The following is a 72,089-nucleotide window of genomic DNA, read 5'->3' as shown; positions in this document are numbered from 1 at the left end:
GAAACACCTTATATATTTAATTACCAATAATTCGTCAAAGTGTTTATTATATCATATAGTAATAACCCCCCCCCCCCCCATGAACCATGGACCTTGCCGTTGGTGGGGAGGCTTGCGTGCCTCAGCGATACAGATAGCCGTACCGTAGGTGCAACCACAACGGAGGGGTATCTGTTAAGAGGCCAGACAAACGTGTGGTTCCTGAAGAGGGGCAGCAGCCTTTTCAGCAGTTGCAGGGGCAACAGTCCGGATGATTGACAGATCTGGCCTTGTAACACTAACCAAAACAGCCTTGCTGTGCTGGTACTACGAACGGTTGAAAGCAAGGGGAAACTACAGCCGTAATTTTTCCCGAGGGCATGCAGCTCTACTGTATGGTTAATGATGATGGCGTCTTCTTGGGTAAAATACTCCGGAGGTAAAATAGTCCCCCATTCGGATCTCCGGGCGGGGACTACTCAAGAGGACGTCCTTATCAGGAGAAAGAAAACTGCCGTTCTACGGATCCGAGCGTGGAATGTCAGATACCTTAATCGGGCAGGTAGGTTAGAAAATTTAAAAAAGGGAAATTGATAGGTTAAAGTTAGATGTAGTGGGAATTAGTGAAGTTCGGTGGCAGGAGGAACAAGACTTTTGGTCAGGCGAATGCAGGGTTATAAATACAAAGTCAAATAGGGGTAATGCAGGAGTAGGTTTAATTATGAGTAAAAAAATAGGTATGCGGGTAAGCTACTACAAATAGCATAGTGAACGCATTATTGTGGCCAAGATGGACACGAAGCCCACGCCTACTACAATAGTACAAGTTTATATGCCAACTAGCTCTGCAGATGAAGAAGAAATTGAAGAAATGTATGATGAAATAAAAGAAATTATTCAGATACTGAAGGCAGACGAAAATTTAATAGTCATGGGTGACTGGAATTCGGTAGTAGGAAAACGGAGAGCAGGAAACATAGTAGGTGAATATGGATTGGGGGTAAGAAATGAAAGAGGAAGCCGCCTGGTGGAATTTTGCACAGAGCACAACTTAATCATAGCTAACACTTGGTTCAAGAATCATAAAAGAAGGTTGAATACCTGGAAGATTCCTGGAGATACTAAAAGGTATCAGATAGATTATATAATGGTAAGACAGAGATTTAGGAACCAGGTTTTAAATTGTAAGACATTTCCAGGGGCAGATCTATTGGTTATGAACTGAAGATTAAAACTGAAGATACTGCAAAAAGGTGGGGATTTAAGGAGACGGGACCTGGATAAACTGACTAAACCAAAGGTTATACAGAGTTTCAGGGAGAGCATAAGCGAACAATTGACAGGAATGGGAGAAGGAAATACAGTAGAAGAAGAATGGGTAGCTTTGAGGGATGAACTAGTGAAGGCAGCAGAGGATCAGGTAGGTAAAAAGACGAGGGCTAGTAGAAATCCTTGGGTAACAGAAGAAATATCGAATTTAATTGATGAAAGGAGAAAATATAAAAATGCAGTAAATGAAGCATGCAAAAATTTATACAAACGTCTCAAAAATGAGATCGACAGGAAGTGAAAAATGGCTAAGCAGAGACAAATGTAAGGATGTAGAGGCTTATCTCATTAGGGGTAAGATATATACTGCCTACAGGAAAATTAAAGAGACCTTTGGAGAAAAGAGAAGCACTTGCATGAATATCAAGAGCTCAGATGGAAACCCAGTTCTAAGCAAAGAAGGCAAAGCAGAAAGGTGGAGGGAGTATATAGAGGGTCTACACAAGGGCGATGTATTTGAGGACAATATAATGGAAATGAAAGAGGATGTAGAGGAAGATGAAATGGGAGATATGATACTGCGTGAAGAGTTTGACAGAGCCCTGAAAGACCTGAGTCGAAACAAGGCACCGGGAGTAGATAACATTCCATTAGAACTGCTGACAGCCTTGGGAGAGCCAGTCCTGACAAAACTTTACCATCTAGTGAGCAAGGTGTATGAGACAGGCGAAATACCCTCAGACTTCAAGAAGAATATAATAATTCCAATCCCAAAGAAATCAGATGTTGACAGATGTGAAAATTACCGAACTATCAGTTTAATAAGTCACGGCTGCAAAATACTAACGCGAATTCTTTGCAGACGAATGGAAAAACTAGTAGAAGCCGACCTCGGGGAAGATCAGTTTGGATTCCGTAGAAATATTGGAACACGTGAGGCAATACTGACCCTACGACTTATCTTGGAAGCTAGATTAAGGAAAGGCAAACCTACGTTTCTAGCATTTGTAGACTTAGAGAAAGCTTTTGACAACGTTGACTGGAATACTCTCTTTCAGATTCTGTAGGTGGCAGGGGTAAAATACAGGGAATGTAGGGCTATTTACAATTTGTACAGAAACCAAATGGCAGTTATAAGAGTTGATGGGCATGAAAGGGAAGCAGTGGTTGGGAAGGGAGTGAGACAGGGTTGTAGCCTCTCCCCGATGTTATTCAATCTGTATATTGAGCAAGCAGTGAAGGAAACAAATGAAAAATTCGAAGTAGATATTAAAATCCATGGAGAAGAAATAAAAACCTTGAGATTCGGCGATGACATTGTAATTCTGTCAGAGACAGCAAAGGACTTGGAAGAGCAACTGAACGGAATGGATAGCGTCTTGAAAGGAGGATATAAGATGAACATCAACAAAAGCAAAACGAGGATAATGGAATGTAGTCGAATTAAGTCGGGAGATGCTGAGGGTATTAGATTAGGAAATGAGACACTTAAAGTAGTAAAGGAGTTTTGCTATTTGGGGAACAAAATAACTGATGATGGTCGAAGTAGAGAGGATATAAAATGTAGACTGGCAATGGCAAGGAAAGCGTTTCTGAAAAAGAGAAATTTGTTAACATCGAGTATAGATTTAAGTGTCAGGAAGTCATTTCTGAAAGTATTTGTATGGAGTGTAGCCATGTATGGAAGTGAAACATGGACGATAATTAGTTTGGAAAGGAAGAGAATAGAAACTTTCGAAATGTGGTGCTACAGAATAATGCTGAAGATTAGATGGGTAGATCACGTAACTAATGAGGAGGTATTGAATAGGATTGGGGTGAGGAGAAGTTTGTGGCACAACTTGACTCGAAGAAGGGATCGATTAGTAGGACAGGTTCTGAGGCATCAAGGGATCCCCAATTTAGCATTGGAGGGCAGCGTACAGGGTAAAAATCGTAGAGGGAGACCAAGAGATGAATACAACAAACAGATTCAGAAGGATGTATGTTGCAGTAGGTACTGGGAAATGAAGAAGCTTGCACAGGATAGAGTAGCATGGAGGGCTGCATCAAACCAGTCTCTGGACTTAAGACCACAACTACAACATAGTAATAAACTCAAGGAAACGGCGAGCCGTTATCTTCCTCTGCCGTTTTTCCTCCAGTGTGCATGTCTCTTTTTCAGACGATCTTCTGACATACTCAATAGTGAGCTAAATTAATTTTGTGACGTTCTGAGACATTCATTAAACACAATTCCGTCGAGCATTAATTAATTGCACAGAGTTGCAAATTCCCCTTCTTTCGGTCTATTTTTCCACGCCTGATGGCCCCCTCTTCCGTCTTTTTCACTTGTTTTACTCTCCTTCATCCAAAATCACAGATATCAGCATAGATCAGTCCGAGAAATCCGTCATCGCGCCGCCCAAGTGGTCTGCCACATGCCGCAAGAAACACCGAACTCAGTGAACTAGTGTCACTGTGGCATCACAGGCAGTGCAAACACGGAGCAGTGTGTACCGGAATCCACGAGAAATGCGGGAATAGAACAAAAAGGCGGGATCTGGCTTACTGGCTCACTTTCTTAGAAAGTAAGCCAGTTACCCCCAAACCCGTCATTTTGTTCTACTTTTCCCCTCCATCATTCAAAGATTCATGTCTAACTCATCCCATTGTCATTCAAAAGAATATTTTTTTTACAAAGGTGCACGTAAGACAAATGAATATCAATATTTTTCTGACAAAAGGTGTACATAAGAAAATAGATGTTTATTACATTTTTATAAAAGGTGAATGTAAGAAAATAGTGCTGAACGAAAGTAAACGACTTATTTCCCTAGGGTGCCGCTATTATTTGCTTTCTTCTTGAGCACCAATAAGATTTTTATGAGAAGTTGTTTGTAAATGTTTTTTGAGATTATTCGTGTTTACGGTTCTACCACATTTGCCTGTAACTCTAATTATTTGAAGTCTCAATGTACATATGTTTATATGTATGTCCACCTTTTAGATATTTATCTTTATGAAATTCTTCATTAGGTTTTTCAATCACACATTCATTACACTGCCATAACTGTGGCTTGGTGCTGTTCATTTAAAGATTACAAAATGTAATACAAAAAGTTTTCACATCGTGAATTCAGTATCATGAAATTCATTATTTCTAACTTTCTCAAGTCCTTTATATTTCAGTTTCATTTGTCCTTCTCCAATTATTTCAAAATCCCAATCATTAATTGTCTTAGAATATCTTTCTGGAAAAATAACCTTAAACACATTATTAAGCACCATACAAATTTTTTCTCCATATCTAGTATTTAGACATTCACAGTCAGTAACATTATATAAAACATTTGTCTCTAGATCACTTATTTTTTTAATCCCTTTTTAGACACTTACATTCTTGAGCTTCTGATTAGAGTCTCCATATGAACAGAAATGTTTTTTATTAGATTTTAATAACTTGTAATGCCCATATGATAATGTATCTACTCGATTTTCCAGGACATGTCTTTTGTTGTCATGTGGGTTCAGCACATTCTTGTTTATTTCAACTGTATCATTTTAATCCTTCTGAACTGTTCTCTACCGTTGAACAGGCAGTCTTTATAATCTTACAAGCTGATTCTATTTTTGATCACACAATTGTTAATTCCTTTTGATTTCTTCTCAACATTGTCACCAACCTTGTAGACGTACATCTTCGTCCTTAGGCCACAGAACTCTTCCATAATTCTTCCGTGGCATTCATCCTTCATTTTCCCTACAACTTTCTTGTTTACTTGAGGAATGCCGTAGATGTTTTCCTTTGAATCGTCGCTCTTATCAAAGCAATCAAGCATCGATTTTATGTCTTCGAAGAAGTCTGCAGTCTGAATGTTGCATATGTAGCTGTCCGTATCTTGATAGCACAACTCAATATTTTCTCTATACTTTGGTTTCAAAAAAATTGTTCAAATGGCTCTGAGCACTATGGGACTTAACATCTGAGATCATCAGTCCCCTAGAACTCCTTAAGCCTAACTAGCCTAAGAACATCACACACATCCATGCCCGAGGCAGGATTCGAACCTGCGACCGCTACGGTCGCACGGTTCCAGACTGAAGCGCCTAGAACCGCTCGGTCACATCGGCTGGCACTTTGGTTTCATTATTCTGTAGTGAAAGTCATACATCAGTTCTTTAGACAGATCGAGTATGCTCATTCCAACATAGACAGGCTTTTTAAATGTGATTTTTGTCATATTCATGTGGATAGCAGCAAGATTTTCGTTAAATACAGTTCTACCTTTAAAGTTTGCTTTGATATAAGTTCATCACATTTTTCTCCATCGGATACTAATTTTATGTCTACTCTCTTTCTTATGTTTTCCCATCGTCCTGCCAAAGACTAAGTAGTTCATCAGCTTGTAGAAGTCTTTCTCAGAGTTGTTCGTAGTCTTGGTCCTCATCAGAGTGTTCAAGTCTATATATTTCTTCAGCCAGTCAGATTGCTTAAATTTTTTCCCCGTCTGCATTGCAGTGCGGCATTTTTCAGTCAGCGCAAGTATCTTCAGTTCGGCAGACTCGGTCGTCAGCACTGTTTAATCTTCGTTGTTTGTTCGTGGTATGAAGGATGTTCACTGGTCCAGTGACAGTTTGCGCGGAGGAGAAAGTCTAGTGATACATCGTGGGAATCCTTTCAATTGAAAAGGAATGAGAGAAGAGAGGGATGAGAATTCTCAAATCGCAAAAGTGATAGGTAGTGTATATTTGCTACACAACGGCTTTAAAGTGCGATTCGGAACGAATTTAAAGATTTAGTTGACAATGAAAGAGCAAAAAATTGCGAAGATCGACAGACGAGATTGGAGATTTTCGGAAATTTGTATTAAGATTCTATGGGACCAAACTGCTGAGGTCATCGGTCCCTAAGCTTACACACAAATTAACATACGTTAAGGACAACACACACACCCATGCCCGAGGAAGGACTCGAACCTCCGTCGGGGGAGCAGCGCGAACCGTGACAAGAGACGAGATTGCTTTGTACATCAAAAAGCACTTTTTGCTAAATTTGCTGCCCTGTACCACCTGAAGAAATTATTTGTGCGAATCGTACCATTGAAGTCACATGCATTATTCCATTATCAGTTGCAACAGTTTTTAAAGGAAATGACTGAAGAGTATAGAGACTTCATATGTTATCGCAAAGTACTTTGGTTAAGCCAAGGGATATGCGTGGAATGATTTTTCTGTTCAAAACTGGCTACTGTGTAATTTATGAAGGAAAAAGGAGCGGAGGAACAAAAATTAGAACATCCGGAAAGGAGTGAAGATTTAGCATTTTAAGTGGACTTTACTTACGCTGCCAGGGTAATACATTGCATGGCAACTTCTGATTCGATGGGTACGCATTTAAAAAGAAAATTGAGTCATAGAAGGGACACATTCTGCCAAAGACAGTCCAGTTCCATAAACTCATTGGCATTAAAGAGAATAAGAAGTTTGAAGAATTCATTGTGGAGCAGAATGAGTTACAGGGATAGTTTTATAAGGATTTTGAGGACACCTGTCAGTCTTACATCGGTTTCCGAGCTGTATTCAAGACTATTTCCCGTTTCAGTTGAAAGCTCCCTTGTGCATGAGCAGATGTAATTGATTGACCTGCAAGGTGATTCCAGTTATGGCAAATCACTTTACGTTAAAACTGTCGGGGACGTATACATTCCTTTCTTCAGGTAGAGTTTCCTAAAGTACGGCAATATTTTGACCGACATATTTTGTGAAAGACCATGTTTTGGGTTACGAAACTAAATTATTCACTAGTACATGGCAGCTTGACCCGAAACTCTGTTCAATTGTCTGCGTCTGTACGTACCCCGGAAGTTTGTACCAGATGAAAACTATATTACGTCTTCAGCGTTTCAAAAATAATTAAATAATACGGAAAATTTATTTCGTTTGTGACCCATGATGTTGAGATAAATGAAATATAAAACCAAGTCGCATGCTCTGCGGTTGCTCAGCTATATAAAAACGACGTGTTCGCAGTTTTCCCCTCTTACCCCTCCACGCTCTCAGACAGCGTGTCGCGACCTGGGGAGAAATGTGCAGCAAGCATGAGCGTTTTGGTTCTTGTGCCTGGGTACAGCCCACGAGCCGAAATCTTGACCGGAGCTGTTCTAGAACAATATCTTTGAAGATGTCGGCGACGGACCGGTCACGGCAGTGTACGTCATTGATGTGTGTGAAGCGGTCTTCGGTCTGCGGTCACAGCAGTACCAGCTTGTTTCACTCGCAGCAGTTTAAGCCCTACTCTTAGGTTCCTGCCTATACAAGCGCTCGGAAAGCACCACATGTAAGGAAACAAGCAGACGAATTTTTTTTTTTATTCTTCGTTTGCTGATCAGACTTAAATACAAATAACATGGAATACTGCAGAATGCACTTGTATGTAATTCGTAAAAAAAGGCCCCACAATGTGTTAACAACACTAAGATGACGGAAATAAATAAATGATAGCACATCATAGGATGCGAACTTACTTCCTTCAGCTCTGTAATTCACGACGTTATTTGATACGCATCGCGGTTGTTGAATTTCAGATGTAAGTCTTGGGCATCATACTGTCTCTTTACGTCTTATTTCACTGATACTTTCTTACTTGCTTACATAGTTCGCTCGTGTGCAACAGTAGAGTTGGTGTTGAGACTTCATTACGGTATTATAAGGTCTCAAATGGTCGGCCAACGGTCGCTTGAGCGCTTTCTGTCGATCGAGGACTGAAGCAATACTATATGAGGCAGAGTGATTTAAAGACTTTTATAAATTCATAAGTGAAACTAGAAACACCACACAGCTGCATGACACCATTTCATCTAACTTAATTTCCTGTAAAGACACGCTTGAAATGAAAGCTCTTTACCAAATCTTGAAAAAAGTGCAACCGATTTCGGTGCCAGAAATAGCGGAGAAATTGATACAGCAGAGTAAAGCTTGCCATTCCATCAGACAAAAAGAAGAGACAATTTCCCATTTTTGCTAGCGTGTCTTGTGTTCAGAAATTTTTGTCGGTATGCAGATAGCTTTTTTTAGTTTACTGTAACCGTCAATGACTCACCTTGACGATTCAGGTCGTGATTGAGTACGACAGCCAACATGAATATTTTTCTGCAACCGACAAACGATGCTTCGGTTACAGTAAGGAACTTCTCCTCAGAGGGAAGCAGCTTGTTTCCGATGCACCACTGAAAGTTTACTGTAACCATGAAAGCCTCATATTGACGATGCATCACACAAATTGCGTCGCGATTGAATACTACAGCCTCCATGAAGGTTTTTCTCCAAACGACAAAGGATGCTTCGGTCAAAGCATATAACTTCTAATCAGAGGGACATAGCTCTTTTCCAACGTATCACTGCCAGTTTACTGTAACCGTCAAGGCTTAACAGTGACTATCCAACACACAAATAGCGTCGCGATTGCATACTACAGCCTCCATGAAGGTTTTTCTCCAAACGACAACCGATTCTTCGGTCAAGTTATGGACCTTCTCTTCAGAGGGAAATAGCGTGTTCCTTATGCACCGCTGCCAATTTACTGTAACCATCAAGGCCGCACATTGACGATCCAACACGCAAATTGCTTCGCTGTTGAACACTGCAGCTTCCATGAAGCTTTTTCTCCAAGCGATGTACGATCTTTCAGTTACCGTATGGAACTACTCCTCAGAGGTAATTAGCTTGTTTGCGATGAAACGCTGCCAGATTACTGCTACTGTCAAGGCCTCACTTTGACGATCCAACACACTAATTCCGTCTTGATTGAACACTACATCCTCCATGAAGATTTTCCTCCAAACAACAAACGATGTTTCCGTCACCGTACTGGACTTCTCCTCAGAGGGATGTAGCTCTTTATGATGCACCACTGCAGTTCAATGTAAACGTCAAGGCTTCGTATTGACGATCCAACACGCAAATTTCGTCTCGATTGAATACTGCAGCCTTCTTGAAGAATTTTCTAAAAGAGACAAACGATGCTTCGGCGACCATATGGAACCTCTCCTCAGAAGGAATTAGCTCGTTTCCGATGCACCGCTGAGAGTTTACTGTAACAGTCAAGGCCTGACATTGACGTTCTAACACACAAATTGCTTCGCGTTTGGATACTGCAGCATCCATGAAGATTTCACTACAAGCAACAAACACTGCTTCGGTCACCGTATGGAACTTCTTCTCAGGGGATGTAGCTCTTTTCTGATACACCACTGCCAGTTTATTGTAACCGCCAAGGCCTCACATTGACGATCCAACACTCAAACAGCGTGGCGATTGAATACTACAGCATACATGAAGAATGCTCTACAGGCGACAAACACTGCTTCCTTCAGCGTATTGAGCTTCTCCTCAGGGTGTGTAGTTATTTTCTGATGCACCAAACCCAGTTTACTGTAACCATCAATGCCTCATTATGACGATTCAACACACATATTGCGTCGCGATCAACTACTACAGCCTCCATACCGAATCCTCTCCGAGTTACAAAGGCTGCTTCGGTCACCATATGGAACTACTGCTCAGAGTAAAATAAGTTGTTTTTCGCACGGGAAAGCGGTCTGCGTGGCGCCACCCGGGGGAGCTGTGTTGCCTTCCGAAACCATTAAAACCGCCAGGAGACCCTCTGATTCCCGGAAATCTTCAGATTTTTCTGAAGTCCTCTGTGGCTCGGAGGAACCTGAGTGGGGCGGGGACCGTAATGTGCTATCCCGTGGCCTTGACTTGGCCCCGGCGCTCAGTAGCCCCTTTGGATGGGGTGAAGCTAACACGGGAAGGGCCGTCCATGCTTGACGTTAAAAGGCTAGCCCTTAACTGGGCGCAATCCTCACTGATCCGCACTGGTCCACCGTGAATTATCAAAAGCGGTGGGTCAGACATGGTCGGCCATGAGTCCCCAGTACGTGTCGAGGCCCTCCGGGGAACGTAACTCGGGTTTGAGTGCCGCACCGTCTCGATGATGTCAAACTCCACAACATAAAACCCGGGCCATACCATCATTCGATCAACATCATCACAACTTCATAGCATCTCCGGGCTATGGAAAGGTGAAGGTTGTCGTTGTGTCAAGGAAGGACGTTAAACTCCCGTCAAGGTTAAACGCCCACAACACGAGGCAAAAGTGAAGGGTGCGTGGCGCCGGGGAAGCTGCGTTACGAGAGACACACCACCCGTCTCTCTTAAGTCGAGCTTGGCAATTGGACGAGGGTATGAGGGTAAGTCAAACGACGATCCCGGGGCCCTGCGGTCTCACTGCTATAGTTCCTCATGTCCTGGAAGACGTTAAAAGTCTCCCAACCCAAGGCGAAAGCCTTGGGGGTGCGCTGACGACAGAAATCACGGGTCACATTTCAGTGGTGTCAGTGGAGTCTATCAGCAGGACGGGTTTCACCAGACACGGCCTGCACCTCAACGGGTATGGGAAGGGGAGGTTGGCAAAGCTTATACGTGACAGCATAGGTGGGGTTGGTGGGATCACTCATGGGAAAATTCCTGCAGTAGTGGGTGTCAGAGCTGCACCTTTTTTAGATTGAAGTCAGCTTATAGTTATTCCTGCTTAAGGGAAGTCTCTCTAACAAGGGAATCACTTTTGACAAAGCTTAGGTATCCGAGTAATGAGGGAATTAGTATATTTCATCAAAATATACAAGGTATTAGAAATAAAGTTAGTGAATTGCTTATAGATGTTGACTCTGAAATTATTGGTATATCTCAACACTTCTTAAATAAGGAGATAATTCAGAGGATTCCTTTACCAGGATACAGGTTGGCTGGCAGCTTTTCGAGGAGCTCTTTGTGGTGTGGGGGAGTAGCCATGTATGTGAAAAACGGCATCGCATTTGAGTCAATTGATGTTTCAAAGTACTGCACTGAAAAGATGTTTGAATGTTGTGCAGGTGTGGTTAAATTTAACGGAGCTAAACTTCTAACTGTTGTTATTTATAGATCCCCAGACTCCAATTTCACAACTTTTTGCTAAAGCTAGAGGAGGTTCTTGGTTCACATTATAGGAAATACAAAAAGTTAGTTATATGTGGTGACTTCAATATTAATTGCATAAGTGATTGTGCAGGGAAGAGGATGCTGGTAGACCTCTTTAATTCATATAATCTTATGCAAACCGTATTCCTTCCAACGAGAGTGCAAGGGAACAGTAGAACAACCATAGACAACATTTTTGTTCATTCCTCATTACTAGAAGGGCATTCTGTTAGCAAAAAGGTGAATGGCCTTTCAGATCATGATGCACAAATTTTAACTTTAAAAGATTTTTGTGCTGCAACACGTGTTAAATATAGTCATCAGCTGTTCAGGAAAGCTGATCCAGTTGCTGTAGAGACCTTTGTAAACCTTATAAAGGAACAAGAGTGGCAAGATGTTTATAGCGCTGATACAGTAGACGATAAATATAATGCTTTTCTCAAGACTTTTCTCATGCTCTTTGGAAGTTGCTTTCCGTTAGAACGTTTAAAACAGGGTACTAGCACAAACAGGCAGCCTGGGTGGCTGACTAGAGGGATAAGAATACCTTGTAGAACAAAGTGGCAGTTATATCAAAACGTTAGTAACAGTCAAAATCTAAATGCAGCAGCCCATTACAAACAGTATTGTAAGGTGCTTAAAAATGTTACTAGGAAGGCAAAAAGTATGTGGTATGCAGATAGAATAGCTAAGTCTCAGGATAAAATTAAAACCGTATGGTCAGTCGTAAAGGAAGTTGCTGGTCTGCAGAGACAGGTCGAGGATATAGAATCAGTGCGTAGTGGGAATGTCCGTGTTACTGATAAGTCGCATATATGTACAGTATTTAATAATCACTTTCTGAATATAGCAGGTGAACTAAATAGAAACCTAGTCCCAACAGGGAATCATATAGCGCTCTTAGAAAAAAATGTTGCGAGAGTGTTACCTGAAATGCTCCTCCATGATACTGACAAGAGGGAGATTGAGTTAATAATTAAATCACTAAAGACCAAGAACTCTCATGGATATGACGGGGTATCTAGCAGAATACTGAAGTATTGTTCTATGTATGTTAGCCCAGTTCTCAGCCATATCTGTAACTTTTCCTTTAGGAGTGGTCGATTTCCTGACCGATTAAAGTACTCGGTAGTGAAGCCACTTTATAAAAAGGGAGACATTGATAATGTTGACAATTTTAGACCTATTTCTATGCCATCGGTGTTTGCTAAAGTTATCGAGAAGGTTGTATATACAAGGTTACTGGAGCATTTAAATTCACATAATTTGCTGTCAAATGTTCAGTTTGGTTTTAGAAATGGTTTAACAACTGAAAATGCTATATTCTCTTTTCTCTGTGAGGTTTTGGACGGATGTCTGTTTGCTGATGACACCAGCTTGATAGTGAAGGATCTTGTGTGTAATATTGAAACAGTAACAAATAATGTAGTTCATGAAATAAGTTCGTGGCTTGTGGAAAATAATTTGATGCTAAATCACAGTAAGACTCAGTTTTTACAGTTTCTAACTCACAATTCAACAATAACCGATATTTTGATCAGACAGAATAGGCATATTATAACCGAGACGGAACAGTTGAAGTTCCTAGGCGTTCGGATAGATAGTAAGCTGTTGTGGAAAGCCCATGTCCAGGATCTTGTTCAGAAGCTAAATGCTGCTTTATTTACCATTAGAACAGTATCTGAAATAAGTGACACTTCAACACGAAAAGTAGTCTACTTCGCATATTTTCATACGCTTATGTCGTATGGTATTATTTTTTGGGGTAATTCTTCTGATTCAGAAAGGGTATTTTTTGCTCAAATACGGGCTGTTCGAGCTATATGTGGTGTAAGTTCGAGAACCTCTTGTCGACCCCTATTCAAAAATCTGGGAATTCTGACATTGCCCTCACAGTATATATTTTCTTTAATGTCGTTTGTTGTTAGCAATATTAGCCTATTCCCAAGAGTTATCAGCTTTCACTCAGTTAACACTAGGCAGAAATCAAATCTGCATGTAGAATGCACTTCCTTGACTCTTGTGCAGAAAGGAGTGCAGTATTCTGCTGCATCCATTTTCAATAAGCTACCACAAGAACTCAAAAATCTTAGCAGTAGCCCAAACTCGTTTAAGTCTAAACTGAAGGGTTTCCTCATGGCTCACTCCTTCTATTCTGTCGAGGAGCTCCTGGAAGAGCTAAAAAATTAAGCAAATTCCAGTGTTACATTGTTGATTTTCTTCATTTAAACTTACGACTTGTCACCTGAATATTTTGTTTTATATTTCATTTTTCTGTTTCTAATATCGTGTTATAATTTCATGTATTGACTCGTTCCATGACCACGGAGACTTCTCCTTAATTTGGTCCCACGGAACAATAAATAAATAAATAAAAAAATTTAAATAAAAGGGTGCATGGTGCAGGGGGAGCTGCGCAACGGGTGACACTACACTTGTCCCCTCCAGGTCCTGGGCTGAGAGGCGGTGCAGGGCGGGTGCGACGTGACGCTAGCCTCGGCTGCGACATGTTGCGCTCGCCTGGCGCTGCTACTCCCCAGAACTCAGGGGCACGCACCAACTGTGTCCCTGTGCCGGTGGCTGGATTGCCGTCGTGGGATCCTGCCCCAAGTCAGCAAGTGTGCTTCGCCGCGCCTATTGGTCTCCAAAGGCGTGTTCTGCCAAGCCCAGGAAGTGGTAACACAGCTGGGCGAGGTTAGATGGGTCCAGACCTCCGAACGACTGGGTGACCGGCCCACCACCTGAGTAGGAGTGGATCCTTGGCCGTCAGGTGGAACCTCGGGCCAGTAGGGGGCGAAGGGCGGGAGGTGCATCCGCCTCCCTGGATTGCAGGGTATACTTGCCAGTGAGAGATGGGTGAAATCGGAGGTGACTAGGTGCCGAAGGGGACCAGTGCGCTGGAAACGGCTCGCTGAACCCGGCAGCTCTGAGGGGTCCCATGCCAGAGGAGCCAGTCCGGGGTAAGAGACGTGGCTCCCAATTTTTTCGCTTGTCAAATATGAAATGATGGCTACAGATGAGACAAGCGATTCGAGTGCGCCCACGAGTGCTTCTATGCTAGCTGATCTCTCGCCTTAAGATGGCTTGGGTCAAGCGACGGAGGAAAGTACGATGAGTACGTTTCATGAGGCTAAGCCAATTCATTGACCAGAATGTTAAGAACAGGAAGATCAATCAGGCTGCCGTTCAAACACAAAACTGAGCTGGCGGCATGGTCAATCGCCAACGCCAAGCTAGAGGGCAGAATCGAAGAGTTAGAGAAAGAAAATGACAGACTTAGGAAACAACCAACGAAGACATGGGCGGGCGTTGCTGCACAAGCACAACAAAGGCTCAATCCACAAGAAATAATTGCGGAAGTGTCGAAACGACCTGACACAGCGGTCTTTTTAAGACCACTGCCAGGACAGGACATTAAGAAAGTTCAAGAGGTTTTTGCAACCTCAGTAAACCCAGCCAGAGACAAGATTAAAATTAACAGGGTCAAGGTAACCAAGAACGTTGTCATTGTTGATGTTGCCACAGAAGAAGACAAGAACAAATTACTTCCAAACCAAAAACTCTGTAGATAAGTACGGTGTGGGCCCCCACGAAAAAGAAATCCACTGGTCATCCTATACGATGTACCAGTATCACTAACAAACGAAGACTTTTGGGACACTCTGTACCAACAAAACCTAGACCACATGGACATAGAAAGTTTTATGAAAGATTTCAAATTAAGATTCATGACAGGACCAAGGGACTGAGATGTAGTCCACCATGTGGCAGAAGTGTCAGGGTCCGTTTGGAAGAGGCTAACGACAATCGGCAAGGTCTACATAGGCTTTCACGCTATAAATGTTAAAGACTTTTTGGTGGTTCCTCGTTGCCACAATTGCGCGGACATTGACCATATACATAAATACTGTACTAGGAAGCCGGCTTGCTCCAGGTGCGGTTCCGAAGATCACCTCAGGAAAAACTGCAGCAAAACAAGCGTTTGTGTGCCATGTACACGCAGAGGTAAAAAGTCCTGCGGGGCATCTGGCAGGAACTACCCAACTTACAAGATGTTGGAACAACGCTTGGTAGCCAGAACTGATTATGGCTGACGCTGCAGACCAAAGCAAGACAGTCAAGAAAAGGATATCCCCCAGCAAACAAAGGAGAGACGCTGAAAGAGCGCGCAAATTCAAAGAATTCATAAATGAAATACAGAACACCAAACAACAAGAAATAACTATGACAGACCTATGTGTACAAACAAAACCGGTAGAAGAGTCAGACGAACACATAACATCCAAAGTAGATATATCTATACAGACTGAACCCGTGGCTCATGCTTCTCCAGTTGTCTCCTCCACACTCTACCCTGAAGCGGCAAATTAGGTCGCGCGATCAGCAACAACAAGCCAACCTACCACACCACCAAACGGCCACACGCCAGATAACGACTCAAAACCCCCAAACACAATCCCCACACAAGAAGACACCTCAAAATTAATCCTACAGGATAGCTCCGTCACAAGCACAACGCAACTGGAGGCAACATCAAGACCCACAGGAATAGACCATAGGAGAATCTATCCCAGCCTAGAATTTGCAATGTAGCTCTCCCGCCTGGAGCAACCAACTGTCCTTACTACAGCACTCAGGCACGTCGTACGTGTAGGGCATAAATACGGGTCATCTTCTCCACAATGGAGGCTGTAGACAGGATACAGTTAAGGTCAATGAACCTCCCCACCGAATTCGGAGCCCTGCGTGACTTGCTCAAGAAAGTGTTAGAAATGAGAGGGGAAAGATTCGAAACGGAGGAAATATACGCACAGTCTGTCCTGGCCAATGGGCTAATAGCGTCAGACTGGAACAAACTCTGGCCTGAATGTAATTTCTACTTCCCATAATGACACCTATCATCACAATAGGACAAATCAACAGTCACAACAGCCGACTTGTCATGCAGGAGCTGCGAAGGATAATGGAGGAGCTGAGACTGGACGTAATCTGTCTGCAGGAGCCATATTCTCGAGATGGACAAATCCCCTTCATGTCAGCCAGACCATCTTGCAGGAACCACCTCGGCGTTACAGGGAAAGAAGGTTATCATTACAGCAGATATGAACGCGAAATCCCCCCTATGGTACAGCGGCACCAGAGACGCAAATGGTGAAAAGGCTGAAGAGCTGATCATGAACCAACAGTTTGTTGTGGCCAACAAACCACGAAATCCCCCCACCTATATAGGTGGAGGTGGGTTAGGGACTAACATCGACGTCACCTTGGCCACACCTAACGTAAGCGGCAACATCAAAAGCTGAGTAGTAAAAGATCAAGTTACTACAAGTGACCACAATCTGATTGTCTTTCAACTCAGTCACGAAGAGTGCCGCTGGGACCTGGGGTGGGAAATCCAGTACAACTTCAACAAAACAAATTGGGAACGCCTGGCTCGAGAATGTGATGTTACTCCATTGTCCGAAGGTGACCTGGACGTGGATAGGTACGCTGAAGAACTGGTGGGGTCAGTAATTAGGGCGGTAAAAACAGCTGTTCCATCTAGGAGAAGGGCCGTAGCGGCCTCCCCATCATCATGGACCGCTGCCCTCGAACGTTTGCGCCAGTCTGTCAGACGGGCGAGGAAGTACTACCAGTGAAGTGCCGTTTGGCCGGAGAAACCACACTGGCTGCAGCAATACAGAGAGGCGAAGGACGCATTCCAAAAACAACTAAAAGAGGTAAGGATCAAGAGCTGGGAGGGCTACGTACTGAGACAACTTGAAACTGACCCGTGGGGAGTTCCCTACAAGTTGGTCAGGGAAAAAATAAGGCCCCCAGCGGTCCTCTCCACTGTCAGAGAGAATGGTAGAACAACAGAGTCCTGGCGAGAGACCGCTGATGTCCTCCTGCAGACTCTGCTGCCAGACGATGAGGAAAATGGAGAAACAGAGACCCAACAGCAAATCCGCAGGGCAGACCAGCAGGAGTATACCAATGACACCAGGATGTACCCGTTCTCAGAAGAAGAAATTGCTGCGCAGATCAAGTCACTAAAAAGGGGGAAAGCACCAGGGCCAGACGGTATAGTAGCGGAGGTGGTACAGTTCCTCGCCCCACAGCTAATAGCACCTCTTACAGGGTTATTCAACGAATGTCTCAGGACCGGTAAATTCCCGAAGATCTGGAAAAGAGCAAACATGGTCATCATCAAAAAGGGCAAGGACAAAGATCCCATGGAGCCAAAGTCTTACAGACCAATATGTCTCCTAGACATCATGGGGAAATTGTTAGAGAAGCTATTGGATGACAGACTGACTGCACACGGATTTTGTGCGGGATGAGCGACAGACAGTTCGGCTTCCGGCCGGGGCGATCGGCGTCTGACGCAATCGCCCTAGCTGCTGAGGTCTGCAGCTCAGCCCCATACAAATACGTGATCGACATCATGGTGGACACCAGTGGCGCCTTTGACAACCTGTGGTGGCCCTCGCTCTTCTTCCGCCTGTGTAAGAAGGAGTGTCGAGGGCCCCTCTATGGCTGTCTCAGGAGGTTTCGTTATCATCGCCTAGCGACAATATAAGCAAAACCATCACGAAGGGGTGTCCCCAGCGCTCCGTACTGGGGCCATTCTTTTGTGACGTAAATGTAGAGCCGCTGCTGGAAAAACTACAACTCAGCGAGGATGTGCTAGACGTGATAGCCTACGCTGCTGACCTCCTCCTGTTGGTCGGCGGCCGTAGTCGAGAAGACCTAGAGCCAAAGGGCAATAACAATACTAAATGAGTGGTGCTAACAAGCAAAATAAAGGTCGCACCAAACAAGTCAACATACCTTCTTCTGAAAGGCAGTCTGGTCAGAAACCCCACGTTTAGAATAGATGGAACACCAGTTCTCCGGCGTCACGAAGCACGATATGTAGGAGTAATCAGTGACGAAAAATGGAGCTACACATCTCACATCGAAACCATAACATTACGCGCTATAGAAACTCTGAACAATCTCATCAACATAGGTCATAAAAGATTTCATCTGCACCCGCTCTGATTAAACTATATCACAACAGCATCCTGTCATCAGTACGAGGTTATGCGTGTGGGGTCTGGGCTCACAGGCTCACGAGGGTGATGCCGGCCATGGCCGTGAGAAGGGTGCAAAGAAACATGATTATGCGATCTGTAGGGGCCTATATAATGACTCCTGGGTGGGGGGGGGGGGGCACTACTGGTGCTGACGGGATTATGTCCATTGGACATAAAAGTAAGAGAACAGGCAGCATGGTACTGGGTGTAGTGTTGGCGGAAGAGCCAACACCGTGTTGCTAGAGGAGGCCGAAATGCACGCGTTTAATTACACGCAGACTGGCGTGAGGTCTGGAACAATTAAAGGAGTTGAGTCTAATAAGAAAAGAACGTAGTTCTTGGAATACTTAACTTTAATCCATATTTGGTGTACAGCGCTCTTGACGGTACATGTTTTATATTTTCAATATTAATTGAATACGGCGCCTTGCTAGGTCGTAGCAAATGACGTAGCTGAAGGCTATGCTATCGTCTCGGCAAATGAGAGCGTATTTGTCAGTGAACCATTCCTAGCAACGTCGGCTGTACAACTCGGGCGAGTGCTAGTAAGTCTCTCTAAGTCTCTCGGTCTGCGATCACTGACAGTGGCGACACGCGGGTCCGACGTATACTAATGGACCGCGGCCGATTTAAAGGCTACCACCAAGCAAGTGTGGTGTCTGGCGGTGACACCACACTGGGCCTCTAAAGGAAAGATAGATAAGAACAGGGACATCTTGGGGGTTCAAGTAGGAGATAAACTGGGTCTCTAAAGGAAAGATAGATAAGAACAGGGACATCTTGGTGGTTCCAGTAGGAGATAAACTTGCTATCAAAAGAAGGGGGGAGGAGTTGTGGCAAACATCATGGGAAAACGAAGAATCTGGCAGAAGGTTCTTTCAGCTGCTACCTAACATCAAAGAGCGACTTGAGATGACCCACTTCGAGCCAAGTAGGGGATTACTGCACTTTCTCGCGCGAGATGGGCCATACCCGACATACCTATGTCAGTTTGGGAAAAGAGCTACACCAGCGTGTGACTATGGCGCTCAAGACGGTACACCTGAGGACATCATCTATGACTGCTTGTTATATGATGATGTGGTGCATGATCTAAGACCACAACTACCCGACAACGACATTTATGCCCTAATACGACGTGCCGGTACCTTCGGCATTCTTAACATTCTGGCGGACGAGGTATCACAAAAGATCTTGAGAGGCTTTCTAAGAAACCAAGATGGATAATATCAAACCCGGATTAGACTGAGATGTACTCGCCATACCAGTCTCTCATGACTGGAATCCGCCGCACGACTGGACCAGGCTAGCGAGTGCATCACGTACCAGGCAACGACAACTGCACTCTACTTTAGATATAAATGTACTTTATAGTTAGTAGTAGTAGTAGATTAGAACACTAACCAACACTAACAAGTAGGGACTGCAGCGACGATACAGACTTGGCCAGCCCAGTGCCAGGGGCACGCTCACATGGGTTTAGCTCAGTGATCAGGCCTTTCATAGTAGGTTTATACATCAACTGGCACACTTGTAATCTCTGCAGAATAAACTAGTAAAAGTAGGATAGCCTAACAGATTAACCTTGCTCATAGTTATGCCAGTTAAAGAAAAATGAAATGTAACAATGCTGTAAATTATAGTAGTATAATATGTAGACCCACTAATCATTGAGGTGGTGGGTTATTTTGTATCTTCATATTGTTTGATTGTACTGTGTTAATAAAGAATTTAAAAAAAAAAGTTGTTTCTGATACACCGCTGCTAGTTTACTGTAACTGTCAAGGTTTCTCAGTGACGATCCAACACAGAAATTTCGTCGCGATTGAATACTACAGAATCCATGAAGATTTTTCTCCAAGCAAGAAACGATGCTTTAGTCACGGTATGAAACTTCTCCTCAGAGGGACTGAGCTTGTTTCCGCTGCAAGACTGCCAGTTTATTAAAACCGCCAACGCCTCACAGTGACGATGCACCACACAAATTGCGTTGCGACTGAATACTACATCATTCGTGTCGATTTTTCTCTAAGTGACAAGGCTGCTTCGGACACCGTATGGAACTGCTCCTCAGAGGGAAATAACTTGCTACAGATGCAACGGTGCCAGTTTACTGTATCTGTGAAGGCCTCACATTGAAGATTCAACACACAAATATCGTCGCGATTGGGTATTACAGCTTCCATGAACATTTTTCTCCAAGCTAAAATGATACTTTGGTCACCATATGCAAATTCTCCTCACAGGGATTTAAATTGCTTCCGATGCACCACTGCCAGTTTACTGAAACCGGCAAGGCCTCACATTGACGATCCAACACGCAAATTGCTTCGCGATTTAATACTATATTTTCCATGAAGATTTCTCTCCAAGAGATATACGAAGCATCTTTCACAGTATGGAACTTCTTCTCAGAGGGATTAAGCTTGTTTAGGATGCACCACTGCCAATTAACTGAAACCATCAAAGACTCATACTGAAGATTCAACACACAAATTACTTCGCTATTCAACACTACAGCCTCTTTGCCTATTTCTCTCCAAGTGACAAAGGCTGCTTCGGCCCCCGTATTGAATAATATAGCAGAGGGAAATGGCACATTTCCCATGCACCGCTGCGAGTTTATTGTAAACGTCAAGGCCACACATTGGTGATCGAGACAAAAATTGCGTCGCGATTGAATACTACAGCCTCCATGAAGATTTCTCTCCAAACGACAAACGGTGCTTCGGTCACTGTATGGAACTTCTCCTCGGAGGGATATTTCACATTTCTGATGTACCACTGAAAGACTACTGCAACCATCAAAGGCTCATTTTGACGATTCAACAGACAAATTGCATCACGGTTCAACACTACAGCTTCTGTGCCTATTTCTCTCCAAGTGACAAAGGCTGCTTCGGCGACTGTATTGAACAATATCTAAGAGGGTAATAGCATGTTTCCGATGAAAGGCTGCTAGTTTACTGTAACTGTGAAAGTGTCACATTGACGATGCGTCACACACATCCGTAGCAATTGAATACTACAGCCTCCATAAATATTTCTCACAAAGCGACAAACGCTACTTCGACTCACCGTAGTTAACTTCTCAGAGCGATGTAGCTCTTTTGTGATTCACAACTGCCAAATTACTGTAACCATCAAAGTCTCACACTGACGATTCAACCCACAAAGTGCGTCGCGATTCAACACTAAATAGCCCATACCGATTTCTCTCCAAGTTACAAAAGCTGCTTGGTTCACGGTATGGAAATTCTCCTCAGAGGTATGCAACACTTTTCCGATGCACCACTGCCTGTTTACTGTAACCATCAATGTCTCATATTGACGAAGTTGCAAGCAAATAGCATCGCGGTTCAACACTACAGCCTCCATGCCAATTTCTCTCCAAGTGACAAAGGCAGTTTTGGTCACCATATGGAACTTCTCATCAGAGGGATGTAGAGGTTATCAGGTGCACCACTTCCAGTTTACTGTAACCGTTAACGCCTCACACTGACGATCCAACACACAAATTGCGTTGCGATTGAATGCTACAACCTCCATGAAGATTTCTGTCCAAGCGACAAATAATTCTTCAGTAACTTTATGGAACTTCTCCTTTGTGGGATGTAGCTCTTTCCGATGCTCCACTCCCAGTTCCCTGTAACCATCAAAGCCGCATACTCCTCAGAGGGAAAAGAATTGTTTCCGATGCCCCACTGCCAGTTTACTGTAAGCATCATGACCTTACATAGTCGATTCAATACACAAATTTCGTCGCGATTGAAAACTGCAGTGCATTAAGATTTTTCTCCAAGTGACAAACGATGCTTCGGTCACCGTATGAAACTTTTCCTCAGAGGGAAGTAGCCGGTTTCCGTTGCACGACTGCTAGTTTACTGTAACCATCACGGGCTCACATTGACGATCCAACACAAAAATTGCTTCGCGACTGGATACTACAGCCTCCATGCCGATTTCCCTCCAAGTGACAAAAGTTTTTTCGGTCACCATATGGAACTACTCCTCAGAGGGAAGTAGGTTGTTTCTGATGCAACACATCCAGTTTACTTAGAACGAAAAGGCCTCACATTGACGGAGCAGCAAACAAATTGCTTCGCGATTGAATACTACAGCCTCCATGAAGGTTTACTCAACGCGACAAACGATGCTTCGGTCACCGTATGGTATTTCATCTCAGAGGCAAGTAGCTTGTTTCCGAATCACCACTGCCAGTTTACTGTCACCTTCAAGGCTTCACATTGACGATTCAACACACAAATTGCGGCACGATTGAATATTACAGCCTCGATGAAGATTTCTCTTCAAGCCACGAACGATGATTCAGTCACCCTATGGAACTTTTAATCAGAGGGATTTAGCTCCTTTCCGATGCATCACTGCAAGTTTATGGTAACCTTCAAGGCCTCACATTGACGATCCAACAGACCAATTGCGTCACAATTGAATACTCAGCCTTCATGAAGATTTTTCTCCAAGCGACAAACGATACATCCATCACAAAATGGAACATCTCCTCAGACTGAAGTAGATTGTTGACAATGCCCCACTGAGAGTTTATTGTAATCGTCAGGGTTTAACATTGACGATCCAACACACAAATTGCTTCGTGATTGAATACTACGGCCTCTATGACGATTTTTCTCCAAGTGACAAACGATGCTTTGGTCACCGTATGGATCTTCTTCTCAGAGGGTTTTAGTTCTTTTCCGATACACCACTGCCAGTTTACTGCAAACATCAAAGCCTCATATTGATGATTCAACAGACAAAATGCGTCGCGTGTTAACACTACAGCCTCATTGCCGATTTCACCACAAGTTACAAAGGCTTTGTCGATCCCCGTATGGAATTCTTCCTCAGAGGGCTTCACATTCACGATCCAACACACATATTTCGATGCCAAGTAATACTACAGCCTCCATGAAGATTTCACTTCAAACTACAAACGAAGTTTCGGTCACCATATAAAACTTTCTCTCACAGGGAAGTAGCTTGCTTCCGATGCACCACAGCCAGTTTACCGTAAACGTCAGGGCCTCACATTGATTATGCATCATACAATTTGCGTCGCGATTGAATACTATAGCCTCCATGCCGATTTCTCTACAAGTGACAATATCTGCGTCGCTTACTGAAAGCGACTTCTCCTGGGAGTCGAGTTTCTTGTTCCCTATTCACCACTAATATTTTACTATAACCATCAAAATCTCATATTGAAGCTGCTACTTTACTGTAACCGTCAACGCCTTACATTGACGATCCAACACACAAATTGCGTCGCGATTGAATGCTACAGCGTCCATGACGATTTTTCTCCATGCGACGTGATTTAATACTACAGCAGTCATGCCGAATTCTCTCAAAGTGACAAATTGTGCATCGGCTACCATATGTCACTTCTCCTCAGACTGAAGTAACTTATTTCTGATGCATTACTGTCAGTTTACTGTAACTGTCAAAGTCTCACGTTAATGATGCATCACACAAATTGCGTCGCGCATGAATACTACAACCTCCATGTCGAATTTTGACCAAGTCACAAACGCTGCTTCGGTAACCATATCGAACACCTCCTCTGACGGAATTAGATTGTTCCTGATGCACCACTGCTAATTTACTGAAGCAATCAAAGCCTTATATTGATGATACAACACATAAACTGAGTAGCGATTGAATACTACAGGATGCATGCCGATTTCTCACCCAGAGACAAATGCTGCATCGGGCCATATGTTACGACTCCTCAGAGGGAAGTAGGTTGTTTCCGATGAGCCTGTAAGTAGGCTGTTTAGGTTTATTATTGGTAACGCCACGTAGCGCTCTGTATAAAAATCACTGGCTGTGATGTGTGCAAACTGAGGCTGGTTTGCATTGTTGTTGGCTATTGTAGTGTTGGGCAGCTGGATGTTAACAGCGCGTAGCGTTGTGCAGTTGGAGGTGAGCCGCCAGCAGTGGTGGATGTGGGGAGAGAAATGGCGGAGTTTTGGGAGCGGATGATCTGGACGTGTGTCCATCAGGAACATTACATTTGTAAGAATGTATGTCATGAACTGCTATATATATTATGACTTTTGAACACTATTAAGGTAAATACATTGTTTGTTCTCTATCAAAATCTTTCATTTGCTAACTATGTCTATCAGTAGTTAAGGTCTTCAGTAGTTTGAATCTTTTATTTAGCTGGCACTAGTGGCGCTCGCTGTATTGCAGTAGTTCGATTAACGAAGATTTTTGTGAGGTAAGTAATTTGTGAAAGGTATAGGTTAATGTTAGTCAGGGCCATTCTTTTGTAGGGATTACTGAAAGTCAGATTGCGTTGAGCTAAAAAATATTGTGTGTCAGTTTAGTGTTGATCAGAATAAGTAAAGAGAGTAATGTCTGAGAACGTTCAGTTTTGCTCAGCTGTATGAAAAGCAAATAACGTAAGACGTTTATCAGCACGGTATTTCATTGATCTTTCTAAGGGGACGTTTCATATCTCGACCCTTAGCCGACGATACCTCACTGGAATCTTCTGACTTTTTCTTGTAGTTTATGTAATTAGTGTAGCTATTGTTTATTGCTAGCACGTAATTATAGAGAGAATTTCCTTTGTAGTTGTAATTTTTCATTGTTGGACAGTAAAACAGTTGTGGCATGCATGCAGATTTGCGCCAAGTATTTCCAGCTGCGCTTGCAATTAACTAGATATTATTTTCAGTGCTATGTTAATGAGTTTTCTTATTTTTTCTCTTCATATTGTGCTTTTCTTGTTATTGTGTGAAATACGTGATAATTATGGCGTGTGAAAAACGTAACACTAGGCTCCAAAGTAAAATGAGAAATGACAGTGAAGATGAAAGCAGTGTGTTAGCGCCACCGTGTAATGAATTAACTAATGTTCAAAGTAGTAATTTGGTAATTTTTCATAGGGAAATGGAGCGGGCTGTAAATAATGGTGTAGACAGTGAAACAATTAGTGAACAGGGAAGCATTATCGATCGATCGGTCGGCAACAGCTCGCCTCAGGAATCCCAAATGACAGGACACAATCTTGCAAACACTGTAGATTCTCAGATACGTCAAGACACATTTTCTGCTATTCAAAATGCGAATATTTCCGGTTCAAATGCACTGCCGAATAGCACTGAGGAACATGTTTCAGACACCAGTGCATTGTTATAACAGTTAATGCAACAAATGGGACAAAGGCTACAAAAGTTAGACACAATGCTTGAACAAAATCAGAAACAAATGGGACAAAATCTTCAAAAGTTAGACACAATGGAACAAAATCTTCAAAAGTTAGACACAATGGAACAACACCGGAGACGAACACAGCAACAGTTAGACGCAACGGAACAAAATCTTCAAAAGTTAGACACCATGCTTGAACAAACACGTGAAGATTTAACTACTGAGTTGCATAAAATCGAATCGAAATGTCAAAAAGTCCGTAATAACGTAAAAACACAAATTTGTGAGCCAACCTATTTTTTCGCGGCATGAAAATACAGTACAGAATCACAAAGCAGCCATAAAAGAACTGCAAACTATTGTTCATGAAAATCATGAGACCTTGCAAGCTAAAATTGATTCAGTTGCATCTACCGATGCTGTTACGCAACTTGCAAAAACTCAGGAAAACTTAAAGGACACAGTAGATACGATTGCAACACAAATGGACACTCTGAAACTTGGTTCAGAAAACACACTATCGGAGAAAGTAGCCGATGTTTCGGATCAGTTCGCTAACTTATCTACCAAGGTGGATGATGATCTGAATGACACAAGACCTGTAGCCTTCACTGACACAGAAGAGTATGAACAAATTAACAGATTCAAATAAAATCAGAATCAAATTAATACGCAACACAAAAGAGAAATCCGGGAAGTACAAGATCAGTTGGCACAAGTAATACAAAAATTACATATTTCAGAGGACACTCGCGCTCCAACACGGGAAGAGGGACCTAGAAATACGGAAAAGCCGCAACTAATAACACAGGGCATTTCGGAAATTATGAAAGAAATTCGCAAGGTGCACCAAATTTTGAGATGGAACCGCCGACACGACGTAACAATGACCGATATGCGACTCTCCAACACCATGATTTTGACTATAAGCTGTTCGTTACTACACGTAAATTCAAAACATTTAAGAATTCTGGCAACGACTTTCATCCACAAGCGTGGCTCCATCAATTCTCTCATTGTTTTCCTCCCAACTGGTCATTAGAGCTTAGATTAGAATTTATGTGTGGCTACTTAGAGAATGAACCAGCTGAAAGAATGCGATCGGTCATTCACGATTGTCACAGTGAAAGAGAATTTTATCATGCCTTCCTCTCAGAATATTGGTCTCAAGCTACACAAGACCGAGTAAAACATAGCATCATAATGATGAAACATTTCGAACAATCTTCCAGTCTTGTGAAATATTTTGAAGACATGTTGCACAAAAGTCAGTACCTGTCAAACCCTTACAGCCCCTCAGAACTCATCCGCATTTGCTTAATCAAATTACCTGAACATTTACGACATATTATTTTGGCAGGACGTTGCAAAGACGACATTGAAGCTTTTCAGGGACTGTTACAAGAACTGGAAATTGACACTGACAATCGCGGGACGCGAAAACAGGGACACAACAATTAAAGATCTCATCCGTTACAATTCCGCGATGAAAGAAATAATAACTGGATACGACAAGGCTATTCTTACAACGCAAATCGTGACAAAAACAAACACCACCTGTATGACAACCTATGGCAGAGTAATAGTTACAGAGAAATATCGCATTTCCGTAGTAATGAATATGACAGGAACAATCATAGAAACAGACTATATGGGAACCAAAACAATTATTATCTAGGGAGACAGAATAACTTCAGACTCAGCAGTCCGCCATGCAGTTACGATTGAAGCAGAAATTCTCCACCACGTGACCGACAAGAAAGAAATTATGGAATCTATCGACATGACGACAGACGATATAATCGTAACGACAGACCTGAATTGCATCAGAACTGGCGGGATTCAAACAGGGCTGGGTCCTCTCGACAAGGTGAATTTGTAGAAGTTAGGTCTCCTAATCCCCATAACGACGCGCGCCAACAAAGAGACAGACAATGACTCGCACTGCAGGCAGCCACGTGCGCTGGATGGCTCAGCAAAAAATAACATAGACGCTAACCTTGAGAAAAATTTTAGCATTCCTTACCGACGTATACAACATAATTGCTTTGAAGTTGAAACTCTGCGCACTAGGAATAGTAAAGGACTGCACCACATTTCACATGAAAAACCGTTTATTGAAAGATAATCTGCTTTTTAATTTAGTCTTTGCCATAAAATTTTTCACTTTACATTACTAGTATGCTTTGTTAGACTTAGAATCTGTTAACATGCAACAATGTTTGAAGTTAAATATCCAGTCAAGAACCAAGAGAACTTATTTAAACAGAACTTACGAATGCATTGTCATAGTGAACAAAGGACACAGTGTTATTGTGTGTGTGTACATTCTTGCTTGTTAGTTGCACGATTACGTAACGACTATAAGGCTTACATACTTAGAACGTATACTGCTAATGAGATTTTAATGCAACATTTTGGTTTACTTGAAAAGACATTCTTTATTTCAAGTACTTTCTGTGAGATTAAAGATGACTTAGTATTTGGTTTCTTTGACTGCTATACGATTATATCACGACGCTACTAATGTGTGACACAATTTACATTGTTGCTTTTGCGGTGTATCTGTTTTATATCTGCACAGTTTTTATGTATTATTCTGGAAAGTAAAACATGTTTTAGTAGTAACTTTTGTGGTATAGCTGCAATGAGACTGCCTTTTCTGTAGCACAACAATACGTTACAGTACAGTACTTTCTTCATCACGACAATAAGCATAATAACTACGAAATCTATACGCAAAGCATTTCACTTTTGTTTATGATGAGGTGAGTGCATTGACTTCAGCAGAACTTTGCTTACAGAGGACAATAACTACGACACTTCCACAGAATTATCTTACAGCAAGACGCACGTTTAGCGCTACAGGACACACATTTGACTGATAAATTTTGTACTTGAAACATTTGTTTTTAAAGAATTTTGAATTACAAAGAAAGTTTTCCGTGATACATTTCATTCCATTGCTGTAATCTGCAACACCTGAGGGTATAATTATATTAATCCTCAGGGGGTACACTCCTACTTTGTGTACCATGTGTCTGGCAAGCACAAGGAGACCTAGCTAATATGGTATTTGCTTATACAACTTTACACATCGGTACCATATTTCTCTAACACATAAATTACACAGCTATCTGATCATTTAACTGAGAGAGACAAACATTTACTTTTCTACGTCAGTGACACATGTTTACACAATTACACAGTTGGATAACTTCACACTTATGAAATTGTATTTTGCCTGTACTGTGTGAACTGTTCATATTTTTTCAGAACCATTGTGATACTATGAGAGCTTTGAATGACGTATTCGGTATGGGATCATGATTTTTAAAGTACATTTGAGGTAGATGACACTATTTAAATGAAGAGAGAATTTTTTTAGGTTTTGAAATTATTGCAGAAAGCTACGACGTTTTTGAGATTTGACTGAGGTGTTACGATGTTATTATTATGATGACGATGTGTATTATGCTGTTGAGGTATGTTTATGATCAATAAGCTGATGCTATATGAGGAATTTTATTATGCTACGTATCTGTTATGATGAAATATTGAAGAAGTATCGACGAATAATGTGTAATAAGGTAAGGTATAATAAGTAGTGGTTAGGGACTCAGGTTTATGAAAAAGGATGTTGGAAACCAAGAATCGTACTTTAAGAGTTATGAAATGTGTGTATATGAGTGAATGTATCACAATGGCGGCGAAAATTTTTTGGACACTGTTATATTTATAGGATTTTGTTTCTACACATTTGCAACGCAAATTCTCGACCTGTGAATTTTTTTTATAATAGACTGTCACTGCTGTCGTAAATATTTTGGTAAGAAAGTTAAGTGACCATCACGTAATGCGTCGTTGACGCCCAGCTGTGCCATCTGCCTGGAGAAAAAGCCATTAGGTGGAGAAAAAAAGAGAGACCATTGACTTCGCTATTGACGTTCCTTTGTAGAAAGCATCGCAAATACGACACGGTCATTACTTGGAAACATATGATTATATTGTGGAGTGCGTACTTTGTTCTACTTACTGAAATGCGTATAAAATGATGGGAAATATTCTTACATCTGCACACCTGATTATGACAAGTGTCTTTCTACGAGAGTTGAGAGAATTTCTACTAACTTATGAAATGTCACATGACTATTGAATGATATTTTTATGCTTCGCTTTAGATAGTTGCTTATTTCATTTGATATCTGGTTTCCAGCTGTGTTGCAGCATTGGTTTTATAAAATAAAATGAAATACATTTGCTAATGTGAACATTTTCTGTCAACAGATGTATTAAATAATAATTTTATGATCCACATTCTTCGAAAAAGGAGCACTTGGAAAGGAGAGAACAATAAGAAGGGACTAATAACAGTAACTGCATACATAATTTTCTTTTCAAGTATTTGGTAATATTTTTTGTACAATAAGTTGTGGTGCACCACTTTAATTAAATAGACATTAAGATGTGAATAGACATTTCCCTTGTCTGTATTGTTGTCTTTAGTGTACTATTTTGTTTGCTTGTGGGTTTGTCATGATTAGATATAAGTTATTGCATTTGCTGCTGCTGTTTGCCAGGCATAGTGATAATGAATTTAACTTTGTATTTCTCTGTTAATCCAGTTTTACTACTGATTTATTTTTCTTGTTTGCTGCACAGTGCCTCATATTTGTTGTAATATTGCAATTGCTTTGCTAATCTAGATTTACTGCTGCTAGCTTTGCCAATTTGTATTTTTTGTCATTGGTGTTTGTGTTAATTTGTTGTGTGTTGCTGCATTGCCTCGTTCCTTAGTATATATATCTGAGCTCAGTCGATTTAAGTTAGCTTAGGAGGCGGTAGACTATATAAGAAACTAACTATGAAGAATAGGGAAAGAATGCATTTGGAAGTTATATGAAAAAGATTTGGGCAAAAAATGAGTACTGTACAATGAGAAATATTTGTTTAATAGGGTTTGATGGGATTTTTTTCCAGGAGAAAATGTTGAAATTAGAGGACAGATCTATGGAATGAAGTTTTGGGTTGGACTGCAGTACCAAATGTTACACTGAAAACGAACCCTGTCCTTTCCTTTTGCATTATTCCGCTAGGTGTTTGTGTACCCTTGTGTATTTGTGTTTTTCCTGTCTTTATGTGTTTAGCTAATAAGATTTATGTTGTAGAATTTTTCTAGTACTAAGCTACATTCACTATGATGAGTAATACTGTTATTCTCAAATATAATTTGCATGAATCATATGTTATTTACTTTGTTAAGATATTTAGACATTATTTTCCAAAGTTATTCTGATCTTTTATGTATATACTTATGTCATAATTCCTGTAACACTGATGTATATGTTATTTCGTTTCTTTTGTAAAGCCCCTATTACTACAAATGTTATCTGTATTGTTATGTTCTTTAATGATGTATTTTGTAGCTTTGTAATTGTATTCTTAAGTTGTAAATTTGTAATTGTATAGACATCAGTTCTTCAAATTAAGTTACATTTCACTGCACACGTTTCTGTTGGTCACTGTATGTGCATAATACATGAGAAGTTGGGTCTCTTAGTGTTTGCACGTGTGTTGATAATTCAGCAAGGGACTGGTTAACAGCATTACTGGTTCTAAGGACAATTCTAAAAACTTTGTGAGTGCGCAAGTGGTGGTTTATGGACTTGCTATATTATCCGAAAGACTCTTCGATGGTGATGGTGCACCTGCACAGTCGCAACAGATGGCTGCTGGCCCTCTCTACAAGGACTACAGTCGGTCTGCATCTTTGATGGCCCACCAATACCATTATTTCTACAAGGACTGCATTGGGTCTGCACCTCTGGTGGCCCACCAATACCGTAATCTCTCACAGGACTACAGTGGTCTGCTCTGTGATGACCTACCTACCAATATTCTTCAAAACGTCGACTGACTCTGCCGTGGGTTTGCTCTGTTGTGGACCATTACCTGTCTGCATGTCAAGAGTCAGCATTATATTTCCGTTGGAAGGACAACACTACTTTTTCAAGACTGCGTGGAAATCCACTATTTACGTGTGCATTTTCTTTTACTGCTCAGACTTTGAGAAAAACACTGCAATTTTACTGTGATGAATGATCAGGATTGTCTTTATGGACTGTGAGAAAATTTTAGCTTTTGACCAACGGTGTATCAATAAGTGTGTGCATTTGATTTCTTTGTTATTGTAATTATGAAAAATTTTTTCAAATCTATATTGTCCACTGCCCAAAACAATTTGTAAACTTTTTGTGGGGAGCATGGGGACTATGTAAGAAGGCTGTTTAGGTTTATTACTGGTAACGCCACGTAGCGCTCTGTATAAAAATCACTGGCTGTGCTGTGTGCAAACTGAGGCTCGTTTGCATTGTTGTTGGCTATTGTAGTGTAGGGCAGCTGGATGTTAACAGCGCGTAGCGTTGTGCAGTTGGAGGTGAGCCGCCAGCAGTGGTGGATGTGGGGAGAGAAATGGCGGAGTTTTGGGAGCGGATGATCTGGACGTGTGTCCATCAGGAACAGTACATTTGTAAGAATGTATGTCATGAACTGCTATATGTATAATGACTTTGGAACACTGTTAAGGTAAATACATTGTTTGTTCTCTATCAAAATCTTTCATTTGCCAACTATGCCTATCAGTAGTTAGTGTCTTCAGTAGTTTGAATCTTTTATTTAGCTGGTAGTAGTGGCGCTCGCTGTATTGCAGTAGTTCGATTAACGAAGATTTTTGTGAGGTAAGTGATTTGTGAAAGGTATAGGTTAATGTTAGTCACGGCCATTCTTTTGTAGGGATTATTGAAAGTCAGATATTGTGTGTCAGTTTAAGCACAGTCATTTATAATTTTTCTAAGGCGACGTTTCGTATGTTACTTCTCCTCAGAGGGAAGTAGCTTGTTTCCGATGAACCTCTGGCAGTTTACTATGACCATCGAAGCCTCACATTGACTATGCATCACAAAAATTGCGTCGTGATTGAATACTACAGCCTCCATAACGATTTCTCTCCAAGCGACAAACACTGCTTCGGTCACCGTATCTAACTTCTCCTCAGAGGGATGTAGCTCTTTTCTGAAGCTTCAATGCCAGTCTACTGTAACCATCGAAGTTTCATACAGACGATTCAACACACAAATTGCGTCGCGATTCAACACTACAGCCACCATGCCGATTTCTCTCCGAGTGAAACAGTCTGCTTCGGTAACTGTATGGAACTACTGCTCGGAGGGAAATAACTTGCTTGCGATGCACCGCTGCCAGTTTACTGTAACCATCAAAGCTTTATATTGACGATGTTATGCACATATTTCGATTCCACTGCATACAAAATCCTTGGTGGAAATTTCTAAGCAAGTGATAAGCACAGCTCGTTTACCGTATGGGTCTTCTCCTCAGAAGGAAGTACCTTGAGTCTGATGAACCACTCCCAGTTTACTGTAAGAATAAAAGCCTCATACTGACGGTGCAACACTCAAATGGAGTCGCGATTGAATACTACAGCCTCCAAGTCGGTTTCCCTCCAACCGACAAATACTGCTGTTGTCACCGAATAGAACTTCCCCTCAGATTGAAGAAGCTTTTTAGGTGCTCCACTGTAAGTTTACTGTAACCATCAAAGCGACATATTGACGATGCAACGCACAAATTGCGATTCGTTTGCATACTACAGTCTGCACGCTGATTTCTCTCAAACGCTGCTTCGGTCACCGTATGATACATCTCCTCAGATGTATCTTGTTCCCGATGCACCACACGCAGTTTAGTATAGCCATCAAAGCCTCATATTGACGTTGCAAATCACTAATTGCGTCGCGATTGAAGATTAGAGCCTCTATGACGAATTCTCTGCAAGCGACAAATGCCTATTCGGTCACTGTATGGAACTTCTCCTGAAAGGGAAGTAATTTGTTTCCACTGAACGACTGCCAGTTTCCTGAAACCATTAAAGCTTTATATTGACGATGCTATGCACATATTGCGTTTGGAATGCATATCAAAGCCTCCATGCAAATTTCCGAGCAAGAGATAAACACTGGTCGGTACCATGTGCAACTTCTCCTCACAGGTCAGTAGTTGTTTGCGATGCACCACTGACAGTTTACGGTAACCATCAACTGCTCATATTGAAAATGCAACACACAAATTGCGTCGCGATTGAATACTACAGCCTCAACGCTGCTTAGGTCACCGTATGGAACTTCTCCCCAGAGGCAAGTAGCTTGTTTACAATGCACCACTGTTACCATCGAAGCGCCGGCCGAAGTGGCCGCGCGGTTCTAGGCGCTGCAGTCTGGAACCGCGAGACCGCTACGGTCGCAGTTTCGAATCCTGCCTCGGGCATGGATGTGTGTGATGTCCTTAGGTTAGTTAGGTTTAACTAGTTCTAGGGGACTAATGACCTCAGCAGTTGAGTCCCATAGTGCTCAGAGCCATTTGAACCGTTTTTACCATCGAAGCCTCATATCGAACTTATAACAAACAAATTGCGACGCGATTGCATACTACAACCTCCATGCAGATTTCTCTCCAAGCGGCAAACGCTGCTTCGGATATCGTATGGAACGTCTCCTCAGAGGCTAGTAGCTTGTTTCCGATGTACCACCGCCAGATAACTGAAACCATCGTAGCCTCATACTTACCATCCAACACACAAATTGCGTCGCGATGGAATACTGCAGCCTCCATGCCCATTTCTCTTCAAGTGACAAACGCTACTTCTGTCATCGTATGGAAATTCTCCTCAGAGGGATGTAGTTTGTTTTAGATGAGCGACTGGCAGTCTACTACTTCTCCTCAGAGCTAAGTAGCTTGTTTCCGATGCACCACTGTCAGTTTACTGTAACCATGAAAGCCTCACATAGACGATGCAACACACAAATTGCGTCGTGATTCAATACCATACCCTCTATGCCGATTTCTCGCCAATTCACAAGCTCTGCTTCGGACACCGTACCGAACTTCTCCTTAGAGGGAAGTAGCTTGTTTCCAGTGCACCACTGCCATTTCACTCTACCCATAGAAGCCTCATATTGACGATGTAATACTGAAATTGCTTCCCGATTAGATTTTACTGCCTCAATGCCGATTTCTCTTTAGGCAACAAACGCTGCTTTGATCACTGTATGGAATTTCTCCTCAGAGTTAAGTAGCTTGTTTTTCACGCACCACTGCCACCTTACTGTAATAATGAAATCTTCATGTAGACGACGAAACACACAAATAGCGTCGATTGAATACTACAGCCTCCATGCCGATTTTTCTCCAAGCCATAAACGCTGGTTTGGTCACCGTATGTAACTTCTCCTCAGAGTGAAGTATCTTGTTTCCGATACAGCACTGCCAATATATTTTAACAATCAATGTCTCATATTGACGATCCAATAAACAAATTACGTTGCGACTTAATAGATTTGCCTCCATGCCGATTTCACTCCAATTGACAAGCGCTGCTTCGGTCACCATACCCAACTCCACCTCAGAGATAAGTAGCTAGTTTCCGATGCACCACTGCCAAATTATTGCAACCATCATAGCCTCATATTGACGTCAGACACACTAATTGAGTCACGATTGAATACTACAGCCTCCATGCCGATTTCTATCCAAGCAGCAAACGCTGCTTCGGACACTCTATGGAATTTATCCTCAGAGGGTAGTAGCTTCTTTCCGATGCACCTCTGCCAGTTTACAATAAATCTCAAAGTATCACATTGACGACCGAACACACAAATTGCGTAGCAAATGAATACTACAGCCTCCATGAAAATTTCTCTCAAAGCGACAAACGCTACTTCGGTCACCTTATGGAACATATTCTCAGCGAGATATAGCTCTTTTCTGATGCACCACATCCAGTTTACTGTAACAATCAAAGCCCCATATTTCCGTTCCAACATATATATTACGTCGCGATTGAATACTACACCCCCCCATGGCGGATTCTCTCCAAGAGACAAACCCAGCTTCGGTCACCATATGGAACTCCTCAACAGAGAGAGGTAGCTTGTTTCCGAAACACCACTCTCAGTTTACTGTAACGATCAAAGCCTAATATAGACGAGGCAACACACAAATTGCGTCGTGATTGAATACTACAGCCTCCATTTCGATTTTCCTCCAAGTGGCAAACGCTGCTTCGGTCTCCGCATGGAACTTCTCCACAGAGGAAAGTTTTTTTCCGGTGCACCACTCCCAGTTTACTGTAATCATCAAAGGCACATGTTGACGATGCAACATACAAATATACAAATTGCGACGCAACTGAATAATATAGAAACAATGCTGATTTCTCTTCAAGCGATGTACGCTGCTTCGTGTGGGACTTCTCCTCAGAGGTAAGTACCTTGGTTCCGATGCACCACTGCCAGTTTACTGTAACCATCAAAGGCTCGTATTGTGGATGCAACGGAAACTTGCGCCGCGGTGCTCCATGCCGATTTCTCTCCAACTGACACACGCTACTTCGGCCACCGGATGGAAGTTCTCCAAGCAGGGAGGTAGCTTGTTTCCGATGCACCACTGGCAGTTTACTGTAACACAAACTGTGTAGCGATTGAATACTACAGCCTCCGTGAGAATATCTGTCCAAACGACAAATGCTGCTTCTGACACCGTATGGAACTTCTCCTTAATGGTAAGTAGCTTGTTTCCGGTGTCCAACTGCCAGTTTACTGTAACCATCAAAGCCTCTGATTGGCGATCCAATGCACAACTCATGTCGCGGTAGAATACTACACTCTCCATGACGGTTTCTCTCCAAATGACAAACGCTTCTTCGGTTACCGTACGCAACTTCTCTGGAGATGGAAGTAGCTGATATCTGGTGCACCACTGCCATTTTACTGCAACCATCAAGGACTCTTATTAACGATGCAACACACAAATTCCGTCATCATTAAATGCTATAGCATCCATGCCGCTTTCTCTCCAAGTGACAAAAGCTGCTTTAGTCACTATACGTAACTTATCCTCAGAGGAAAGTGGGGTTTTTCCGATGCACCACTGCTAGTTTACAGTAACCATCGAAGCCTCATGTTGACGATCTAACACACGAATTGAGGCGCGATTGAATACACAGCCTCCATGCACTTCTGCTCAGAGCGAAGAAGCTTGTTTCCGATGCACCAGTGACAGCTAACTGTAACGATCAAAGTCTCATATTGACAATCCAACAAACAAATTGAGTGGCGATTGAATACGACAGCCTCCACACCGATTTCTCTCCAAGCGACAAACGCTGCTTTAGTCATCGTACAGAACTTCTCCACAGAGGGACGTAGCTGGTATCTGATGCACCACTGCATGTTTACTGCAACCATCAAGTATTCTTATCAACGATGCAGCACACAAATTACGTCGCGATTAAATATTACAGCCAACATGTCGCTTTCTCTCCAAGTGACAAAGCTGCTTCAGGAACCGTATTGAACTTCTCCTCTGACGGAAGTAGCTTGTTTCCGATGCAACACTGCCAATTTACCGTAACAATCAAAGTCTAATATTGACGATCCAACACACAAATTGCGTCGCTATTGAATACTACAACCACCAAGACTATTACTCTCCAAGTGACAAACGCTGCTTCGGGAACTGTAAGGAACTTCTCCTCTGAGGGAAGCATCTTGTTTCCCATACACCACTGTCACTTTACTGTAACAATCAAAGCCTCATACGATATAACACACTAATTGCGATGCGATTGACTGCTACAGCCTCAATGCCGCTTTCTCTCCAAGCGACAAACGCTGCTTCTGTCCCCATACGGAATTTCTCCACAGAGGGAAGTAGCTTCTTTCCGCTGCACCACTGCCAGTTCTCTGTAACCGTCAGAGCCTCTTAATGTCTATAGGACCTACAAATTGCGTCGGGAAGAATACTACATCCTCCGTGCCGTTTCCTATCCAAGTGACAAACGCTGCTTCTTTCACTGTACTTTCACTGTACTTGGTTCCGAAGCACCACTGCCAGTTTACTGTATTCATCAAAGCCTCATGTTAACGATCAAACCCAGAAATTGAGTTCCGTGTGAATACTACAGCCGCCATACCGATCTGTCACCTAGCCGACAAACGCTCCTTCCTTCACCATATGGAACTTCTCGTAAGTGTCGGATAGCTTGTTTCCGGTGATCCACTGCCACTTTTATGTAATAATAAAAGCATAATTATGACGATCCAACACACAAATTGCGTCACTATTGAGTACTATAGCCTACATGCTGTTTTCGCTCCAAGTGACAAATCCTGCGTTGGTCAGCGAACGGAACATGTCCTCATGGGGAATTGGCTTTTTTCCCATGCACCAGTGCCAGTTTACTGTAACCATCAAAGCCTAATATTGACTATCCAACACACATATGTAGTCACGTTTGATTACTACAGCCTCCATGTCGATTTGTCTCCAAGCAACAAACGCTGCTTCGGTCACCGTATGGAGCTTCTCCTAAGAGGTAAGTAGCTTCTGTCCGATGCACCACTGCAAGATTTATGTAAGAATCAAAGCCTAATAATGACGATCCAACACACAAAACGAGTCGCGGTTGAATACTATAGCCTCCATGACGATTTGTCACCAAGCGACATACTCTGCTTGCGTTACCGTATGGAAGTGCGCCTCAGATGTAACTAACTTGTTTTCGATGCACCACTGTCACTTAACTGTAACCATCAACGGCTCATATTGTGGATCCAACGGAAACTTGCGTTGCGAGGCTCCATTCCGATTTCTCTCAAAAGTGACACACATTAGTTCGGTAACCGCATGGAAGTTCTCCACAAAGGTAGGTAGCTTGTTTCCGATGCACCACTGGCTGTTTACTGTAACCATCAAAGCCTTATTTTGACGATCCAGTACACAAACTGTGTAGCGATTGAATACTACACCCTCCATGATAATATCTCTCCAAGCCGGCCGTAGTGGCCGAGCGGTTCTAGGCGCTACAGTCTGGAACCGCACGACCGCTACGGTCGCAGGTTCGAATCCTGCCTCGGGCATGGATGTGTGTGATGTCCATAGGTTAGTTAGGTTTAAGTAGTTCTAAGTTCTAGGGGACTGATGACCTTAGCAGTCAAGTCCCAAGGTGCTCAGAGCCATTTGAACCATTTTAACTCTCCAAGCGACAAACGCTGCTTCTGTCACTCTATGGAACTTATTTTCAGAAGGAAATAGCTTGTTTCCAATGCACCACTGCCAGTTTACTGTCATTATTTAAGCCTCATAGTGACAATCCAACACACCAACTAGGTGGCGATTGAATAGTACAGCCCAATGTGCATTTCTCTCCATGAGACAAATGCAGATTCGTTCACAGTATGGAGCTTCACCTCAGTGAGAAGTAAATTGTTTTCAATGAACCACTGCAAGTTTACTGTAACCATGAAAGCCCCATATTGACGATCCAACACACAAATTGCATACCCGTTCAATACTACAGGTTCCATGCTAAATTCTCTCCAAGCGACAAACGCTGCTACAGTCACTGTATGGAACTTCCCCGCACAAGGAAGTCGCTTGCTTCTGATGCACAAATGCGAGTTTACTGTAACCATCAAAGCCTCATATGGACGATATAACACACAAATTGCATCGCGATTGAATACTTGAGCCTCTATGCCCATTTCTCTCCATGGGACAAACGCTTCTTCGGTCACCGTATGGCAGTTCTCCACAGAGGGAAGTAGCTTGTTTCCGATGCCCCACTGATCACTTACTGTAACACCAAAGCCTCATATTGACGATCCAACACAAAAATTGCACGGCGACTAAACAGTTCTGCCTCCATGACGATTTGTCTCCAAGCGACAAACGCTGTTTTCGTCTGTGTCGTGGTTGAATACTACAGCCTCCATGCCGATTTCTCTCCAAGTGACAAACGCTGCATCGGGCCCTGTATGGAGCTTCTCCTCAGAAGGAAGTAGCTTTTTTCCGATGAACCACTGCCAGTTAATTGTAACCATAACAACCTCATGTTGACGATCCAACACACAAATTGGGTAACGGTTGATAATACAGCCACCATGCCGTTTTTTCTCCAAGTGACAAACACTACTTCGGTCACCATACACAAGTTGTCTTGAGAGGGAAGTGGCTTATTTCTGACGCACCACTTTCAGTTTACTATAATGATCAAATTCTCATGTTGACGATGGAACAGAAAATTGCATCGCGATTGAATACTACAGACTCCACGAGAATTTCTCTCCAAGCAACAAATGTTGCTTTGGTCACTGTATGGAAGTTCTCCACAGAGTGAAGCAGTTTGTTTCCCATGCATAACTGACAATATACTGTAACCATCATAGTGTAATATTGACAATGCAACACAAAAATGGTGTCGCGATTGAATGTTACAGCTTCCATGCCGAATTCTCTCCAAGTGATGATCGCTGCTTCGGTCACTGTACGGGACTTCTCGTCACAACGAAGTAGCTAGATTCCGATGGATCACTGCCAGTGTACTGTAACCAAGCAACAGACACTGCTTCAGTCACCGTATGGAACTTATCAGAGTAAAAGATGTTATTTCCGATGCACCGCTGACAGTTTACTGTAACCATCAAAGCCCACATTGACGATGCAGCACACAAATTGCGTCGCGATTGAATACTACAGCCTCCATGCCGATTTCTGTCCAAGTGACAAATGCTCCTTCGGGCACCGTATGGAACTTCTCCTCAGAGGAAATTAGTTTGTATCTGATGCATAACTAACAGTTTACTGTAACCATCAAGTCCTCATATTGACGATGCAACACACAAACTGCGTCAATGTTGGATACTGAAGCCTCCATGCCGATTTCTCTCTGAGAAACAAATGCTTCTTTGATCACCGTATGGGATTTATCCTCAGAGTGAAGTATCTTGTTTCTGATGCACCACTGCCAGTGTACTTTGAACATCAAAGCCTCATATTGACGATGCAAGACATTGATTGCGTCGCATTTAATACTACAAGCTCCATGCCAACTTCTCTCCAAGCTCCTGTTGCGGATACGGTCACTATATGTACTTCTCGTGGGAGTCAAGTTGCTTGTTTCCAATAGCGCACTGCCAATTTTCTGTAACCGTCTCACCATAACATTGACGATACAGAACGCACATTGCGTCGCGATTGAATAATACCGGCTCCATACCGCTCAGCATATGTAATTTGTCCTGGGAGTCAAGTAGCTTGTTTCCGATGGACCACTGACAGTTTATTGTAACCATTACAGCCTCACGTTAACGATCCATATCACAAATTGCGTCGCGATTGAATACTACAGCCTCCATGCAGATTTCTCTCCATGCGACAAAAAAAAATGGTTCAAATGGCTTTGAGCACTATGGGACTTAACAGCTGTGGTCATCAGTCCCCTAGAACTTAGAACTACTTAAATCTAACTAACCTAAGGACATCACACACATCCATGCCCGAGGCAGGACTCGAACCTGCGACCGCAGCAGTCGCACGGTTCCGGACTGTGCGCCTAGATCCATGCGACAAACGCTGCTTCCGTCACCGTACGGAACTCTTCCTCAGAGCGAAGTAGCTTGTTCCAATGCACCACTGCCAGTGTACTGTAACCCTCGCACTGTCACTTTGACGATGCAACACACAAATTACGTCGCGATTGAATTCTACAGGGTCCATGGCGATTTCTTTCCAAGTGCCTAATACGTATATGGTCACCATATGGAACTTCTTCTGGAAGTCAAGTACCTCATTTCTGATGCACCACTGACACTTTACTGTGTGCCTCCTACCCTCACATTGATGATGCAAACCACAAATTGCGCCGCGATTGAATACTACAGCCCGTATGACAACTTCTCTCAAAGCAGCTAACTCGGCTACAGTCACCGTATGGAATTTCTCCTGGCGTAATTGAATACTGCAGGCACCCTGCCGACTTCTCTCCAAGCGTCTAATGCAGATACGCTCACCTTATCAACTTCTCCTGGGAGTCAAGTTGCTTGTTTCGGGTGCACCACTGCCACTTTACTGTAACCCTCTTACCCTAACATTGACAATACAACACACATTGCGTCGCGACTGAATAATACAGGCTTAATGCCAAATTTTCTCCGAGCGACTAACTGTATGGAACTTCTCCTGGGAGTCAAATAACTTGTTTCCGATGCACCACTCCCAGTTTACTGTAACCATCGCAGCCTCACATTGGCGATGAAACACGTAAGTTGTGTCGCAATTGAGTACTATCATACCAACTTCTTTTTAAGCGAGTGCTGGCCGCTGTGGCCAAACGGTTCTAGGCACTTCAATCCGGAACCGCACTGCTGCTACAGTCATAGGTTCGAATCCTGCCTCGGGCATGGATGTGTGTGATGTACTTTAGGTTAGTTAGTTTCAAGTGGTCCTAAGTCTAGGGGACTGATGACCTCAGATGTTAAGTCCCATAGTCCTTAGAGCCATACGAATTTTAACCGAGTAACGCTGCTATGGTCACCGTATGGAAATTCTAATTGGAGTGAAGTATCTTGTTTCCGATGCAACACTGTCAGTTTACTACAACACTCGCACCCAAATATTGACGATGCTACACACAAAATGGGTTGTGATTGAATACTACAGGCTCCATGCCTACGTATCTCCACGCGACTAATGTGGCTATGGTAACTAACAGCATGGAACTACTCCAGGGTGTCAATTAGCTCGTTTCCGATACACCACAGCCATTTTACTGTAACCATCACCGATTCATATTCACTATGCAACACACAAATCACGCCGCGATTGACTACTACGGGCATCATGGCAACTTCTCTCCAAATGATTTATGCGGATGTGGTCACCATATGAATCTTCGTCTGGACGCCAAGTACGTTGCTTCTGATGCACCACTGCCAGTATAATGAAACGATCAAAGCATCATATCGACGATGCAACACACAAATGGCGTTGCGATTAAATAGTACAGCTTCCATACCAATTTCTCTCCAAGTGATAAACGCAGCTATGAACACCGTATGGAATTCCTCCTGCGAGTCAGGTAGCATGTTTCGGATCACCACTGCCAATATACACTCCTGGAAATGGAAAAAAGAACACATTGGCACCGGTGTGTCAGACCCATCATACTTGCTCCGGACACTGCGAGAGGGCTGTACAAGCAATGATCACACGCACGGCACAGCGGACACACCAGGAACCGCGGTGTTGGCCGTCGAATGGCGCTAGCTGCGCAGCATTTGTGCACCGCCGCCGTCAGTGTCAGCCAGTTTGCCGTGGCATACGGAGCTCCATCGCAGTCTTTAACACTGGTAGCATGCCGCGACAGCGTGGACGTGAACCGTATGTGCAGTTGACGGACTTTGAGCGAGGGCGTATAGTGGGCATGCGGGAGGCCGGGTGGACGTACCGCCGAATTGCTCAACACGTGGGGCGTGAGGTCTCCACAGTACATCGATGTTGTCGCCAGTGGTCGGCGGAAGGTGCACGTGCCCGTCGACCTGGGACCGGACCGCAGCGACGCACGGATGCACGCCAAGACCGTAGGATCCTACGCAGTGCCGTAGGGGACCGCACCGCCACTTCCCAGCAAATTAGGGACACTGTTGCTCCTGGGGTATCGGCGAGGACCATTCGCAACCGTCTCCATGAAGCTGGGCTACGGTCCCGCACACCGTTAGGCCGTCTTCCGCTCACGCCCCAACATCGTGCAGCCCGCCTCCAGTGGTGTCGCGACAGGCGTGAATGGAGGGACGAATGGAGACGTGTCGTCTTCAGCGATGAGAGTCGCTTCTGCCTTGGTGCCAATGATGGTCGCATGCGTGTTTGGCGCCGTGCAGGTGAGCGCCACAATCAGGACTGCATACGACCGAGGCACACAGGGCCAACACCCGGCATCATGGTGTGGGGAGCGATCTCCTACACTGGCCGTAGACCACTGGTGATCGTCGAGGGGACACTGAATAGTGCACGGTACATCCAAACCGTCATCGAACCCATCGTTCTACCATTCCTAGACCGGCAAGGGAACTTGCTGTTCCAACAGGACAATGCACGTCCGCATGTATCCCGTGCCACCCAACGTGCTCTAGAAGGTGTAAGTCAACCACCCTGGCCAGCAAGATCTCCGGATCTGTCCCCCATTGAGCATGTTTGGGACTGGATGAAGCGTCGTCTCACGCGGTCTGCACGTCCAGCACGAACGCTGGTCCAACTGAGGCGCCAGGTGGAAATGGCATGGCAAGCCGTTCCACAGGACTACATCCAGCATCTCTACGATCGTCTCCATGGGAGAATAGCAGCCTGCATTGCTGCGAAAGGTGGATATACACTATACTAGTGCCGACATTGTGCATGCTCTGTTGCCTGTGTCTATGTGCGTGTGGTTATGTCAGTGTGATCATGTGATGTATCTGACCCCAGGAATGTATCAATAATGTTTCCCCTTCCTGGGACAATGAATTCACGGTGTTCTTATTTCAATTTCCAGGAGTGTACTATAACCTATGCACACTAACAATGACGATCTAACACACAAATTGCATTGCGAATGAATACTGCTCTTTAAACGACTAATTCGGCTACGGTCACCGTATGGAACTTATTCTCGGGGTCAAATAGCTTGTTTGCGGTGCACCACTGCCAGTTTACTGTAATGATTGCACCCCAACACACAAATTGCGTCGCGATAGCATACCACTGGCTCCATGGCTACTTACATCCAAACGACTAACACGTAAACGGTCACCGTATCGAACTTCTTCTGGGAGTCAAGTGCCTTCCTTCCGATGCACGATTGCCAGTTCAGTATCACCCTCGTATCCTCACACTGATGACGCAAACCACAAATTCTGTTGCAATTGAAGACTACAGCCCAGAAGCCGACTTCTCTTGAAGCGACTAACGCCTCTACGGTCACCATATGGAACTTACCCTGGGAGTCACGTGGCTTGTTTCTCAAGCACCACTACCAGTTTACTGTAATCAACTCAGCCTCACATTGACGATGCAACACACAGATTTCGTCGCGATTGAATACTACAGTCTCCATGCCGACTTCCGTCCAAGCGATTAACGCGGCTACAGATAATGAATGTAACTTCTCCTGGGAGTCAAGAACCTTGTTTCCGATGCACTGCTGCCAGTTTATTGTAATCCTTGCAATCTGACACTGACGGCGCAACACTAAAAATGCGTCGTGATTGAATACAACAGGCTCTATGAAAACTTCTCTCCAAGTGACTAACGCAGCTACGGTCAGCCAATGGAACTTCTCCAAGGGGTCAAGTAGCTAGTTTCCGATGCACCACTGCCAGCTTTCTGCAACTCTAGCACTCTCGCATTGGCGATGCAACACACAAATCGCGTTCCGATTGAATACTACATGCTCCAAGCCGCCTTCTCTCCAACGATATGCGTTGCTACGGTCACCGAATTTAAATTCTCCCGGGAGTCAAGCAGCTTGTTTCCGATGCACCACTGCCAGTTAACTGTAACACTCTAATCCACATATTGAAGATACAACACAGAAATATCGTGGCCATTGAATACTACAAGCTCCATGCCGACTTATCTACAGGTGTGTAATGTGGGTATGGTCACCGTAAGGAATTTCTCCTGGGAGAGATGTAGCTTGTTTCTGATACACCACTGCCAGTTTAATGTAACCCTCACACCCTCACGTTGACCATGCAACACACAAAAATCGCGTCGCGACTGAATACTGCAGTTTCCATGGCGACTTCCCTCCAAGCAACTAACGCGGCTACTATTACCGTATGGAACTACTCCTGGGAGTAAAACAGCCTGTTTCCGATTCACCACTGACTGTTTACTGTTACACTCGCACCGTCACATTGACAAGCCAAAACATCAATTGTGTCGCGACTGAATACTACAGGCTCCATGCCGACTTCTCTCCAAGCGACGAACGCAGATACGGTCACCAGGTGGAACTTCTTCTGGAAATCAAGTAGCTTCTTTCCGATCCACCACTGAGAGTATACTGTAACCCTTGTACCCTCACACAGGTGATGCAACACACAAAATGAGTCGCGATTGAAAACAATAGGCTCCATACCGACTTATCTCCAACCGATTAACGCATCTGTGGTCACCGTATCAAATGGTTCAAATTGCTCTAAGCACTAACATCTGAGGTCATCAGTCGCCGGCCGGCCGGTGTGGCTGTGCGGTTCTAGGCGCTTCAGTGTGGAACTGCGTGACCGCTACGGTCGCAGGTTCGAATCCTGTCTCGGGCATGGATGTGTGTGATGTCCTTAGGTTAGTTAGGTTTAAGTAGTTCTAAGATCTAGGGGACTGATGACCTCAGAAGTTAAGTCCCATAGTGCTCAGAGCCATTTTTTTCATCAGTCTCCTAGAACTTAGAACTACTTAAATCTAACTAATCTGAGGACATCACACACATCCATGCACGAGGCAGGATTGTACATACGACCGTAGAAGTCGCGCTGTTCCGGACTGAAGCACCTCGAACCGCTCGGCCACCGCTGCCGGCGTCACCGTTTTGAACTAATATTGGGAGTCAAGTAGCTTGTTTCTGGTGTCCCACCGCCAGTTTACTGTAACCATAGCACCATCACATTGGCGATGCATCACACAAATTGCGGCGCGATTGAATACTATATGCTCCATGCCGGCTTGTCTCCAAGCGACTAATGCAGACACGTTCGCCGTCTGAAACTTCTTCTGAAAGTCAAGGAGATTGTTTCCAAACCTCCACTGAGAGTTTACTGTAAGCCTTGTACCCTCGCATTGACGATGCATCACACAAATTGTGCCACGATTGATACTCTAGGCTCCATGCCGAATTATCTCCTAGCGATTAACACTGCTGCGGTCACCATATTCAAGTTGCCCTAGAAGTCAAGCAGCTTGTTTCCGATACACCACTGCCAGTTTACTGTAAACCTCGCACCCTCACAGTGACAATGCAACACAAAAATTGCGTAGCGGTTGTATGCTGCAGGCTCCATGCCAACGTCTCTCGAAGCGAGATACGCGGATAAGGTCACCGTATGGGACTTCTCCTGGGAGTCAAGTAGCTTGTTCCCAATGCACCACTGCCAATTTACTGTAACCCTCGCATTCTCACATCGACAATGCAACACGCAAATAGCATCGCGATTGATACTACAGGCTGCATGCCGACTTCTCTCCTAGCGATTACCGTGGCTACGGTCACCATATGGAATTTCTCCTGAGAGCCATGTAGTTTGTTTCTGATGCACCACTGCCAGTTTACTGTCACCCTCGCACTCTCATAGTGACGATACAAAACACAAATTGCGTCGCGATTGATTACGCCGACTTCTCTCCGAGTGACTAACGCAGCTTCGGTTACTGTATGGAACTTCTCCTGGGAGTCAATCAGCTTGTTTCCGACGCACCACTGCCTGTTTACCGTAACCCTCGCACTCTCACGCAGAGCCAGTATCATTAATGTATACTAGCAGAATTACTCCGACCGTGTACTCCAGGCTAATGCAACAGCAGAGCACCCGCCAAATGGCGGACAACTCCTGAGGATGGCCTTAGGATCTTGAAGGGAAGCCCGCAGAGAGCTTGTGGTATGCAATTGCAAAACAATTTCTGTGTCGCTTCGTCAATGCGAGTATGCGAGTGTTTCAGTAAATGGGCAGCGGTGCATCGGTTACATGTTACTGGACTCCCTGGGTAGGTGCCATACGGTAACCGTAGCCGCACCAGGATCATGGATGTACGTGACCAGAATGACTCCGACAATGTCCTCGAGGCTTCTGCAACAACCCAGCAGCCGCCTAATGGCGAGACAACTCCAGAGGGCGGCATTTGTATGTTGGAGGCCAGTCGGCAGGGAACCTGTGCTAATCCTTTGCGAAGCAATTTCTGTGTCGCATCGTCAATGAGATGGTGCAAGGCTTACAGTAAATGCTCAACGGTGCATCTGTTAGAAGCCAGTGGATTCCCAGGAAAGGTTACTTGCGGTGACCGTAGTTTCGCCAGTTTCAAAGATGTAGACTAGCAGAACAACTACAACGATATCCTCGATGATTATGCAATAAACAGCCTTGCAGGCGCCTAATGGCGAGACGTTTACTGAGTGCTACATTATTTTCTTGGAGAGAAGTCGGTATGGAGCCATTAGTATTCCATGGCGATGCCGTTTCTGCATCTCATCATGAATGTGAGGGTGTGGGAGTTACATTAAACATGCAGTGGTGCACTGGATACAAACTACTGTACTCCCAGGAGTGGTTGCATGCGGTGAGTATAGCCGCGAGAATAGATGTACACTAGCAGAATAGCTCTAACAAAGTAATCGACGCTTATGCAATATTCCAGCTACCGCATTATGGCGAGACAGCTCGAGAGGGCGGCAGTAGTCTCTAGTCTCTTGGAGAGAGGTCGGCATGGGGCCTGTAGCATTAAAACGTGATGCAATTTCAGTGTCGTGTCGCCAGTGCGAGATTACAGTAAACGAGCAGAGGTGCATCTGTTACAAGCTACTGGACTCCCAGGTACCATGTGGCGACTGTAGCCCCTCCAGAATCATAGGTGTTCATTAGCAGAATGACTCGGACCATGTCCTGAAGGCTTATGTAACAGCGCAGCTGGCGTCTAATGGGGAGATAACTCCTGAGGGCGGCATAAGTCTTTTGGAAGGGAGTCGGCAGGAAGCCTGTACCATGTAATTGCAAAGCAATTTCTGAGTGTCATCTTCATTGCGAGCGTCTGAGGTTTACAGAAAATAGGCAGTGGTTCATTGGATTCTAGCTACTGGACTGCTAGGAGAGGTTCCAAGCAGTGACCTTTGCCGTGCCAGGATTATAGATGTACACTAGCAGAATGACTCCGACAATATCTTCGAGGCTTATGCAGCAGCCCAGCATCTGTCTAAAGGTGAGACAACCTCTGAGGGCGACATTAATCTCTTGGAGAGAAGTCGGCATGGAGCGTGTAGTATGTAATCAACGATGCAATTTCTGTGTCGCATCGTCAGTGTGATGTTACTATTTTTATAGCAAGCGGGGCGCGATTGCAAGCTAGTAGCTGCGCCAGATAATAGGTGCACAGTAGCAGAAAGAATCCGACAATGTCATTGAGAGTTATGCAAGTGCCCAGCAACCGCCTACTGGCGAGATACCTCCTGAGGGCGGAATTACACTCATGGAGAGAATTTTGGAGGGTATCTGTAGTAAACATTCGTGAAGCAATTTCGGTGAGGATGCGAGGGTTACAGTAAAGGGACAGTGTTCCATCGGTTAAGAGCTACTGGACCCTCAATTGAGGCCACATGCAGTGACCGTTAGGCCACCATTATCACAGATGTAAACTAGCAGAATGACTCCTTCAGTGTCCTCGAGGCTTATGCAATGTCCTCGAGACTTTTGCGACAGCCTAGCACCCGCCTAATGGCGAGAAGACTCCAGAGAGCGTCACTAGTCTCTTGGGGGGAAGTCGGAGTGGAGCCTGTGGTATGCAGTCTAGAAGCTGTTTCTGTATTGGTTCGTGAATGTGAGGGTGCGAGGGCTACAGTAAATGTGCAGTGGTGCATCGTATACAAACTACTGGACTCTAAAGAGAGGTTCCATGTGCTGTCAGTAACCGCGCCAGGATCATAGATGTAAAATATCAGAATGACTCCGACATTGTCCTCGAGGCTTATGCAATAACCGATCACCCGCCTAATGGCTGTTTGTGTGATGATGTCTAGTTCTAGCAACAATAGGGATCTAGTCACCAAATTAAACAAAAAAATTAATAACAAATACAGTCGTTTTGCGGCTGGCTACTTCTTTCTTGCGAGGACAAAGATCAATGTAGTATACAGGCTGGTTGGTCATTTCGTACATTTTGCCGTTGCTGGTGAAGGTGGTGGTGACCATCTGGCTTTTAGCCAGTTTACGTCTGAGGCTTACTTGTCCTGCTTGCAACGGCACTGATTTAGAGAACTCTTTGCCAACAAGCTGAATCTTTCCTTTCAAAGACACCACGCTGGATTCTTCCAGCAGCAGCTGCTGCCCTAATTCTGCTTTTGTTTTCTCGTGTCTGTTTTATCTCTGTATTCCCTCCTTTAGCGCTATTGGCATTATTTTTTGAAACTTACACAACACCAAATTAAAACTATGTGTGGGAGTAGTTCAGCGTGAAGCTGGCTGCGACCATTATTGCTAGCTTTTTGTAAAATGAATTTTGTTTTTTCACGCATATTCAGTTACTTCTGTTGTTCTAATTAACTTCCTACTATTAAACTGTGCCATGGTCCTATTTATAATCATTATTTCAGTCTAACTTAACTGTACAAGTCACCCACTCAATAAATTCCTCCAACAGTAGCAGAGCCGTAATCGTATAGTCGAAAATTGTGTAAGACGAGACACGTTTTGTAACCGGAAGTGTTTTACGTACAAAAACAACTGATGATGATTGTATCCACGCGCTTGGTGCGTACTTTCTGACGCTTTGCGCCGATTGCAGATCATTTCGCGAGTTTGTTTTAGCGGATTTCGGACACATTTTAATACATTAAAAACTAGACACGATTTTTACATTTTTGTAGATTAGGTGCTACGTCTGTTTATTAACGATTTTCTCGTCTTGTCCTTGCTTCTATGCACTGCGTGAAACTTATCGCGTTTATTTTTCCCGTTTCGAGAGTAACGCAGTGTCCACCTGTGAGATTTTCTTCTTATTTATGTGCTTATCCTGAACTATTGCGTATCCTTCTCCATAAGGTCGGTCCTACACGTATTTATAAGCCACTTCTTGGTCCTTAAAAGTGAAAATAAACAATGATTTTGTGGAAACAACCACAATGTATGCCTATTGGACAAAAACACGCTTTACACTACTCGTAAAGTATCACAGTCATATCTTCGTGTACATTCACGTAAAGTAGCCTAATGTGATCCATAATGTTTCCTTGTTCTCATGAGCTTCTTACGACATGCTAGTTTTGACAATTTCTTGGCTGTTTTTACACGACCACGGTAATTACTTGCAACCACGCGTTTCCTTACTCAGTCTAGTAGAAGGCCTCAAAAATATACCAGTACGTATATTTTTGTGAAACTGAAATAGGAAACTAAGTAGATACTATTGAAAAAGTTGACGACTTCTTATCCGCAACCTCAAAAAGTCCAGGCATTTTTATAAGATAGTAACATCTTGGTTGCCCGCCCGGTTAGCCGATAGGTCTATAACATTCTGCGTGGTGTCTGTTTGTTCTATATCGTGTCTCCCTACCACTTTCGCGCAACGACGCTCTGAGCGTGTTTTTTAGGGAATTGACTAGTTTGAACCTGGGACCTGTTGCTGGTAAGGAGACGTCAGACCACACATGACATGTAGAGTTCAGAAGAGTTCAGTGAGACTAGCGATGATATAACCAAATACTTAATGATTTCAGCGTCAGCTCCACTGCCCTCCCTGTAAAAGAATCTTAATACTAAATAAATTTAGTGGAAGGGGTTCAAGGCTTTCCTATTTTTAGTTAGCGGGTAAAATAACGTCGAAAAAGCAGTTACGTTTACCTTTGGGAATTTTATTCTACTCACAAAACATTGTTTATAAATTGCACTATTGATCAAAGGAAATGTTTTAATACAGGATGGTAAAAACAAACTGCGTTCAACAAAAATGTGAACGAATATTGCATGAATGGGTTTCCAAGTTCTACAATGGACCGAAGGATGACCTATGCCATATCACATCTATAATCTAGGTTTAAATTAAGTTTCACAAAAGAGAATATCAAAATGGTCTATAGTGACCCTCAATTATCTTTAATTACTTATCTGACTTGTCGTAAATTACAGTGGCTGATGTGGCTTCTCAATAACTGTTGTTGTTGTGGTCTTCAGTCCTGAGACTGGTTTGATGCAGCTCTCCATGCTACTCTATCCTGCGCAAGCTTCTTCATCTCCCAGTACCTACTGCAACCTATATCCCTCTGAATCTGCTTAGTGTAGTCATCTCTTGGTCTCCCTCTACGATTTTTACCCTCCACGCTGCCCTCCAATGCTAAATTTGTGATCCCTTGATGCCTCAAAACATGTCCTACCAACCGATCCCTTCTTCTAGTCAAGTTGTGCCACAAACTTCTCTTCTCCCCAATTCTATTCAATACCTCCTCATTAGTTACGTGATCTACCCACCTTATCTTCAGCATTCTTCTGTAGCACCACATTTCAAAAGCATCTATTCTCTTCTTGTCCAAACTGGTTATCGTCCATGTTTCACTACCATACATGGCTACACTCCATACAAATACTTTCAGAAACGACTTCCTGACACTTAAATCTATACTCGATGTTAACAAATTTCTCATCTTCAGAAACGATTTCCTTGCAATTGCCAGTCTACATTTTATATCCTCTCTACTTCGACCATTATCAGTTATTTTACTCCCTAAATAGCAAATCTCCTTTACTACTTAAAGTGTCTCATTTCCTAATTTAATTCCCTCAGCATCACCCGATTTAATTCGACTACATTCCATTATCCTCGTTTTGTTTTTGTTGATGTTCATCTTATATCCTCCTTTCCTTTCAAGACACTGTCCATTCCGTTCAACTGCTCTTCCAAGTCCTTTGCTGTCTCTGACAGAATTACAATGTCATCGGCGAACCTCAAAGTTTTTACTTCTTCTCCATGAATTTTAATACCTACTCCAAATTTTTCTTTTGTTTCCTTTACTGCTTGCTCAATATACAGATTGAATAACATCGGGAAAAGGCTACAACCCTGTCTCACTCCTTTCCCAACCACTGCTTCCCTTTCATGCCCCTCAACTCTTATAACTGCCATCTGTTTTCTGTACAAACTGTAAATAGCCTTTCGCTCCCTGTATTTTACCCCTGCCACCTTCAGAATTTGAAAGAGAGTATTCCAGTTAACATTGTCAAAAGCTCTCTCTAAGTCTACAAATGCTAGAAACGTAGATTTGCCTTTTCTTAATATTTCTTCTAACATAAGTCGTAAGGTTAGTATTGCCTCACGTGTTCCAACATTTCTACGGAATCCAAACTGATCTTCCCCGAGGTCCGCTTCTACCAGTTTTTCCATTCGTCTGTAAGGAATTTGCGTTAGTATTTTGCAGCCATGACTTATTAAACTGATAGTTCGGTAATTTTCACATCTGTCAACACCTGCTTTCTTTGGGATTGGAATTATTATATTCTTCTTGAAGTCTGAGGGTATTTCGCCTGTCTCATACATCTTGCTCACTAGATGGTAGAGTTTTGTCATGACTGGCTCTCCCAAGGGCATCAGTAGTTCTAATGGAATGTTGTCTACTCCCGGGGCCTTGTTTCGACTCAGGTCTTTCAGTGCTCTGTCAAACTCTTCATGCAGTATCTTATCTCCCATTTCGTCTTCATCTACATCCTCTTCCATTTCCATAATATTGTCCTCAAGTACATCGCCCTTGTATAGGCCCTCTATATACTCCTTCCACCTTTCTGCCTTCCCTTCTTTGCTTAGAACTGGGTTGCCATCTGAGCTCTTGATATTCATACAAGTGGTTCTCTTCTCTCCAAAGGTCTCTTTAATTTTCCTGTAGGCAGTATCTATCTTACCCCTAGTGAGGCAAGCCTCTACATCCTTACATTTGTCCTCTAGCCATCCCTGCTTAGCCATTTTGCACTTCCTGTCAATCTCATTTTCGAGACGTTTGTATTCCTTTTTGCCTGCTTCATTTACTGCATTTTTATATTTTCTCCTTTCATCAATTAAATTCAATATTTCTTCTGTTACCCAAGGATTTCTATTAGCCCTCGTCTTTTTACCTACTTGATCGTCTGCTGCCTACACTACTTCATCCCTCAGAGCTACCCATTCTTCTTCTACTGTATTTCTTTCCCCCATTCCTATCAATTGTTCCCTTATGCTCTCCCTGAAACTCTCTACAACCTCTGGCTTAGTCAGTTTATCCAGGTTCCATCTCCTTAAATTCCCACCTTTTTGCAGTTTCTTCAGTTTCAATCTGCAGTTCATAACCAATAACTATATAACAGAAAAATCATCGAGTTTCAGATTTTTACTTCAAGTGGCAAATGTGAACACCATGAGCTTTAATTAACGATCGACACTAGTATTACGTAAAAAGGGGATGTAAGAGATGAGACTTGCAGTTCTGAGTGAAGCTTTATGCGCTGTCATGCGGCATCGCGTGCGTTCATTACCTTGTCGGTGTTCGTCAGGGGGCGGCGGACAGCACAGCTCTGCTCACCTCGCCAGCTCGGAAGCAACTCTCCCCTAACTTCTCCTTACTACAATTTACCGAAGTTGGCTTAAAAAAAACTATCTGGCTGTGTTTTCATCTGACCAATCAGGGTCTCAATGTTAACCTTAAGCTCCGCCTACAAAAATTCTGTCTATCCAATGAGAAACGTTATACTTTTCGTGGTGGGGCAATGTTTTTTAAAGTTTGCAACGTAACAGAGACGCGAAAAAGTCTCACGCTAAAACGTGCAGCTGGTGCAGTCCTTTTAGCGTTATCGTAAGATCTATACTGTTCTTCTGGAGGGCTCTAGCTTTTAACATGGGCTGGGGGGTGGTCCTGAGGTAACAGAGACACGAAAAAGTCTCACGCTAAAACTTGCGGGTGGTGTGGTCCTAGCAGTTAGCTGGCGACGTGGGTGTCCGTCCGTCCCTTATAGTAGGGCCTTCCAGCTTAACACGGTTCTGCTCTCGGCTTCTGTTCTCGTTTCTCCCCTCGGAACTGCGTCTGTCTCACGGTGGGAAGGTATGACATGCATTTAGGCATTATTGTGTTAGTCTGTGGCATTCCATTTGCTCACTCGTTACTCGTATTACTTTGGTTAATTTAATGTCACGATTTATTCGGAGCTATGTGACATACTACTGGTTTTGCTTATCATGTCAGGGTTTTCATGGAAGGTGTTGGATTTGCCTGACACCTTACAGGTCTAACACACAGCTTTCTGGAGTGGGAAGGAGCGCCTGGGGCCCTATTCTGTATCGCTCATACCGATCGGTGTAGTAGGTTAGTCTCGGTAGTGACGTCATTTTCGGTTCTTTATCGAAATATCCTATTCAGTTAGCTTCTGAGACTTGTTAGCGAACGGTGCTCCCACCGATTTTAGGACAATTGTACCGAGAGATTTTGGATTTCGGCCTGGCCCTGTCGATCGGTGATTTGTTATTTTAAACATATTTAGCGGTTTTAGCTTTGGATTTAGTGATTTTGTTTCTAAAGAATCACCAGAGGACGCATCTGGTTGGAAAGTGAGTTCATAGTAGACTATTTTCCTTTGATAGAAATATGGTTAGGTTAGGTTGTTACTGTGAATGATTACATTAAAAAGTTTTCGGTCAATATTCTCTCAAAATACGTGGTATTTTTATGCAAATAAGTGTTTAAACATCATTAAATATCAAGACATCGGCTCTGCCTACGTATATTACATGAATGTGAACTGACGTTACTAGTGACTTTGTGTACTTTTTCCCACAAATGGTTTAGTTTGCAATTATCGAAACGTGTTTACAAGTAACAACTGAAAGCAATTATGTGACGCCTGATATTGGAAACCTTCCAAACTATCACGCATTGATGACTTACGCAGCACCGTTTGGCAACCAAGTCAGCCTACGTTCCTCTACGGAATAATAGAAGAATTGAGGCGCACGTTACCGTCGTTCGGCGTGGCCAAGTGGTCCGATCGTCAAGAACCCTAAATATAGGCAATATTTTTCTAATTTTCTTTGGAGCGCATTCCATAATCCGCCTCGCAGCTGGATTATCGATGACATGAGAAGATAACCATAGCACCTCTTCCCAGTTCCTTTTTTTTTTATGAGATTGAACAAACAACGGAAACAACACAGCAACGAGAAGACAGTCATCGAAAAATTCGCAGCGGGCTATAGTAGGGAGCATCCTTTGTCGTAACGGGACGACTTCCAATTATTCTGTTTATGTAGCCGAAGAAGAACGGCCTTCCTTTTATCCATTTGTATAAAAATAAAATAAAATAAAAATAAAAGCAGAAAAACAAACCATCCAAGATCATTTTTTTTCCTTTTTTTTTCATTTTTGTTTCAACAAAAAAAATGGATAAGGCAAAAAAAAAGAAACAAAAAAAGGGGTAGCGTCAAAAAAAAAAAAAAAAAGTGGCCGTGCAAAAAAAAAAAAAAAAAAAAAAAAAAGTGGTTAGCGCGCGAGAATGCGATACGAAAGGTCATTCGTTGGAGTATCGGTGGCTGCAAAAAAAAATTTTTTTCCTCTTCATATATGCAACACGTTCTGAGATATTGTTATTCGTGTAAATTAAGATTTTTCTGCAATATTCGTTATTACTTACATGTAAGAGCGCACTTACTCAGAAATGATTTCGTGATTTCTGTGTGTTTAAAATACGAAATATGAAATTGTTGGAGATGAAATTGCTGTGAGTGAAACAACCAACAGTGATCTTCATATTTTTTCTTGTCAGAAATAATTCAGCATTTTTTCCGAATATGTAGCGATTTCCCAGTATGCGGTTGGACAGGAATCTATGAGCACAACTTAAATTACTGGGAATGTAACTAGCAGCAGTCATCTTCATAATCTTGCTTGTCACAAGTATTTATCTGCTATCGAATCCTCAACCACGGTAGACAGAGATGAAAGATCCCTGCCGTAATTTTTTAGACTGTAGTACCATATACGAAACGTTTTCATTCATGAGATGCATGTTATAAACTTCGACGAACTGCAGGAGCTTTCGAAAATGCGTTTTTTCTTTCAATTTTGTGTTTAAGATCCAAATCGTTGACGTAGAGAAGTGGGCTACTTAATTATTTGGGTCTCTAGGAGCATGTTATAACCACATTCTGTTTATCTTTTTATTCACTGAAACTCTCAGAATCATTTTTTCGGGTGTTTTTATAGATGTATTAGTACAATGTGGTACTAAACACTGTTCCTAACGGATTTTGCGAAGTCCACAGCTCGTGGTCTCGCGGTAGCGTTCTCGCTTCGCGAACACGGAGTCCCGTGGTCATGGATTTTGACCTGCCTCGAGATGGCTGGTTCAAATGGCTCTGAGCACTATGGGAATTAACATCTCAGGTCATCAGTCCCCTAGAACTTAGAACTACTTAAACCTAACTAACCTAAGGACTTCACACACATCCATGCCCGAGGCAGGATTCGAACCTGCGACTGTAGCGGTCGCGCGGTTGAGGACTGAAGCGCCTAGAACTGCTCGGCCACATCGGGTGGCACAGTTTTATACATTAGTAAAATCTTGAAATGATAGTTAAGGTTTCGCGATTCTCATTAAATGCCGCAGTTCTGAAGACACTACGAACGAATGGAAATGTTAAACATTTTCTCGCATTTCCTAGAGCATAACTAGCCATCCCTAAAATGAGTATTCGTTATTCCTAACATTATTGACTATCCTCTCAGCATACTTCGGAAATGTAAAAAGAGGAATTTCCGGGTTATATTTTTTATTTTTTGATTGGGGCTACAATTTATAGTGCCACAATAAGCGCCGAAGTACAATCACATTTCACTGTGCTTCACACTCCATACACACACACACACACAATCGTTTCGTAGTATGTTGTGTTCATAGAGGTCAGCCGCCTCACAGCGCTGCAGTACCGAAGTTGCAGCAAATCTCTGGGAGTTTCGTCGAGTCACTGACGTGTGTGAACTACAGTTTTGGCGATTCGTGAATGAGTCGTTCATTTCAACGACTCTAAATAAGGAATCGTATGAATCGAATCGTGATACGGACGTTAAAAAGAATCGTAAGAACGATTGCGTGTTTCCGAGTCGTGACGATTCCAAGTGCCAACGATTCATCGATTCTTAGTACGCTATGCTTCGAAGGCAACTTCGGAATCATGCCGAGTCGTGCCGAATGATTACGACCGTCAGATGGCAGTCAAGTGGAGGATGCGTGTGAACAAAGAAAGCTCGGAAGGAACAAAGTTCGTGGGCCGTAATATTACTCGTGAAAACCAAGCTGACACTTGGCGGTGTCGTCTTCTCACGTAAATAGTAGTGACAGCGGCAAGTTCTCATACAAATTAAAAGCAAAATACATATGCTTTGTATTTAGAAGAAATGATTATGAATTACAAGGGTGATGTGGACTTGGAAAGACATCTTAGCACAGAAAAACATAGGATGATATGAGCCAAACCACGTCTGCCTCACTGCTAGATTTTGTTACTATAAAACAGAAGTTAGATACGTTCAAGCTACACAAACAAACTGGAATACCACGTAATTTTGCACCACCATTCGCACAAATCGACTCCTCTTTCCTGGCATACTGAAATAAAACAATAGATGCAATCAAATCAAACGTGACCTTTCATCAATTAAGGTATTACACGTATAAATCGAGAATCACACATGTAACGTCATATGCATGTTTACTCATAAATGAACTATTTCTGGCATATCTTATCATGACACAGTTCGATTCTAACCTCATTGACAATTTCAGACATGTCCTGCCATCTGTGAGTAAGATGTAGAACTTTTTGCATTCCGTAAGAATCGTGCCATCGCAGACTAGAGTGAATAGTGAAAGAATCGTGAACGAAACGTAGGAATCGATTCGCAATGTGAGATTGAATCGGAGGAATCGAATCGGGAAAAAGAACCGTGTTGCCCAACTTTAGTGTGAGCTCTTATTGGCTGCTGACACTTTCGTGACGCGCTCGTCGTTCCAGAAGTAGCCACGTGCGGCGCTGCCTGTCGAGAGACGGCGTCCTCCGTCTGGCAGCGTCGCAGCGACGTCTGGGCCAGCAGCAGCCAATCGGCCGCCGCCAGCTGCCGCTGACGGCAGGTGGGGCCCGCGGCTGCTGCTGCGGCTGCGACCGTGAAATGGGACGTCTGATTGGCCCGCGGGACGCCGCCTTTGCCGAGGCAATCGCTATTAAAGAGGGCCCCCTGGGAACGAGGCTTCTCTTGCAGGCTCACTCATTATCTGTCCGCAAGAGGCGTAGAGCCGATTGAGGGTTAAATTAAGACGCTGCCATGAAGGCGAGTGGCTTACAAGCGAAACGCGCGTGGCGTGGAACGAGTACTCTCCACTCACTGACGCTCCCCCTCACGTGTGCTTGAAGTGATGGTTCTCTCGTTCAATCACTGAATTCCGTAGATCCTGTCGTGAGGACGAATCCTACACGATGGGAAACAAATCAAAATAAAAGTAATTTGTTTATTATCTATTTATCCGCTGTCTAGGTACCGGGTGGCTACAATTTAAGTGCAGCTGTTTACAGATATCCAGTGAGGGGCTGAAACTTGGAAGATATTCCAGTGAATTAACGTGCAACCGATCTAAGCTAAAAAAACTAGTATCTTGGTGCTATGAATGCAAAGAAGACGGATGGAAATTGATGAGGGTGCGATGTAGAAATGGAGGAAAACTGGCAGGGATAAATTTATTTGCCAGGAATATCACACAAGATTTTATTGGCAAGTGTTTAACGCACAGTTACAAAAACGTTTTCATACAAAGTTCAACAGCTAACATTTTTGAAGTCACTGAATAAATTAAAAAAATGATAGCAAGAGACTCCAAAGGCATTTTAACACATAGTTACATCATAATTATGTAACATTGTTTTTTAATTATTGAGGAAAATTGAAAAAGAGTAAAACAGAGCTAACAGGCGGTTATCAGCAACCAGAAGCCAATGAAATTTATGTACAATTTGTCCTTGGATGTAAAAGACGTAATCGCTTTCATCTCTGTTAGTGTTGATCGAACTGACTCCGAATGCAGTCATTTGGAAGTAGGCGTTGCAGGCGTTTATATGTCGAGGAAAGTGTTTTCATTCTGGAGTTTCCTCGGTCATGTAATGTAAAAATTCCTACGGAGATGCTTGCAGTGGTGGTAATCGAATTTTTCCATCCATTTTTCGACTGGACTTTTTCACATTGCAAAACTGGTAGATGTCATCCGTTTTTCCGATTACGTCGTGTTTGTGTGTGTTGTTTTGTCGGGTGGTAGAGGAATGCTTCACTTGTTATCTTGTATTGCTTACTTGTCCTCGCCCGCGCTTCTCGTGGGACGATACTTTCATGGCTGGATTGAATTCGCCGTCTTTTATTGTAAGATTGTGTCGCAATTCTTGATTCCTCAATCCGTTTATTTCGTTGCCCTTCGGTTTCTCTGCTTCTCATGGTGCTCATTGTTGTTCGTTGGCTTCGCGCATTTCGTCTGCTTCGTTTTTGTGCAATTCGTTTTTTTTTTATTTTCGCCGTTTTGCTTCAGAACTGGCAAGATCTCCTCCCCTTTCACTTTTGGGTACTGTCAGAATACGTAAATAATATCAACATTTTACTCACAAATACGCTAAGTACACATTACTCACTTTTCAAACTTTATTTTCGATTTACGCTCAGTCGCTGTATCACTTTGACTACTCACACTGGGCGCTTTTATTCAGTCACCCCACTAATTTTTGTTTCCGTTCTTTGTCACTGATAAGAAACTGACGTTCGAACCCACCAATGGGTAGCCCAATCAGTGGCGAATTCCAGAACATACCAAGAAGCCTTCGAATAGTCAACAATGTCCAGAACATTTCACAACATTCTAGAGTGTTCTGGAATGTTCCACAATAATCTGGATGTTTCCGAGCATTCTGTAAGCTTCCCGAAGGTTCTAGACTGTTCTCGAACATCCCAGAACATCCCGGATCATTGTGGAACATTCCGGAACACTCTAGAATGTTCTGAAATGTTCTGGACATTGTGGACCATTCGAAGCCGTGGAATGCTCTCGAATACTCTAGAATGTTCCAGAAATTTTTTGTGTGTGAAACTTCAAAAAATGGTTCAAACGGCTCTGAGCACTATGGGACTCAACTGCTCTGGTCATAAGTCCCCTAGAACTTAGAACTACTTAAACCTAATTAACCTAAGGACATCACACACATCCATGCCCGAGGCAGGATTCGAACCTGCGACCGTAGCGGTCGTGCGGTTCCAGACTGCAGCGCCTTTAACCGCTCGACCACCCCGGCCGGTGTGTGAAACTTCCCAGCCCTTATATCTTCAAAACCCGCCCTTCAGGTAAAAGTGGGAACCCTCTTCACGGATGGGGGTAGAACGCTACCACGCCACACAATTCCCTTGATCGTACCGTGACTCGTTTCTGAGTTTAACCAACACGCATATTGTGCGCTTAGTTTTATGTATATTGGTTAAACCGTGTAGAGTTAGGATGTTAGATCCGGGGAAGTACGCGTACCTAGTTATTACACATGAGTCTTGTTATCTTAACCCAGAAACAAATACTATCAGGATAGCAGACTGCAGTATTACTTTTTCCTTCAGAAACTTATCCACTCGATATTGAAGATGAACCAACTTTCATTATTCTGGTGTCGGTCACTACAAGTGTCTGGCATGTTGAAGATTACATATCAGCGTCGTTAACCACCTTCGACACACACGGAATATAATGTTCACACATTGCTCACCGTGCAATCCTTTCGCCGACAATCCGTCCACATTCATTTCAGAAGCCGACCAACATTCATAAGTCCAGACTGTCTTCCTTTCTAAGAGACAGTTCCATATAACCGGTACAACTTGAAATTCAGCATCAGTGTACATCTACGTCCACTGTGCGGCCTAAAACACAATCACCGGTCAAGCGGACGCCTCGTGTTGTGACCAACTAGGAGCTACGAAGAAAACTGTCCACTGTCATTGCAGGCGATAAACCGCCTCTCTACGCTGGCGCAGCCGCTTAAAATGCCTAGAGAGCCTGTAAAAACGCCTTCCCCAGCCATGCCCTCTCTCGGCCGGCCAGGGAAGTTACAGAAGTCTCAGAGCAAAGACAGACGAGCGTGATAGTTATCGTTACGTGCAGTGTTTCCATATGTAATGGTTTAGGAACGGAACGAGGACAGAAAGGTGAAGAAAGTGATAAAGGCAGAGTGTTGATTTTATTATTAACCGCCGTTTACACATTTTGTTGAATATGAGAACCGGAGACGTCGACGGGTCAGGGTATAACAGGAACGATCATTCAACGGAAAAAGTTTAGCAAACTCGGGCTCTTAAAATCCAGCCTTAAGTACAATGAGTACTTCTTTATCTTCGATAATGTGAAACAGATCTTTTCTATAGCAAGCTCTTTGCTTTCCATATTTTGAGAAGTGGTAGAATGGACCAAAACAAGAAAAAAATGTCCAGTAAAGATGGACACTAAACTGAATACCTTAAGAGCTGGAACACTTGTTCATCTTCGCTATTGTTAAACACGTCTGTTGTGCTGAACGAATGCTCACAGCTCTTAAGGAACGCATTTTATAGCCCAGCTTTACTAGACTTCTTCGCTTCAAATGGTCGTTGCTCTCATCTTCCTGAATATTAAATATTCCTCCTAGGCACAATGATATCTTAATTAAATGTTCTAACTTCATGAATTACGACTTCATCTATAACGTATGTTATGTCCATAAACTCCCATTACAATTTCAATAAATCGTAACTTGGTAACTGGTAGAGACAGAGCGTCATGGTTTGTTGTAAAAGTTAAGCAAGCATGAAAATTTATTTTTTATGCTAGAATATCAATGTGTGCATCACTTGTCGCTCGTAGAACATGGACGGGATATTCGAATTCCGCTCATACAGGGATCAGCGATGCAGCAACAACAGTTCCGATCGCTTCATTGATTCATGCACGAAGGGTGTAAGGTGCCAGGACATGGGCACTTACACTTTAGCTTACCAACGTTAGCATTAATAATAAAGGGACTGGCAAGGGCATCAGATCATGACTCTATTGAATTATGATAAATACACTCCTGGAAATGGAAAAAAGAACACATTGACACCGGTGTGTCAGACCCACCATACTTGCTCCGGACACTGCGAGAGGGCTGTACAAGCAATGATCACACGCACGGCACAGCGGACACACCAGGAACCGCGGTGTTGGCCGTCGAATGGCGCTAGCTGCGTAGCATTTGTGCACCGCCGCCGTCAGTGTCAGCCAGTTTGCCGTGGCATACGGAGCTCCATCGCAGTCTTTAACACTGGTAGCATGCCGCGACAGCGTGGACGTGAACCGTATGTGCAGTTGACGGACTTTGAGCGAGGGCGTATAGTGGGCATGCGGGAGGCCGGGTGGACGTACCGCCGAATTGCTCAACACGTGGGGCGTGAGGTCTCCACAGTACATCGATGTTGTCGCCAGTGGTCGGCGGAAGGTGCACGTGCCCGTCGACCTGGGACCGGACCGCAGCGACGCACGGATGCACGCCAAGACCGTAGGATCCTACGCAGTGCCGTAGGGGACCGCACCGCCACTTCCCAGCAAATTAGGGACACTGTTGCTCCTGGGGTATCGGCGAGGACCATTTGCAACCGTCTCCATGAAGCTGGGCTACGGTCCCGCACACCGTTAGGCCGTCTTCCGCTCACGCTCCAACATCGTGCAGCCCGCCTCCAGTGGTGTCGCGACAGGCGTGAATGGAGGGACGAATCGAGACGTGTCGTCTTCAGCGATGGGACTGGATGAAGCGTCGTCTCACGCGGTCTGCACGTCCAGCACGAACGCTGGTCCAACTGAGGCGCCAGGTGGAAATGGCATGGCAAGCCGTTCCACAGGACTACATCCAGCATCTCTACGATCGTCTCCATGGGAGAATAGCAGCCTGCATTGCTGCGAAAGGTGGATATACACTGTACTAGTGCCGACATTGTGCATGCTCTGTTGCCTGTGTCTATGTGCCTGTGGTTCTGTCAGTGTGATCATGTGATGTATCTGACCCCAGGAATGTGTCAATAAAGTTTCCCCTTCCTGGGACAATGAATTCACGGTGTTCTTATTTCAATTTCCAGGAGTGTATGAGGCACTCTCGAGCAGTATTCCCTGCATGTCTGCATGATTAAGTCACTAACTTTAAGAGTTGTTGAAAAGTGTGGAAATTGAGAATTGTGGAATATGAAGTCTGCAGCTGGCCGTAGCTCGCCGGGCTGCCGTGGGCGGCAGGTAGCGGTCACCGGAAACGTGGGACAATACGACGCTTTTGGGGATAGCCCGGCATCCGGAGCCACCTGTGCTGGGCAACACGTAGCGAAGACGGGAATTTCGTTTGCCTAGGGGCGATATGACCTACTCTATCATTGGCGAGATCTCAGAAATGCCGTTGGAGGGATTTCGGCGATGATAGAGCGTTCGACATTGGCCGAAACTGAGTATTCATCCGCCGCGTTTTCGTACACGTGTCAGACGGTAGAATTGTGGAGAGAGAGGACTTCGCTTTCAGCCATCGAGAGGTACGGACTTGCAGACCGCGTCTTGGCTGTCGTCTTCGAAGGGAGATACACGGTCTGTATCGCAGCATTGCACCAGCGCGTGTTCCGTGCAGAGTTCTGCGGTTAGAACTCTTTGTGTGCTCCGAAGCGAGATTTTCACCAACGCTTAACCACTTCCAACAACTTACCTAATATTCTTGATCTGGTAGTTATCCTTCAGAGGTGCCGAGTATGTATCAAGGTAGCTGCTGGTAATAGGGGCGCGTTATTGCGAATTGTTAATGTGCCATTCTCAGGAGTGTGTGGGTGGACAAAGAAATTGACTTTTTTTTGTAAATTTTGTCAGCTGCGGGGAATATCAAATTAAAATGCCAGTATTACAATCGAATTATCGACTTCATTGTAGCTAGCATTTACCCTGTCCCAGTAAGCTTTACATGTACTCTAGTCACTGCACAGCTTTGCCCAGACGGAAAGCAAAAAAGGTTTGGCGGTCTTCTATGTCAGCGACGGACAAATAAGCTTACAAGGGTACCTGTGTCATTGGCTACTGTTCCGTACACTAGATCCTTGACGTAAGTGCACATCTAGAAGCTTAATGATGTGACGTCGGGAGAGCGCAGGGGGTGCAGTGTCATGCTGGAAGATCATGCATAGTTGCAGCTCTTAGATCTGTGGTAGGAGCATGTTCGGTTAAACATTTTCCATGATGGTTTTCTCTTTGAAGAAAGATGGGCTTATCATCCTATCGTATGTGTTAATGTTCGTGCTATCACGGACGTTCTCCGCTGTGTTGTGTTGGTTTTCGGAGCCCTAAATGAATCGGTCTTTCTTTAAGAGAGCGTAAGTCAAAAACATCAACTTAGAGGGAAACTTAAGAAAACGCTTTTCGAAGAAAAATAACAGGAAATAAGAAAGTCTGCTCATATGAGCTAGTAATATAGGCGCCCTTTGATTGGTGTACACATTAACTGTTACGTGACTACAAATACATACAATGTTATGGACATTCAAAATGTGAAATCATCGGTCCTCTTAAAAAAAGCTTATCTTACAGGAAGAAGACACAGAAAAAGTTGGTATTTGGCCACATTACTGAATTAAATGTCATAAAGTATTCCAAGTCATAGAAAATGAACATGATACTTTGAAACTTGCAAAATAAACGTTTACAAATACTTGAAAGAGACATAAAACTCAAGTCTTTCCACTTGTGATGACCTGTTCCTGTCATCGTCGTGATCTGCACTATTATCAGCAGTCCATATCAACAGTTCGTCGTCAAACTGCATATGCTCACTTGGAAAGTACTGCTGCTTTTTATCAAAGTTTTGAATTTTTTGCACTAATCCTAAATCCAAATGTCTTCTTCGTATAATATTTTGCGAACCCGTCTTTAAAGTCCAGAATGTCAGATGTGTCAATTACTCTCACTACAAATTTTCCAGGTTTCGTTCTGCTTAGTAGAATGTGGTGTGTCATGAACAGTGAATATCCTGTCATTCTTTCGAAGCTTCTTTGAAATGATAGCAAAGTCTCGATCGCACGGTAAAATGATGTGTCCCCTCACCGGGAAGTACTGCTGAATAAGTTCGGAACGTCCAGAATTTGTTAGTGAAAGTAGGAATGCAGAGAGCGTTTGCTTTTTGTTCTCTCCTGTGCAGTTGTCACAAAACTGTCGAAACTCTGTGATATTTTCGGGGATATACTTCAGATAATCAAATAAGAAGGAACGGACTTCATTGACACTCTTTCCACCGGTCCCTTCGTCATAAACGTACAAAGTGCTTGGCCCTTTTTTCATGTCCTGAATGTTTACACTCATTATATCATTGGCAACTGTTCGGTTTTAAAAGGGCACGTTTCAGTGACTTACATTTAAAACAAAATTTGATTTTCAGTTTCATGTTATAGCACACTCGAACGTGTTACAGACGCCGTTATAAACGCAAGTGATGTTGTACCCTCATAACATATGAGCCAGTATAAAACGCGACGTAGCCAAAGTAGAGACTAACGCCTTTTTAAAAAAGACCGATTCAAATACTAATGTTGTGGTGATTTACATGTCCAGATACGTGGAACTTTGCTCCAGCTGATAACAGACACTTTTTCAGGTTGTCATTATCATCTATGGAGGCCAGCATGGAACACGTGAATACATACCGCAGAGGACGAACGTTTGGCTACGACCTTTTGCACTTTGTACCCAAAAAGAGTAACCGCTTACGTAACACTTTAAGGACAGACAACCTTGTAGGTGCGCCAATCACAGGCACGAGTATTGATCTTGGGTATTAATAATCGCTCCATCTGTATTTTGGTCCTTTATTACTGTACCACTACCGGTTTCGTGGCGTTAAAAGCAACATCTCCAGGTGACTTATGATTAAAACATTAGAGCGGAAAACATTCGTTGTTCGTCAAATACAAAATACACCGCTGAAAGACGGTATGGCATGGATTAAAAACTGCCGAATTCCAATATAGTGGATGGGTTCATCACAAATCGTATCATAGTGATCTCTTCTCCAAGGTATATGGAACCACGTACACGGGACGCGGCCACGCGATCTGTCATACTAACGGCAAGAAAGTAAACCAATTATATGTCACAAGATGTGCCTTTAACGCCACGAAACTGGTAGTGGTACAGTAGTAAAAGAGCAAAAAGCAGCTTAAGCGATTATTAATACCCAAAATTAATACTCGTGCCTGTGCTTGCACCACCTACAAGTTTGTCTGTCCTTAAAGTGTTACGTAAGCGGTTACTCTTTTTGTGTACCTCTGCGGTATGTATTCACGTGTTCCATGCTGGCCTCCATAGATAATGACTTCGTGAAAGAGTGGCTGTTATCAACCGTAGCAAAGTTCCACGTCTCTGGACATGTAAACAGATTAGAACACAGTCTCGTTCCCTTCTCAACCACTGCTTACTTTTCATGCCCCTCGACTTTTATAACTGCCATCTGATATCTATGCAAGTTGTAAATAGCCTTTCGGTTCCTGTATTTTACCCCTGTTACCTTTGCCCGCATCTCGTGGTCGTGCGGTAGCGTTCTCGCTTCCCACGCCCGGGTTCCCGGGTTCGATTCCCGGCGGGGTCAGGGATTTTCTCTGCCTCGTGATGGCTGGGTGTTGTGTGCTGTCCTTAGGTTAGTTAGGTTTAAGTAGTTCTAAGTTCTAGGGGACTTATGACCACAGCAGTTGAGTCCCATAGTGCTCAGAGCCATTTGAACCCTGTTACCTTTAGAATTTCAAAGTTTTCCAGACAGCGCTATCAAAAGCTCTCTGTAAGTCTATAAATGCTTACCTGTCTTCCGTGGTAAGTCGTAGGGTCAATAATGCCTCGCGTGTTCCTACATTTCTCCGGAATCCAAACTGATCTCCTCCGAGCTTGGCTTCTACCAGTTTTCCATTCTTCTGTAAATAATTCATGTCAGCATTTTGCAACCATGACTTACTAAATTGATAGCACTCCGCCTTCAAGCCACGAGTGGCATATCGGGACCATCCGACCGCCGTGTCATCCTTGGTGGAGGATGCGGATAGGAGGGGCGTGGAGTCAGCACACCGCTCTCCGGATCGTTATGATGCTATTCTTGACCGAACCCTCTACTATTTGGTCGAGTAGCTCCTCAATTGGCATCACGAGGCTGAGTGCACCCCGAAAAATGGCAACAACGCATGGCGGCCTGGATGGTCACCCATCCTTGAGCAGACCACGCCCGACAGCGCTTAACTTCGGTGATCACACGGGAATCGGTGTATCCAAAACTATAGACCTATATCTCTGACGTCGATCTGTTGTAGAATTTTAGAACATGTTTTTTGCTCGCGTATCACGTCGTTTCTGGAAACCCAGAATCTACTCTGTAGGAATCAACATGGATTCCGAAAACAGCGATCGCGTGAGACGCAACTCGCTTTATTTGTTCATGAGACACAGAAAATATTATACACAGGCTCCCAAGTAGATGCTATTTTCCTTGACTTCCGGAAGGCGTTCGATACAGTTCCGCACTGTCGCCAGATAAACAAAGTAAGAGCCTACGGAATATCAGACCAGCTGTGTGGCTCGATTGAAGAGTTCTAGCAAACAGAACACAGCATGTTGTTCTCAATGGAGAGACGTCTACAGACGTTAAAGTAACCTTTGGCGTGCCATAGCGGAGTGTTATGGGACCATTGCTTTTCACAATATATATAAATGACCTAGTAGATAGTGTCGGAAGTTCCATGCGGCTTTTCGCGGATGATGCTGTAGTATACAGAGAAGTTGAAGCATTAGAAAATTGTAGCGAAATGCAGGAAGATCTGCAGCGGATAGGCACTTGGTGCAGGGAGTGGCAACTGACTCTTAACATAGACAAATGTAATGTACTGCGAATACATAGAAAGAAGGATCCTTTATTGTATGATTATATGATAGCGGAACAAACACTGGTAGCAGTTACTTCTGTGAAATATCTGGGAGTATGCGTATGGAACGATTTGAAGTGCAATGATCATATAAAATTAATTGTTGGTAAGACGGGTGCCAGGCTGAGATTCATTGGGAGAGTCCTTAGAAAATGTAGTCCATCAACAAAGGGGGTGGCTTACAAAACACTCGTTCGACCTATACTTGAGTATTGCTCATCAGTGTGGGATCCGTACCAGATCGGGTTGACAGAGGAGATACAGAAGATCCAAAGAAGGGTTATTTGGTAAGCGCGATAGCGTTACAGAAATGTTTAGCAAACTCAAGTGGCAGACTCTGCAGGAGAGGCGCTCTGCATCGCGGTGTAGCTTCCTGTCCAGGTTTCGAGAGGGTGCGTTTCTGGGTGAGGTATGGAATATATTGCTTCCCCCTACTTATACCTCCCGAGGATCACGAATGTAAAAATTAGAGAGATTCGAGCGCGCACGGAGGCTTTCCGGCAGTCGTTCTTCCCGCGAACCATACGCGACTGAAACAGGGAAGGGAGGTAATGACAGTGGCACGTAAAGTGCCCTCCGCCACACACCGTTGGGTGGCTTGCGGAGTATAAATGTAGATGTAGATGTAGATGTAGATGTAGATCCACTGCGGATAAATTGATAGTTCGGTAATATTCACACCTGTCAGCACATGCTTTCTTTGGAATTGGAATCATTACATTCTTGTTGAAGTCTGAGATCGAGGTGTATCAGGTGACAATTGCTCTGGCGGCTTTCAGCAAGTGTCAGGATGATGAGCGGCTGCTTGTGTTCTCGTAAGAGGAAGCTCTGCCTCGTGTTGGAGCGAGAGCAACAGTTTGCCCGGCGGCTGTTGCGAGTTAACTCTGCACGGACAAGCGCGACGCGTCTCCGCCAGCGGCGAGTGGCCGCCGAGTGCGTGCGCCGTATTTTGATGTGGGCGGGGGTGCTGCGGCAGCAGGGCGCAGGGCGCAGGGCGTGGGTCGCAGGGCGGAGGGCGCTAACCGCTCCCCGGGGGCAGCGCCGGCGCCGGCGCAGCCGCCATAACTGTGCCAGTGAGTTAATCGCGCGCCCTCGCAGCCCCGCCGCCCACTCTGCATGTAAATGGCGCTGTCGCGGCCAGCGGGCCGGTGCCGGCAGTCAGCTGTTCAATTACCCCCTGGCCCCGGGCCTGCCCACGCCTCGCCTCAGCTGCTCTGCCCACACTGTCGCCGGCAGTCCGCTCCCGCTGCAGAGCTGCCGAGCCTCTGTTGCGAAGATGGTGGTGGGCACTGCAGTTCACTCGTAGACCGAAACAAGTGCACCAACATTATAGACGAAGAACGCTACACACACGCCAAATACCGGGTGATCAAAAAGTCAGTATAAATTTTAAAACTGAAGAAATCACGGAATAATGTAGATAGAGAGGTACAAATTGACACACATGCTTGGAATGACATAGGGTTTTATTAGAAGCAAAAAAATACAAACGTTCAAAAAATGTACGACAGATGGCGCTTCATCTGATCACAATAGCAATAATTAGCATAACAAAGTAAGACAAACCAAAGATGATGTTCTTTACAGGAAATGCTCAATATGTCCACCATCATTCCTCAACAATAGCTGTAGTCGAGGAATAATGTTGTGAACAGCACTGTAAAGCATGTCCGGAGTTATGGTGAAGCATTGGCGTCGGATGTTGTCTTTCAGCATCGCTAGAGATGTCGGTCGATCACGATACAATTGCGACTTTAGGTAACCCCAAAGCCAATAATCGCACGGAGTGAGGTCTGGGGACCTGGGAGGCCAAGCATGACGAAAGTGGCGGCTGAGCACACGATCATCACCAAACGACGCGCGTAAGAGATCTTTCACGCATCTAGCAATATGGGGTGTTTCTTTTTTTTTTTTTTTTTTTTGTTCTAATAAAACCCCACGTCATTCCAAGCATGTGTGTCAATTTTTACCTATCTACATTATTCCGTGGTTTATTAAGTTTTCAAATTTATACTGACTTTCTGATCACCCGGTACGTTTCCGTGAGAATGTCATTTAGCTAGGTGTCTAGTTAGACCCGATCACGTACAACACATCGCCAAACGAGCATATGCGAGGCTCAGACAGCTTCACCCAGAGCTCAACATGCAAAGTACACTAAATAGGAGGGTGTCGATGTCCATATAAGTTGATCAGGAAGCACATTATTACCACGTACCTAATAGCATGTATGTACACCTTTGCCACCGATAATAGTGGTGACGCGTCGTGGCCTGGAAGCAACGAGGCCCTGGTAGGTCGCTGGAGGCAGCTCGCACCACATCTGCACACATGTCACGTAATTGTTAAATCCCGGGGAGCGGGGGATGAGATCTGAAGTCACGATCCATCACGTCCCACATGTGTTCAGATCTGTCGACTTGGGGAGGGGGACGGCAGCACATCTATTGGAAGTATCCATTGAATTCCTCGAACCATTCCACCACACACCTGGCCATGTGACATGGCGCATTGTCTTGTTGAAAATCATCACTACCTATGGAAAACATGATGCTTATGAAGGGGTGTACGTATGTGCAACCACTGCACGATACTTCTTGGCTGTCATGGTGTCTTGCACGCGTTCAGCTCCACCCACGGAAACCCAGGTGAATGTTCCCCAGAACATAGACGCCACCAGCTTGTCTCCTTCGCGCAGTACAGGTGTCATGGATCTGTTCCGCTGGAAGATGTCAGATTTGCGCCATGCCATCAGCATGATGAAGAAAGTATCGGGATTCATCAGACCATGCAACACTCTGCCACTGCGCCAACGTCCAGCGCCGGTGGTCAACTTCCCATTTCAGTCTTAAGTGACCGATGTTGTGGTGTTAACATTGGCATATGCATGGGTCGTCGGCAGTGGAAGCCCATCGTTAGGAGTGTTCTGTGCACTGTGTTCTGAGACACACTTGGGCTTTGCCCAGCATTAAGGTCTGACGTCAGTTACGCCACAGTTCGCCGCCCGTCCTGTTTTAGCAGTATGCCCAGCCTACGACGTCCGACATCTCCAATGAGGGGTCGTCGCCCGACCAAACGAGGTCTGCACGTGGTTTCATCTTGGTAACGCCAAGTGTTGAAGACATTCAGCACAGCACTCCTCGAACACCCGGCAGCCTCCTAAATGCGAGTGCCGAGCCTCCTGGCCATCACAATCTGCCCTAGGTTAGACAGATCGCCTGCCTTCACCATTCTATCCCGGGACAGCACACTGACGGATACTACTTGCACCTTTCGTGTGTCTGACTAGCATTTATTTCTCATCAGATGACGCTGCTATCGCCTGCACGGATTTAAATCGACATTAGGACGGTGGTCATAATGTTCTGGCTGATCAGTGTACATGACACTGATTAGGCCCTTGATCACGTATGCAGCACCAGTCTGGGGCTACGCAGCTCCAACACACTTGCGCCGCCTGGAGGTCACTCAGAACAAGGTGCTACGTGTCGTAAGCAGCTCCGCGATACACACGCATCGGTGAACTTCACGATGAATACAACCTCGAGACTTTCTTGGAGGTATTCAAAAAACTCGCCACACGACTGTATAGGAACTCGAGACACTGAACAACACCTCCATTCTCAGTCTGGGGAACTACATCCGCGACCGTAGGTGGAAGAATAATCGTCCCAACGCACTCCTCAGTAGAGACGCAATACCACCTATGGCAAGCTAACGCACAAAAGAACTCAAGTAACGGCGGACCCCTCCATCACAGCACAGCTGACTGCCACTGCCAGATGAATTACACAGCCGCTCAGTCGGCCACATCAGGGAAGCCAAATTTTGCGCACTAAACGCAAACAAAACCCACACATCCTACTACAATGTGCGATCGATTCTGCGACCAATCGACCGCTAATACGTCGACTATGGCTTTTACAGGTATGCAGACCCGGGAGACCCATAGG

The sequence above is a fragment of the Schistocerca nitens genome, chromosome 6 (assembly GCF_023898315.1).
Source record: "Schistocerca nitens isolate TAMUIC-IGC-003100 chromosome 6, iqSchNite1.1, whole genome shotgun sequence".
Taxonomy (NCBI): domain Eukaryota; kingdom Metazoa; phylum Arthropoda; class Insecta; order Orthoptera; family Acrididae; genus Schistocerca; species Schistocerca nitens.
The sequence above is the reverse complement of the archived record's forward strand: the minus strand, read 5'-3'. Positions refer to the sequence as shown.